A 63,846-nucleotide genomic window follows, 5' to 3' on the forward strand; every position below is an offset into this window, starting at 1 on the left:
TTTTTTACGCTCTTTTTCTCAGCTTTTTTCCGGGTGTTCTCCTTCGCATAAAATCGAATCCTGGCCCCGCTGAAACGCGTGATCAGCCTTTCTTTGATTTCATGGCTTCAGTCTGCTTCAGTTGCTTCCAGCCATCTGAGCGATTTTGCTCAATCTGCGATCCTTCAAAGTGTGCCTAGAAACATATAATTTATCGTACCTAGCAATGCCCTATAATTAACATTAGCATGCACAGTTGCTTCACGTCGGTTAAATCCAGGACAACTTATAGCTTTTACTTTATTTAGCAGTTACTCGTTTAAACAGGGTTGTCATAATGAGGGCTTGTTAGGAGCTGCAGATAGTGAACATCAGAAATGAACATGATTAGAATTAACTTTGCCATTTTGTTTTGTTTGATTTAAATTCTATGTGCTCGTATATCTTGATGCGACAAACAAGGGTCGTAGCTTTAGCGATCCCACATACTTATTTCGATTGCAATGAACTATAATTATTTCACTTTTCTTGAGTTGAACCAAAGGTTGAACTGCATGTGTGACCAGATCAATGCTATTGACTATTATTAATAAATTCGTAACGTGCGTGATCGATCCTGTAGAAAAATCTCCATTTACATCAGGAGTTTTGGAATAAATAAAAACATTCTTAAAAACCTCACAAAGTCGAGAACCTGCCGTCGGCGTGCACTAGTCGCGCTTTATTTTTATTAACCAGACTTTCCGTCGCTTTTTTTTCTTCTTTCTTGATAATAAACAAGCTAAAGCTTGTATATTATTCAGCTGCTATTAGAGGATCCAACGGCAGAGCAACAAATCATGTTTCGTCTTTTTAATCAGCAAATCAAGGAGCCGGTAAACCCCCAGAGTAGCCTTCGCACGCGTACGGGGAATAAGAACAAAAATGGCGGACAGGAGCGTGTCGTGTGCAGCGCGTTCGCCGTTGCCACGCTGTTGCTAGGGCCGACGTCAACGCCGGTGGGAGGAGCCAAGGGTCCGCCTGGGTTCACCGAGGACAATAGATGGCCACACTCTCTCCCTATCTACGGCTCTGACTCTAAGAAATGCCTGCGCGTCTACTTACTCGCCAAACGCTCAAAGAGCCAATCATTTCGATTTAGCAAAATCAGCTCAGCGAACGGTGAGGCGGAACATTCGTTTAGAGCTTAAAATTAAGCCTGCGCTGTGGTATTACGCCATGCAATCATGACGCTTGGCATTGCGTAATGCGACAACACAGACTTCATTTTTAGGTCGAAACGAATGTTCCGCTTCATGATTCGCTGAGCTAATTTCCTAGATCGCAATGATTGGCTCCTTGAGTGTTTTGCGGGTAAGTAGACGCGCAGGCATTTCTTAGAGTGTAGCATAACAGGTTGCCAGGGCTCGAGCAGCACTGTTCTTCGTCAAATATTACAACCGTCTGTCTACCTTATTTTTTCTAAATTTGGAAGCATAATTAATAGAATGCCGCAACGTCACAGAACACGTACACAATGCACATAAAAAAATATTGATATAAACTTCCATTTATTTACTTTATAAAAAAAATATAAAAAAACAACGTTAGAAGTACGCTTGAAGGCTTTATGTCCTGAAAGTGTCTTCCTCTATCCCAGAGTTCTCGTTTGCGTGACTACGAGCTCGAAGTGTTTTTAGACAAGCAAGAAACCACACCACCACATCAGCTGTAAGGACGTACTGTATATTCGTAAGCATCCGCTCTTCTATAGTACAAAAAAACAAAAAAACGAATTTTTGACGCTAGCGGAATAGTTAATAAATCCTGACACAAGGCAACGTGAGCCTGATGATGCAGCTTAAACGAAGTTCTCAAGTATTCCTCGCTCTATGTCAAGGATCGTACGACCGCGTCGTCTTGTGCGATAAGCCCAGTCTGACGCACTTGGCAATCTCCCAAATGAACCATGCAGATATGCCAGACCCGTTTACGGAGGAGGGCTATTTTTTTCTCTCAGTTTAATCTTGTCTAGTCAAGGACAGCTGAAGTATGGCGGGGGATCGCATAACGATAACGTGTTCAGGATTATTGCTTCGTAATTCCCTGTTTGGAGCTTTTATTGGCTAATGTACTAATCTCGTGGGCTGAGGAGGAATTTTAATTGAAATGCTTGGGGCTCGCACGCCCTTTGTTTCTGAGAATGCCAACGACTAAATTCAAGCTCTGTCTCGTGCTGCTAAAGTAAGGGATGCTCAGCTGTTAGTAGCAATAATTTAGATAAATGACATACATCTTGCAACCCACATTCACACACAAATAAACCCAGGTTGTTGGTGGCATTTGATGGTACACCGAGATTCATTGTAAAGCTACTTCTCAATTTTTAGTCTAATTTTAAGCGAATATCTATCAAATTTGTTTCAAGATTTATGTTGTCTGTACTTTGAAGAGCGTTGTAATAGGTCAGGCTAATGAAAATGGAATTACGAATGTTGATAGAAATATCAGAGTTTTGCTTCCGTGTTTCCAAAAGGTTGTGAAATTGTTTACCACAAATATATATCTCGTCGTTTTCTCTTTTTTTCTTTTTTTTTTTTAGCGCTATAGTCTTGCGCAACAAGACTTTTTTTTTTTGTTTTGTGGCAGGTTGTTGAAGACAAATAAATAAAGCATCAATTAAAAATAAATAATTGTTTTTCAGAAATGATGTATCAGCTCGGGTAGGTAATTACACGAACTTTGATTTGTCGAAGTCATTTAGTTTTTGAATACTTTTACTTGTTTATAAAAAAAGTTTATATAAAACTGAAAAACAAAAAACAAAAAAAACCCCAAAAAACGAAGCTGTCAGTGTGTAAGGTAGCAAACTCTTATCTAAGATTTTTCTTTTCAGATTCGGGTGTGTTTTAGCGGTTCATGATCAAGCGTATTTTATTTAATATTATTTCTGTATTTTTATAAATTATCCAGATTTTATTCACCAACATAACTCTCCGACGTGACGGTACTGTGGTGGCGCTGTCGTCCGAACTGCGCGCATGGGCGGAGTCTTCACCTCAGGCGAATCGGGTCATGGTGCGCACCCCCAGTTTGTAGACGGCGTGTTGCTGCATACTCACCACTGTGGTCATCGACAACTTAAGAAACGGTGGGCGGCGCCTGCTTGTACAAGATATTCAGAAATAGTATTTAAGAGGGAAACTCCGCTTCATTTTTGTTTTTGGAAAAAAAAAAAGCAGTCCTCTTCAGTGTCGCATAGGAAGACCACACGTCACATATTACGACGTAGTTCTGTCTAAATGTTTCTTAAACGGTCCGGCTAACTTTGCAACTCGGGCGAGTTTAGGCGTAACCAACAGCGCAGTCAAGGCTACGGCGTGAGCGTAGCCAACATTGAGTTAAACGTCATTACCATTGCCCTCTTTTGCTTGTTTTTACTTCTCCGGTCAAATGCAACGGGTGACATCAGCAACGTTTCCTCTCGGCGCTCAGCGGTGTCCACGTGATTGGCGTAAAGCGCCTGCGCAGTGCGCTTCTTGGGAGCCGTTCGGCCACCTCGCCGTGGTCTCACCGTTACCGCCGCCTCCCGCGTCAGAACCACCGCCGTCGTCTCACCGTTTGTGATTATTGTCTCTTGAAGTTTCGTCACCCACTACGGACACTACGTGCGCAGACTTTTTGCGCAGTTGCGCAGACGTCGTTGATTGTCGTAGACACCAAAACATGGTGAAGGGTGCCGTGCAGACGATACTTGCGCCAGGCACACGCCCACACCGATCCCGCCCGTCGTTGCCTAGAGGATCACGTGATATCTCGTATCATGTTCTTGGCGGCCCGAGGCCAATGTAGTCGAACGGAGCCGAAGTTTCGGTTTCGATTTCTGCGTGTGTTTAAAATTAGACTTAAGAAGATATATATATCCCATTTTTCTCGGGGCAAATGACGTTATGATTATACTGCCATTAAATGCAAAGGTGAAAGCCAGCTGGACGAGAATGACGAACATATTCCCTGGAGAAGGGGAAGAAGAGGGGCAAGGACAAACACAAATCTCCAAACACAGCTAAGTGACTGGTATGCGACCAAAAAAATCCACCTAGTCCGGTTTCGGTCGCTCACCAGTCACCTAGCTGTGTTTGGAAATTTGTGTTTGTCCTTTGTCCCTCTTGTTCTCCTTCTCCAGGGATTATTTTCGTCATTCTCGTCCAGCTGGCTTGCACCTTTGCATTTAATTGCAATATATAACCTTAAATTGCAAGCTTCACCCTTGTTGCTGTTAGACTGGTGGCGGCTGATAAAACCCGTTTGCTCTACTGACGTCTAACCCCTGGTTAACGCTCCACTAGAAATGGAGAGGTCCCGGGTTCGATACCCGGACCAGGCGAATATTTTCGGTCGCGCACCAGTCACCTAGCTGTGTTTGGAGATTTGTGGTTGTCCTCTGTCCTTTTTATTCACATTCTCCAGGGATTATTTTCATCGGCAAATGACGTAGTGGCTTTTACTAGAACTTTTTATAGCGAAATCACTCCTTTTCCCAAAATCTTCGGATTTGAGCGGAGTTGCCCTTTAAGTTGCGTTACTGAGTACAAGCTTGAAGTGTAACTGAGTAGAGTGCAAAATACTCAAATCTCAAAAGTTTCTGGAATACTAAATACAAAGTTCAAAGTGTTTTTCCAGTTCACCGTTAAACAACTTCAAAAGAAACAAAAATGAAAAAAAAACGCCATTACCAAAACGCTTTATTGGCTCGTGGGAACAGCTGTTTATTAAAATATGCGTCCAACAGCTCACAGTTTTTTTATGCTTGTTTATGTTAAACAGGCCCTCCCCGTATTCGCTCGACGGTACATCGATCGACGTTGCGCTTAAGGGAAAGCTCACGAACCGTTCGATCTCTTCGGCACCTTCCGGTGTGTCAACATCGTTGGTCATCTCCATCCCATCCTCGAAAAGTTGACAGTCCACTTGATTAAATTGTGGAGTTGACGGTTGTTTGTTTGGATGGCACTGTCACCGTCTAGGTGACAGTACCATGTCTCTTTCTAGGTTCTATAGGCCTAAAAGGATTACCGGTCTTTCATGAGTTCAACTTCCTAACAGCCTTTTGTATCTAAGCACTTCGCCACATTTCTTCCTGCTTATGAACGGCTTGCACTTGGCTGGGAAATAAGCACTTTAGCCGCAGCCAGTCAGCTACATCTCCTTGGCAGCACAAAAAATATTTCTTCGCTACTGGGAACTATTTTTTTGCCACAAGTTGATAGAGAATAGAGAAACCCCTAACTTGGCGGTACAAACGTGGCATTCCTAGAGGGGTAAAATCGGCGTAGTACGGGTTCGCTCCAAGTTAGTACTTAAAGTACTTTTATTTGGCGTTTTTCTGGTTTCTCCCTCGCTCGTCACATAATTGCACAAGTGCCAGTCTTGAGCCAAAGATGCCACGTATGAACAGAAGAGCCAGCGGTGAAGACAAAATCTGACACTTTTCTGGTAATGTGGACCCAAAGTTCCACATGACAACAGGACAGCAAGAATTTGAGGCTATAGCTTAGCCATTTGTTTGGCTACTTAGGGCCAAGCTACCCAGACTCTGGCCACAGAAGATCAAGTTTAGCTCTACCTTGTTTTTTTCGGGGTAATATACGACCCTAACTTTCCAGACCAAAAATTAGAATGCTGGCCCAAAATCTATTTTACCTGGGTAACATTATTAAAAGATAAAAGAGTATCTTTCGTCAAAAATGAGCGAGTAACAAATCGTTAAATGCTGTTAATTAAGCACAAAATCAAGTTAAAATAACGAGCAAGTTAGTAATAAGAATCACGTCTCTAAAGAAACTAGCGATCCCATATTAATGACGCTGACACAGACAATACAGTATTATAGAGTTATTATAATATACGCAAGAGGTTTAGCTAGGGCTATTAGGCTTGCAAATTGAACCATACAGCAACCAGTCGAAAATTTAATACCGATAATGCATTCCAACAAGGAAAGGCGGGTGCATTCCTTTTTCTCTGCGCTTCATTATAAGGTCCAATATTACGAATAATTATAACGTAATAAATAGCTTGGAACATTTTTCAATCATGTAAGTGAAAGTATTGGTCAGTTACAGAGCTTCGTTTTCAGATTCATGTGATTAAACACAGCGCTGAAACAGCTTCATACATGTATTTAAGTGCATTGCCGGGCACTATTAGCGCAAACACGGCGTCGGCGCTTTTTTGCATGGGAGATTTACGTACTAAGCGAACGAAGGACATGTGGAAAGCCAAGATAGATGGCAAGAACTACGCAGTAACACTACACCAGTAACTCCCTGTGCATGCAGACGATCAAAATAAAATGAAGGCCAAGTTAATGTAGTTTGATATGCAATAAATAAATATTGACTTATTCCCTCGGTTCGTGCATATGTGCGAAGATGTTTGGTTTGAGTTCGAAACATCGCCCGCACATTCGAAATCTTTAAAAAAAGAAAAGGCCAGAAAACAGGTGCCCTATAAAAGCACAGGAAATAATAAAAAAAGACGCCTTTCAAAGCCCACATACTTTATTCTTTATGTTTTGAATGTTTTAATGCGAAAGTGTTAACTATCCCGACAACGTCTCTAACTGAAAAAAAAAAAAAACCGCCAAAGAAATGCCTATTTGGCTATCGGCTGAGCAAAGCGGCTCCTACATAGCCATTGGCGGCCACTTTACGAGAGCGTGCGCTCGGGCGCTGCTGTTGTGTCAGGCGTTGCCGGAGTGTGTGTGTTTGGGGGGAAGGGGAGGGGGTTAACTATCCCGCAATGCCACTGTGAAGCGTGCGGCTCACCCAGAGAGCTCCCAATTCCGCGACCCGCGTATTCGCGTGCTAAGGAGCCTAGAATTGCACATGTGCGCCACTCGGAGGACGGTGCGCCTGCCTTTCTCTCCTGCACATGCGCATACGTTCTGATGTTACGACCATAATATTTAGAGGGGGACGACTTCAAGAATGGTACCACATTTAAAATATCGGTCAGTGAGCCAAGCACTCAACACTAATATCACGTGGCCGACCTTCCAAGCCTGTTAGACTACAAGGGGTTCTTGATTGTCAGAAATGAAACAGCAAACAATAAATCAAATTAACATAAAACGTTTTAGTACTAGTCAATTCGAGCGTGTTGTTATAATGAATATTTAGAAATGGAAAAATAAAAACATAAAAAAAACGTACACGAACGACGACACCCTTTCGAATAGTAACGACGTTTGTTGCTATTTGAAAAAGTGTGCTCGTCCGTGTACGTCTTTTATGTTTTTATTCTTTCGTTTTTATATAAAACGTTTGTTCAGGGGCCAAGCAGTCTACGCCAATATCGTGTGATCAATTTCCTAATCGTGTTAGAATAAAAGGGTTTTTGATTGTCAAACGAAAACAACAAACACAATTTTTTTAATGCATTTATTAGCTTTTTTTTACTTCGCTAAAACGTCCATGGCAGTGAACACGTCCAATAAAGCCTTTATCACGTTGTCTTGCGGCTTCCGCGGCGTTACGTTCGTTCTAGAGGTTACAGTTGCTGCTCAACTCTCGCACTGTCCCTTCGTGTCGGTACTTATCGAAGAAAATGCCTGCTCACGAAGAGCGGCCGAAATAGGGTTGAACGATGATGTCGACGGAAAATGATGCTCAGGGCGGGGTGCAGTCGGAAGAGGGAACGACGTAGCTCTTGGCGAACTCCAGGGTGTCGTTGTAGTGGTGGAGGTTGGGGCCCACGAGCTCGTGCTGCCGGTCGTAGTTGTAGTCGCCGCAAAGGCCGCACAGCTTGCCGCGGTAGAAGTTGGCGGTCTGAAGGCAAAGAAAGACGTGGGTCATCGTGAGACCATCTTGTTTGAATTCATAGGGAAGGCACCACGAAACTCTACTGTTGACAAAAAAAAATTGATGGCGAACTAGAGATTAACAGGCAAGTTTTGTGCCTCTTAAATGTATGTCGTTCGATTTGTTGAAGTTGTTATCTTGCTAGCTAATAGGGCTTGGTGTCTTCTCTCTTTGGCGGCCATGATATTGTGGTTTGTAAAACTGGCCTTCTGGCTGGTTCACAGCACTTGAGAGTGCTTACGACCGAGGGCCTTAAAGCGTCTTAAGATCCTCTATGCGGAGATAACACACTACCACCATTTATCGGGTAGCCGTTGAACATTCGGCATTTTCGTATATTTCCTAAGTTTTCGTGTATCATTATTTTTGTCGTTTAAAAAACTTTTGATAACGTTAAAAACGGCCATTCGTCTTAGATAATACGTGTGTTTGATTTTAACAATACTGCAATACCCTCGCCGTACACTTAAATGCCGCTCCAGGGTCACTTTATTGGTGGTGCCATCAGGGCCAGTGTGTCTTTTCCATCGTAAGAAATTACGAGAGCTCGTTCCTTAGCAAACGCAAGAGTGTGAACGAGCTTTTAAAACGGTGCATTGTTATCAATCAGCATTTTCTCATGATATCTTGGGACGGATATGTATACAATGAGCACTTGTGTGTTGATTAAATTCCATCTTCGATGCAAAATAGAGTTCGTAGTTTTCTCACCTGTACGAAGAGCATGTTTCCGTTGAAGCCTAGATTGAGACCGTATGGCTTCGACGTTACTTCGAAGTATTTGTTTTCCAGCGTGACGGTGAAGAGCTCGACTTCGTGCGCGGTGTGGCTGTAAGGTACTCCCGGGGTCAGTGGAACTCTGTTTCCGTCAACGCGGAGCACAAGACCGGAGTCTTCGGCAACTGGCAGGAGCTCGACCAGGGTGGACTGGATGAATGCCTTCAGCGCCTGCGATAGAATCACGAAAGAGCGCGTGTTAATAACTTTGTTAATAATTCTGTTAGCAACTGTTAATGACTGGGTTCAGAGAAAAAATGACACAATCTTTATCACGCCGACGAAGTCCGTGTAATACAGGACCTTTTTTTTTGAGCGCAAACCACCTTCTTGCAGATCTACCTCTCGGAAATTGACGTCACGGGATCAGGTAACTTGACGTGGTCATGTGACTTGACGCAGTATTACCTATAATCGGTGAAAGGTCAAGAACGAAGTGGAAGCTTCTCCCACCCCTTTCCACTTCAGCGGAGCGAACGGTGGAGAGGAGGTTGCATGTTCTCTAGCGTTCGCACGACTAAAGTGGAAAGAGGTGGGAGGAGCTTCCACTTCGTTCTTGACCTGTCCCCGATTATAGAACTAAATTTTATCACTAGCGGATCAACGCAGCTCTACCTAGCTTGTTTCGGCTTCGCCACCAGAGTGTATCGCAGCGTCCCACAACAAAGGTGACGCTAAGACGGACGCGTCTGCCTCTTGTGAAGTTTCAGTGTGTTCGCCGCTAGGGGCGTGTCGGAGCTTCGTTAGGACCCGGTCACACGGAGGCAACACGACGGTAACAGCAACACATGTTGTCCAACGGTCGGGCAACATGTTGTTCGGCAACAAAAACAGCATCAACTTGTTTTGGGCAATGTGTGTTGTCCTGATTGTTGGCTGAGCGAATTTCGGGCGGGAAACACAACACAGATTGCTGCATTAGCAAAGCCAGTTTCCTATCAATAAAGTATTACACAAATAATTTCTTTGAAAACGTTATGTAACAATAAGTAAGACTGGTGTGTAGCTAAAATAATTAGATGTACCCTTTTTACTGCGTAACTACAGAAAGCGACTGTAGAAGTTGTCACAGCTACGGTCGTGAACGTTCATAGTGGTGTTGAAATTAGAACTGCCTAGAGACCAGCTCACATTACTGCAAGCGAGATAAAATGGCATGCCTACTTACCCGCTGATAAAGTATTATAAAAATAGTCCAGGAAAGCAAAGATTAAAAAAAAAAAACCAAAGCATTAAATCGGCCGCTCTGATCCTGATTGTTGATGTTTGGAACTTGGACACAGCCACGGTCAGACATCTGAATAGTTTCAAAAATCCCCAGGACGTTTTGGGGAATGAAGCGACCTTATAGCAGGTGGTAGGCAAATAAACAGCGATGAAAAAAATTTTATTTCAGCGAGTGTTATGAAGGCCGATCGTGTCGGTGTCGCGATTTTTTAAGCACTGTAAGTTTAGCTCAACACTACGCCACAAAAAACGCTTTGGGCACTGCCGGTGCTAACTCAATTTTACAGTAGAAATAGGAACAGCATGAAAGAATCGGACAGAAACACTTCATACGGTGGCGTAAATCTCGAAAATATATCAGCGATGTCACTTTCCCCGGTTAGAAGTATCTACTTTGTCAGCGAATGAAGAACATTTCGATAAAATATAAAGAGTGGAAAATACTCCCCGTGTCAAGTTTTCTAATCGCAGTCACTGGTTGATGTCGTACCGTGGTAATTCTCGGCCCTTCGAACGCACTAGCACTTTGTAGACTCACATTTCCATCGACGCCGCGCCGCACACGAACGTAGGTAAACGACCAAGATGGCGGAGTGTTTCCCGTGTTGTCTCCGCCGTCAGAGCGGTGTGACACGGTGGTCGGAAAACAAATCGGTCAACACGGTTGCCGGGCGACAGCAACATGTTGCCCGACTGGTGTTGTTGCCACGATGTGACAGTGTCGCCGGCCACACGATTTCCTCGCGTTGCCGGATAGGGTTGTCCAACTGTTTGTTGCCTCAGTGCGACAGGGCGTTTAAGGATATGTCATGCGCAGGCCGTGTCTTTTAGATGATATTGCTTGAGGTCCCATGACGTCACTTCTAAATTGAGCGGAGAAATCGACGTGATGTTTCTTCATGGCGATTCCTCGTTACGGTTCTTCATGACGTTTTTCTCATGGAATTCGTCTTATAAAACACATCTTGTGTTAGAGCGTCCAACTGAGTGTGACTCCTGGAGTAAATGTGGATTCACATGCTTGCGCTGTGCCTCCAGTCGCATCTGACAGAGCTGCTGCCACAGCAACCCGCAAGATGATTAACGTTGCAAGCCGTTGCAGTGGGACCCAACGCAAGTGTGTGAATGGTCAGGGGCACCGAGCTGCGCGGTTTGCCCGGAGCGAATCGAAGTGATGTACCTTGGGGAGTTCGGCGTTTCCGGTAGCCCGTGCCAGGACCGTGAACCTCTTGTTGGGCGAGCAGTCCTTGGCGACCACCTTGTAGCAGTCGGTCTCCGGCAGCTGCACGACGACGTTGTCGAAAGTCCTGACGCTCTGTCCTTGCAGATCGCAGTATTCTGCGTTTAGGAAGAAGAAAAAGAAAAAGAATAGAGGATATTTTTCAGACGTCTGATGTTTACGATGAGCAAATATCGGGGATGTAATTCTGATTTCAGTAAGCCATGCATAGGAATGACTCAGCCAAACCCTATTCTGTATTAATATTTGTCCTGAGTGTTTTAATATCTAGAGGGTATTTTTCTTTCTAAGCCTTACAGATGTGTTTAACGAAAGCTGTGAAAGCTAAATTAATACGGTCTGTGCAGTTGAGGTATACTTCCAAGCGGACATCGTATAGGGGGCTAATCGTAACGATCAGTCGGCTACCTAAGCAATGTTTGAAATTAACTTTTTTGGGAAAATAGAGTAATGGTTCCAATTAGAAACTTGGTGAGTGTCATCCAAAACAACTAAATCAATCTTTTTCAGTAATACTTCGAACGCGTGGGAAGCTATAGTAGTGCGGTAAGGTACCAGTCGGGCAACAGGTACAAGGCTGGTGCTATCATAAGATACGGCAAAATCGCGGGCGCCTTATCGCGACGGTAGTCTTGCTCCTGCAGCACGAGTGGGAATTTTAGTGCAGTACTGCACTTCTTACGCTCTCAAAGTCTTCCTAAAATTTAGTGGTTTTTGATGATGCTCAACAAGTTTCTAATTCGAACCATATGTCTATTAGCCCTAATTAAAAAGTAATTAGCAAAATTTACTTAATTATCTGACTGATCGTTATGATTAGACCCCCATACTATGCTCCCCTGGCCATATAACTCGTCTGCATTAACCGCGGGAATGTAGCTTTCACTGCTTTTTTAAAAACAAATGTTGTAAATCTCGAAATAATGAAACACCATGTATATTGCCTATCTATAACGAGCTGAAATATCAGGTCTCATTGCGCAAAACTATACTGAAGCGTTTTATTTAATAATGCATTTCTAATAATTTGGAAAGACGCTTAATGATAAGCAGGTAACATAATGAAATTATAACGTTATTTGAAACATAGAGTATTATGATGATGCTTGGAACACTTTATTATGGTGTCAGTTGTAACATCATGCACTACGCTCTTCTTGAAATACACTATATCGTAGTGATTTTCATAAGAGCGGCCGAAATGCAGTTTTGAAGGTTTACCTGATTTCTTTGAACGTGGTTATGCAGGAACTACGGTATATATCAAACAAAATAGTCGGTTTCCCCCTTCCCAGCTATCGCATATTCAAATTCAAAGTTTAGCAAGTTCAATGTGATCATGTACCCGATAGTATGCGCACTCAGTCATGCGTAGAATAATACCTGCACTACATGGATGTGGCAGACTCTTTCCCAGTAGAACATCTGTACAGTATCTCCTAGCTAAGCGTGGGAATGTCTTTTTTATGGTTCGCCATCACGGGAATTTCATAGGTAATGATAGCAATGTAGGGTTTTATATAGCTTAAAAGAACGTGGCGTAATTTGACTTGAGGTAGACCACCTCGACTTGAAAACAAAATTTAGCGAAAGAATATGACCGACCGTCGCAACCAAGGTGCGTAAGAAAAGCTTACTCTGTTTGTAGTAGGAGATGTAGTGAGCCATGTTCGAGTACCCTAGCGTGGAGAACATGATCCTGGGCTCGAGCAAGTGGCTGTAGAGCGGCACGTGGGAGTGGTTGTGGGAGTGACCGTCCTCCGTGGTTACAACGATGTCCGCGTAGTCCTGAACAGGAGGCACTTGAGAGACGACGTGGAGCTTTCCGTTGGGTCCATGGAAGTGGGACACTACGGTGCTCAGGAAACCTCCCTCGGGGTGGACCTTCTTGTAGTACTTCGTTAGCATGGGGAGCAACTGAAAACAGATAGTCAGCATCATGATATTAAACCTGAAAGAATGCAGAGATTACAAATGTGCATGCAAAATAACGAGGAATGCACCTCGATATGTATTTTTTAAAAAAAGCAGACCATGCGTTGAGGATAGAAAAAAAAATTTAATTTTAGGTTGAGCGTGGCACATGTTGCGTGAAAACAACTGACCGTTTAGGTGGGTGAATCATATTACTATGAGCATCTATTAAGATGTTCCAAATGAAACGAGGAAGCAGATAACAAGGATGGGAAGCTCACGCATTTTTCACGTTAATATCTATTTAAATGCTATTGCTAATGCTGTGTCAATGTCGAGCAATCCAGCAAGATAACGGATTGTAAACAGAGCATTCTTTTGGCTTCGGCGCTTACGGATTCCCAATTGGTAGGTTCAAATGACGACTGAGGCGTCCGGTTGCAATTGTTCATTCTCTCAAATATGTCTACGTTTTCGGTGGTCTAAATAAATACCGTCTTTCGCTCAGTCACCCGACATGCTCCTCGCTGGTTTGGTGTGTAAAACTCGGACTTTGATTGTCATTTTCGTGATTACGGTACACCATTCTTCAAGTTTAAAAGAAGAGCCTCGTTATCAACGAAGCATCAAAATATAATGGGTACCAATTGGCAGAACAATTTTAAGGTCACCATTTGCATACCTTCATTAAAAGAAATAAAATTAGCCTGTTCCGAAACAAAATAACCTAGGAAAACTGAGGAAAATATATCGAATTGCTTCTGTTTAGTACACTAGCTTACAAATATGTGCATAAGCAATATACACGAATAAGGCGCTGCGTATAATGAATTATCTCACTACCTTAAGGCCTAAGGTTACTTTGTTACGTATTTCGGTATATGCCTAGTTTGACACGTATATTAAAGATTACAGCATACGCAGGCATAGTCATTTATTTTTCTACGGTGTGAACACACATACTTATGTAGAATACGTTCAATGTATTCCACCTAAGGCTATTCTATAAACATACATTAGAAATCCCAGGTTGGTCAGCTTTGCAACCACCTTGCTCACCGGCTTCAGGTTCTTGTACTCGACGTCTGTTGTGAATTTACCCAGGCGGCTGGTGTAGTACAGGTACTTCATGCAGTAAAGGTTTAGTGGAACGCCACGCTTCTGATGCTCGGTGCATTTGTTGAACGGATCTCGGAGGTTATACTTGTCCATTCGGTTGATTCCCCGCGGCTTGCCTTCAGCGTTCTCTCGAATCTGCCTTTCTTCGTCATCCGTGTGAGTATATTTTCCCTTGAATGTGATCTATGAAACAGTGAACATTTTGAATTAGAAAGATATTGTGTAATATTGAACAGTACTGTTTTACGGCGTTGCTTTTCTCAATCCAGTTCCAGCAAGATAAGTACTTGGCAATTAGGGACAGCTTTAAGGTAACAAATTAACAGTGGCCATGTGGTTGGACACGAAATTTGTAAGTTTGAATATGCCGTGGATCGCAATTTTTTTTTTTATTTCTTGCGAGTCCTTATGAAAGCGTCCTAAGTTTTGTTGTAGGGGCCTGCCTCACTTATTTGCTTCGAAACCCGGAAACGATGCTGAAGTTATTAGGGGTAAGCAACACTTACGCTAGACTGGTCTACGCAGTTGCTTCCGTAATGAAGGTTCAGCTCAGATTCCAGATCCTTGCCCTCGTGGAAAACGGCGAGGTTCTTCAACTTGGACCACTCGGGCTTTGGGAATTTAGACGTGACATCCATGCAGACCTGCGAAAGCACCTCAGTGTAAGAGACACCTCGAGTTTCTGGCAAAAGTTTCTGAGTACCTTAGTGTGGACTTGCTCCTTTGGGTGGAAGGGCGTCCGGTCATAGAAGAACTGCACTTTGTGCTTGAGGTTGTCCTTGGTAAACGAGTACCTCAGTTCTGCGGACGCCTTGCGCTCCTTGGAGCCCTTCAGAGTGTAGTCGAGGCTGAGCACATGGGTGGAAGGAACCTCGGCATCTCCGCCGACGTTGTCCTGAACGGGGAAGTGGCTCTCTCTTGCGTCATCGGGTTCGAGGAACTTGTAGCCGAGATCAACCTCTACCTGTTGGAGTCCAATAAAAGAGATGCGATCAGATAAACAAATAGTTTTTGGCATTGTAATGTACGAGTTTGTGTTTACTGGGTCGTGATAGAGAGAGAGCAGTTATTTTTTATTTTATCTAGTTACCCCACAACCCGGCGAACCGGGGTTGTCCAAGAAAACGGACCCGTTATAGTCAGATGTAGCTTATAATCATTTTATCAGTCTTTTATATTACTCATTTGGCAGCCGTTCATGCCTCATTGGCCACCGTCTTGAACGTTATTCTTAATTAAAAATGTATGTTTTGGTAGGATGGCCATCCTATTATCAAAACTTGCGTGTATTGTGGCAATACAAATTGTTGCCAGTGCAGACAGAATCAGTGATCTCTAAATACTAACCTCAGTCGTGGCGTCATGCTCAGCTGGAACGACGGTGAACTGCAGTTCACGGGGGTGCCACTCTGGATTCATGAGGGCATAGTAGTACCTCTGTCGGCAATCGCTCTCGTACCAGAAGTCGTGCAGTCCTTTCTTGAGTCCTTTGCTGAGGAGGCTACCCTTCACGTTCAAGCCATAGCCGAAGACGTCGGTGAGGTAGGTATGATCAATCTGAATGAGAACGCAGATGGAATATCAGGCTAGGGTGGATGAGCAGTATCTCCAGGCTAAGAAATTCGAAAGTCGAAATAAGAGTTATGAAGCTGTAATATGGTGTTTTTTTCTTTAATATGGCTCCATTGTCTACAGCAATGTCAATCAACACTGACAGAAATTATTTGGGTACTTGGTGAACCAGACTCGAATATGTTCTTCTGAGCTTTCCGGCGGCGTGCTCCACGTCCCTTTAGTTACCAACAATAAAGCCTTACCTCAGTTACTTCTTCCTTGTTGTAGAGGGGGTACTGAGGCTGCTCCAGTGTGGTGACAGCGTGGGACACATCTGTGGCGATGTCATAGGGCATGGTAAAGGTGAACGGACGGAAGTGGTGGTTCAGGACGTTCCAGGGCAGGCTCAGCGGGCGCTTCAGGCTCAGCGTCTTGTGAATGGGATCCACAGTGAGGTGTAGGTCGATCGGCAGGTTGAAGATGGTCTGGACGTCGGACCCCGTTCCCAAGGACGTCTTGTTAAAGGTCAGGCCCACGCCGACCATGGTGTAGCCACGGCTCTCGTGCCTAGGGGCATAGAGACAGTCATGATATTGTGCTGGACGGGTCCATATCACAAGAGCGAATGACATTTTAGCGAACGGCGACATTTGAGCGAATGGTCGTTTTAGCGAATAACGGGGGCGCGCGTTAACCCATCCGTCGCGCTGCGCTTTACGCCGCTTCGCGGCGACAGTCTGCGGCAACTCATTACAAAAATATGAACTCACTTGGCCCACCCAAAAACGCCGCTTCGCGGCGTCCGACTATTCGCTAAAGTGTCATTCGATGAAACGTGGGCGTTCGCTAAAACGTCATTCGATCAAGTGAGTGCCTCCCGTGCTGGACTAGTACGAGTTCAGTTCATAAAATGTAAAATATTTTTAAGTGTGAAGAAAATTCAGTTCGTTCGGACTAAAAAAAGGCCTACAACGCCCAGTTGCTTTAAATTTGTCGGATTAGCTCACTTAGACCATGACAATTCTCCTGCACGTTTTGTATCCTACTTTCGGTATTTTCAGTTCATATCGACTAAGGGAACATGGAGGGGTCACATTATAAAGTGTGTGTTAGCGCTTTTAATAATACCTTAAAATGGCACTTGGAGCGTGCCTTTCAAGCAAGCTGCAGTCGCTTTGCGGCACTATGGTCCCTGCAACACTTTTTCAAATGGTGTGTTTACAGCGTGTTAAAAAGTGATCCTTAAATTACCCTCTTAATGTCGTCATAGGAGTGTCATGCTGTTGTCGGTCGCGATTCTGGCGGTTTCACAGCCTCGGTGGTGAATGCGGCACCTCCTGCTGCACATCGCTCTTTAGCTTGAAAGTCCATGGAAGCTTCGGCATCAATAATTTGAGATTTCGCGATGACAGCAACACACGTACGCTCGTACTTTTTACCGTAACATCTAACATCAACACCCAAAAATCGCAACATCTAACGGCATGATATGCCGGCTCTTTTTTCGTCATTTGTTACCACTTCTGGAACATGCTTGATGATGGGATAGGACGTTAAACACATCAATCGAAGACACGTACTAGGTACCGAAATTGAGGTAAAGAGGGACACTTACACGTAGTGCCTCTGAACATCAAAAGTGAACTTGGCGTCTTCAGTCTGGTCCACGCTGAACTTCTTGCGGTTGATGTACGTAAATTCGGCTTGCTTGAAGTCGAAGAAGATTGGAACACCAACCTCGGTGGGCGCAACAAAGATTATGTCAGTGCTCAGGTAGAAGTTTTTCTTGCGCTGCACTTGTCCCAAGAGGTTCTTCAGCTTGGTTCCTGGTTTGTCTGCGAAGGCAATGCCAGATGGTTTTGACCAGTCAGATGTAGTTTGCACGTTTTGTAGTCAGGCACATCCTTGAGATTCAAATTTGTGGGTGATGTGTTTAAGTGCTGCAGTCGCTGCACGGCTCAAGGTTGTGGCAATTTCCAAGCATATCAATATTGTTCAACAGTTAATAAAATCACGATATTATTCGATATGGAGGCCGAAGTCCGAATTACGAAGTAAGAAACGTGAACGTGCCTTCAAGGTTTATCAGAGCCACCCAATGGGTGTGACAGTGCACAGGGCATGTGCTGTGCTTCAGATATTACTAGTGTTCTATCGTTTCCTTCACTGCAGCTATTAGACACAAGCTCCAATTTGAAGGGGAAAAAACAAAAACGCCGAGGTACTGTTTATAACCAAATGCAAGTCTAGTTCTCGTCCGGTGCTCCTCTAGCATGGAAGAGGCGCAATGAACTCTTTTTACCTTGGGGTGATCGACAGATCATGTAAAAATCTTTATTCTTATTACAAGCTCAGATTATATCCCCGTCATTACACCGTGAAAAAAAAAAAAAACATGTCTCGGGGGTGTTGTTTGCGACTATACCTGTTCACACCTGGTACAAAATAGTGGTGCGACGTTCCTGATAGCCATACTAAGCCTATATTTGTGGCCACTTTAGGTAGTAAGTGCTCCGTGAGCGACCAGGATGTCGATACTCATTTGCGGCACCGTGACGAGCCTACGCAGCGTAGAGAATAATCACAGGGTTGATTCTGCCGATAGCTCACAGAGTGATTAACTTTTTCTTTCTTTGCCACTGAATAACGATTGAGCCTGCTAGTTAAGGATCTCAAAACATACCGTCATATTCTGTATACTCACGACTAGTTCTGAGCGTCTCATTATCGTTCCGCAACCAATGAGATTTGGGCTTTATCTATAGGGTTCTTCGTTTTCGGGTAAAACCCGATATTACCCGATTTTTGCACCCCGAACAGTTTTCATGAAAATGGGGTAGAACCCGATTTCTCCGCAAATACCGGTCTTGAAATCAGCTGAATTTAAGAATAATAAGAACAATTTTAGATCTGCCTCAGAACTGTTTTCTCGGTCACTCGTTTGATGGTAACAAACCTCTTCGATTTGCGTTACCTTTGCATATATTCTCTTCGGAATGAGACAGAAGGCGGAAATACACTTTAAGATCGGGCACCACTGCTATATCATATACCTTGTTGACTTTTATTTGTGTAAATAACAAATTGCAAGTACTTGCCCTATATAAATAAAACCCGAGATAACCCAATTTCCTAATGGCTTCAGAAAGACCCAATTCCTCCCCGATTATCAGCCAGAAAAATAGCGCCTGATTTTTACCCCTAGATTTCTGAAAAATATAAAACCCGGAAACAAGGAACCCTAATTATCCAAACAGAAGGTCTAAAAATTAATCCCGAATCAAGGAGTGTGAATATAAAAATCACGCCCTACGTTTCCTTAGCCTGTCAGTTAATATAAAAGCTTCAAAGATTTTAAGCACTTGCCTTCTCCGTCTTCCTTGCCGACTTCTTTGAGAAGATCCTCGTCGAACTCCCAGCTGTCGATGGCGTGACCGAAAAGGTCGAGGTTCAGTCTGCCGTAGACGTGGTCGTACTCCCGATCGGTGACGGGAAGCTATGAAATTAGAGGAAGGAAAGGGATCGGTCGTCTTTCCTGCTTCTGCTCAAAGACTGGTTTAATACATAGTGGAAACCTTAATCTTACGTATAATGTTAATATTACGCACACGGCCTATTTTCACAGGTCGTCTATATGTACGTGTCTGTAAGCAAGCAAACTAAACAAAAACTAGCAAAACACTAAGGACAGATCCTGCTAATCTTAGTGCGAGGGTTTTCACATGAAATCAAGCTGCGGTTTAATATTCTTTTACTCAACATTCCGCTGGAGAAAGACAAACGTAAACAACACCTGTAGCACATTTTGCTCTGAAAATTCTTGCGTACTTTAGTTTCCTTGCAGATAAACTTTGTTAGTGCCACTGACAGCTTCAGCCAGTCTTAAGATTGGAGTGTTGGGCAGCTATGTTGTGTTCTTCAGTCACAGACAGTTATTGAGGTTCGATAATTCGGAAAAAGTCCACAAAAACTATATATGCCTCTAAAATGAGGCATTGGCATTGTGGCATAGCGAATAATTTTATACTCCCAATTTCGTTTTGTACGCATTATTACCTGTTTTGTTTTGCACATGAAACCGAAGCCAATGAGTTGCTACGCTGCCACCATTACGGTACACATTTTGATGGACAGCATTAATCTACTATTTTCGTCTGAAATCACACGTTGTGATCACAATCATCATAGCAAGGCTTTTACTCTCTCGCGCATAATGGACTTTCTACCACCTATAAAGGCCCCAACCAAGTGCGTTGTTTCGCTTGTACGAAATTGCGGGATTTTTAACTTTGTGAGTAGGAAACACTACACCTGACATGTACCGCCTCTCAAAGAGTATGTTTTAGAAAAAAAAAAAAAAAACATGTGTTTTATTTAATAAGATATCATTAAGAACTTGAAAAATTATGCACACATAAACAATTCCTGTGTATGTATGCATCCTTGGCTCATAAAAGCGCAGTCACTTTGCTCACAAACATCATACAAAAGGCATGGCGTTCGCTGTAGACACGAAGATAGAATTAAAGGGACCATGAAATGATTTTAAAATCGAGTTTCATCCACCGCACGTCGTAAAAGGTGTGAAAAGAAACACAAACACAAAAATAGGGAGCCAAAAAAATTATTTGCTATAGAACTTTTAAAAGAAAACTGGACTCTTTTGCGCCTTCCTTCCTTCGCCTGTTCACTACGATGCATCCGCGGAAATGGAGCACGTCAGCCAAATCCAGGTCGCCTATTGGGTAAGAGCCTACCTCACCAGCACCGCGATCGTAAACAATAAATAGCCGGCGAATGTTTCCTAAAAGTTTTGTTAAATAATATTCAGATCCACATTTTGTAGCATAATTAGAGATGTGTGGCGAAAATTGCCAAATTTGATAATGCTGAGAGCCAGGCGCCATCTATCGTGTGGTAAACGAAGCAACTACTGCGCGTGCGCAGTAGGGCAGGGCTGACAGTTACTTGGGTGGCGGCCAGCGACGAACGTTTATTTTCTTTGTTTTCCTTCCTCTCAAAACTCTGACTGACTGAACGTTTATTTTTCTACGTGTTCTTCCCGCGCGTGCCGACTTCAAGCAGCAAGAAAACAGTACTTAAAACAGACCACGACGAACAAGAACGCTGGATCCACCGACTCCGACGAAGCGTATAGGCCTAGCAGGCATTCCGACTCGGCGCTGCGTTGCTTCGTCGCAAGACCGTCTGCCTACGATCGGCTGGCGTGCAAAATGGAATATGCCCGCGCGACCCTTGTGGACCCTTCCCGTATTATAGTTTGATCACTGACCTCAATTCTAGATTAAGAGGTGAGGTCAATCTCTTCCCCTTGTTTTCCGAGGCAGTGTTGACGAACACTCGTCGAAAAGGGACTCTCGTCGATTCTATCTTCTTGTTTTGTGTGATATAGAGCTGAAATAAACGCCGTATGGATTACCTTCGTAACACGGTATGTACACTTTGTTATTGATATGCCATTTTTATTCTGACAGACTGCACGTCACTGTCGAGCTATAACAGTTCGTGGGAGGTATACGTACAACCCCGGTCCAACCTTTCTTTGCCGAGTGTCGCGTCAGTATCGAGTTGCAATCGTAAAAGAACGGTCCCGAAGCGCTTACAAACAGCGCGAATACAAGACTTCCATCAAGCGCGCGCGTCCGCTCCGAGTGTAAACAGGTATTTACGTGCTCTTGCTGACACTCGTAGCTCAAACGTATCTTTTTTAACGTCGGCTCGCTCCTGCATCTCCGAGGCCGCGAAAAACACCATCTACGTCGCTTTGCAAACGACTGACACGGGCCGGCCCTTCTGCCAACAATGACGGGGTGGTTGACTTCTGGAGTCTTCACCGGAAGACTCGCTGCACTTCCCAACAGGCATACCGGCGTATGAGACTAGTCCCATGCTGTCGCTGTAGCGCAACATATCTCACTGCACTTCCCAACAGGCATACCGGCGTATGAGACTAGTCCCATGCTGTCGCTGTAGCGCAACATATCTCATTGAATTTCGCTCAGCTGCGATGCGGCAATGAGAGGCGCCGATTCAGGAAATACGTCGGTACATCAGCGCAGTAAAACCTACCGGCGCACCCCAACTGGTTGCCGCTAACACTCCCATTCTCCTACTGCCGAGTCAACTTCCGGTTCCGGAAACGGCCTACGTCACGGCTTCTTTTGCGGTCAGTTGGAGAGAATGAAAAAGTCGATATTTCAATAATTTTTTGTGTAGAAGTTAATAAACCGAGACGAAAACGGATGCCTGTTCGGCATTCAGTGAACATTGACGGTTTAATGTAAAAGTTATCTGGAAAAAGTAAAATGGTCATTTCATGGTCCCTTTAACTGCGGCTTTCACTCAAGCGTTTTCAAAAAATAGACACTTAGGCTTTCAACATTTCTACAGACCATCTTTTTACCAACGCGACAGGACCGTCCTATTCAAGGAAGAAACCTTTCTTAGACATTGTCTGCTGACCGTCTTTTGCAGTACGTATTAGCCGCGGGTAACTGCGGCTAAAGAGGTACTCACCGCATCCTCGACTTCCTTGAGCTCCTTCGCCGACGCATCCCTGGTAAACCGACGTCGCCCAAAGACGTTCCACAGGTTCTTTGAGGATCCGGGCTGAGGTCCCACGACGTGGTTCAACAGCTTGTCCATACCCCAATTCTCAAACCACAAGGTAGCCGTGCTGAGGGAGTGACCGCTCATGTAGTCCTTGACGCTAACGTAGACGTCTCGTGGGAGGTAGCTGTCGTCAGCCCGGACCATACCGAAGGACGTGGCGCCACCGTAGTCGTACTTGGCTGTGGCGAGACACCAGAATAGACATTTGGCTGACCAGTTCCAGGCAGCACGCTAGAGAAGCACCTAACTTGCCACGAACTTGGCAATTCTAGGGGCCTTACATGGGCTTAATGCGGAGGGCAAGTTCGTCTGCTTCTTGGACAGTGGTTGCAGTGACGTCAGAGCGCCGAACTCTGATTGGCTCTGAAGGGAGGATAGTGGAAAGATCTCAATGCTAGCTTCCTTGAGCTCTACCCATTATCCATTACAATCGGAGCCAATTAGAGCTCGGCGTTCTGACGTCACTGTAACTTTTGAACAAGAAGCAGACGATCCTTGCGCTGCGCACACTACGGCGCCTAAAATTCGTTTCCAACGGGTGCGACTGGTGTGTTTAGCGTCCTATTCCGTGTACGCCTCGAAAAGGATCCCGAAGCGGCAACAAATGACGTACAAAAAACGAAGTGTCATGGTGTTAAAGGTCGCGATCCTGCCCGATTGAGTGTAGAAGTTCCGGCAAAATCACGAGTGAACGTGAGTGTCTCTGTCGTCGCGGCGTTCCAACTCCTGACTGTCCAAGCTTCCCTGGACTGTCACAGTGGAGAGCGACCTGCAGCATACCAGGCGTCTGCCACATCGACCACCTATGCTGTGACACCACCGGGGTCACGGTCAGCGTCAGCGTGACACGTCTAGGACGTCATCTCGCGAAAAACGAGGAACCACCCTTTCGGACATGGTGAACGCACAAGTCGGAGACGCTTTTCGAGGCGTCGCACTGATATGGTTTTGCTCCGAGGTATTAGGTATTGCTAGAGTTCTTTCCTGGGGCGCCTCTACGGCTTTTCTCTAGCTCGCCAGAAAATGAGTAAAGTGCCAGACTTGAGCCAACGATATCACATGACCCAATAGTTTGAGCTGAAGCCTAAATATATATGCACTTGTTTGGCAATTTAGGCCAAAAAAGATTCCAGATGACAGCAAAGCTATAATCATTGAAGCCTGGTAGTTGTTTGGCAAATCAGGGCCACAATACTCAGGCTCTGGCCAAATAACGTCAGGTGCCGCTCTATTTGGGCTTCTTGGGGTTTTTTAAGGCCCTAAACGCCCAGACAAAAACATTGGCCTAAGGAACTGTTCTACCTAAAGTGTCGTGTTTTTCAGCCAAGGCGAAAGAGAACTTCACTTACGGTCGTAACCAGAGGAAAGATGCACATGCGATTTGGTGTAGTCCGGGGGCTTGGAGAACCGGTACACGTCGTTCCACATTGGCACGACGTAGCGAAGGTGCTGAGCTCTGTTGGGAGGAATGTTTCCAAGTAAAGTATGATTACGAACCAGGCGGATTTTAGAGCACAAAGCATACTTAGGTTCTACGCGAAAAAATACAAGTACAAAAAGTGAGAGGCAGCACTAAGTGTTGTTGGTACACTCCGTCTCTCATTAAAGGGACATTCAAGAGGTGGATTCTGGCATCCTCAAATACACGAAATTATTCTCGTATGCGAAATATTTGCCTATTAAAATATACTCGAAGATCGTGACGCGCCCCCCTTTCTGCGCCTTGGAGCAGGCATCAGGACGCGCCATCAGACGGCGTCTTCAAACAATAATTGCTGTATTAAACCTACACCCGAAAATTGCACGTTTCTGTCTAAATATAATGCGCAACGTGCCTAAAAGAAGCAATGCTAGTAACATTGGCAATCTTCACGCACTTGATTATTTTCATTGTTTAAATTTTATAGATGTAATGGGAGCCGAAAATGCCCCCCCCCCCCTCTCCCCTCAAAGGAAAATAGTGCTCGTCTATTTTTATCGCTGTGAGATGCCATCTAGAACTGGTAATACTTATTGACTAAAGCCCAACAGACAGTATGCCACCAAAAACAAGCCCGACTGCAGCTGATGCTATGGTCCGATGGAGCCAATCAGTTTTGTATCACTGACTAAACCAATCACGCGGAGCAGTGAACGTGCCGTGATTTTGCGCTTTTTTGTGTGTGATTGGTATAGGCGTTTATAGCAAACACGCATACGACGCGCGCACCGTGACGTTGCACTTTTGTCGCTCCTTGATTGGCTCCATCGTATCGCGGCGTCGGCAGCAAACGGACCTAAAGTAAGACGGAGCACATGCGAACACACAGTTTACGAACCAAGCTCGCGTTTGCACACACCGGGGGTTCTAATCTCGACACTTAGCGAAAATGTCGGCGAGGAATTCAACCGCCGAGATTGGCCGGCGTAGGTGTGGGCACCGGGCGTGCGCAAAAACCAGATTCACGTGAGGCAAGACATCTGCGCATGCGCAGTGCCAACGGAAGTTCGTCTGCTTTCTGCGCAAGGGTTGCGATGATGTCAAAACGCTGAGCTCTTATAGGCTCCTTGCACAGGACGTCATTTCCGATACCCTCCAGAGAAGAGGGGAAGAAGGAGCTCCCCTCTTATCAGGATCCTCCTTTGTGCCTCCCGGATTAGCACAGGCGTCGCTATTCTCCTCCCAGAAGATTATAGAAGATTAACCTGTCACTCAACATTCTTACAAAAGCAGCTTCCCTCTCCTCCTTTTACTTGGTGTGCAAAAGTATGCGATGTGACGTCAGTGCAAGGAGCCTATTGGCTGATTAAAAAAAAAAATTGTGGGTAAACGTCGAGGCATCTATAGACCTTTCCAAAAAGAGCGCTCTGGCCGCCGCCATTTTGTGTATCGAGCGACCCCTATCAGCCAGAAATTTCTGGCACCCGCCTGAGCTGTGGAAACCCGGTCAGCGTGACTCCCTACCTGCATTTTGCGTTCGGAGTTCGCCGGCTTTTCTTGGAAGTTTTTATTTATTCGCCTGTTTAGGATGCTTACCCTTTGTATGTTATCTTCCACTGTGAGAACCAGGGAATACCAGGGCTCGTAGCCTGCTCGGCCTTCGCAGGAAACGAACGAAGAGAGCGAACGTCAAGCCGCCCGCTACGAAGGCCGTTCGACGTGCTTGGAGGATCATTTCCGTCGAGATAATCTCCAAAAAGCCTTCCAGGCTGTGTTCCGGGTCTTCGCAAAAACTAGCTGATAGGGTCGAATCCGGGGTGTGGCGACACAATAAGCACGTTCGTTCATTTGCTATGAAGCTGTGCAAAAAAAGGAGCTCTCTTCTACATGTTCCCCAAAACACGCCATATTCCGTCCGATCGTCGTGAAGTGACTATCGTCGACACTGTATATTGGACATGCGGTGTTATTTGAGACCTTTCTCAAATCCTGTTCGGATAACGCGGCACCGAGGGGTACGTACAATATATTTTTTGTTCGATTGATGAGATTCATTGAATTTTATGTTGTGGGCGGGGAATATCCCTGCAGTACGGATATCCTGTGTGGTCAAATATTTTGACCTTTATAGATTGACACGGCTGAATTAACGGTGCCGTAAAACAATGAACATAAAATGAAACAAACATTCCAGTTGCATTTGTTCTGTCGCGCACGGACTCACCAAAACAGCTTTCATTTCTTTGTTTTTGTTCCCAAAAATAGACAACTGCTTTCTTAAAGACCTCTATAAATTATGCTCGCCACAGAACACAAGATAAAAAAGAAAACGCGGCAATTCAGCCGCCACCAGCGTCCGGAATTGCGCCCAACGCAGGCTGCCACAGCCTACTGACGAGGAACTCCACAGCTCAGCGCAGTCGGGCAACACTGACGTAAACTCTCAAAACCAGGGACACGCGCTGTAAATCGCTTCGTTCGAGACTGCCGCTGGAAAGGTCTATAGTCGGTTACAAGTCAAGAAGGTAGGAGAAGCTCCTCCCACAAGTGTGATGCGCCCGTTTCAAATCTCACCGCAGTCGAAAGAAGAGTTCACTGGAAACGCTCCTTGTTCCGCTTCAATGGATTTCCACTTGTCTCCGATCCCACTTTTTAAGAAAGCGACCTTTGTATTCATCGGAGAGGGAACCGAGCCCCTGAAAGCAGCCTTTGTATCCATCGGGGGGGAAGCTAATCCCCGAAGGTCGTATTTGTTTCCGTCGGTGGGTGGAATTCTAATCTCCCTCTCGTGGCTTCCACAGTGCTAAGTCAAAGTCGAAAGATAAAGCAAATATGTACAGAAAGGCAAGACCCTCCTCGCGCGTTGGCCGCGACGTCACGGAAACGATGGGACGCTATTGGATGCGGAGGTGGCGGAGGGATATCCGATTCCCTTTGAGGGGCATTTGCCGCTACCTTCTTAACCTGTAACTGACTATAGCATTGAGAATGAGGACTACCCACTGTTCTTTCAAATCAAAGCCAATCAGAGCTTGACGTCTTCGTGACGTCATCACATGTTTTGAGCAAGTAGCAGACGACTTGCTCTCCGCATGGTACTGGCCCAGGCATCTCGTTTTATAACGAGATAGAAATCACGTAAAAGAAATTGCGTGTTGGTTTGGGTGCACATTCTGGAGCGGGCAGTTTTGCTGACTTACAGTGATTGGTGGCAGGGATACTTGGATTTCTCGAAACTACGGAACAGGCTGGTCACGTAAGATGCCACTTGGTCACTAGGGTCGTCGATGATGTTGTGGCCGATGTACTTGAGCAGGTAGAGGTCTGGATGTGTCTTCATGACGGCTGTGAACGCCGCGATACGCAGATACGATGACTCGCTCTTGTTCTTGTACACGGGAAGTGCGATATCGCGCACCTGCATGGTAAATAGTGCATCCAGTTGTAGCGTCGTAGAAGGTAAGGTCAATCCTTCATACGAATGTGTTTGATCAAGGAAGTAGGACGGCACGCGCATTGTGTGTATTTTAGCCGAAGCTGGGGTCAATCCCCACCCCTGCCGGCTTCGATCTGGATGAGCATCGTACCGGCGTGGGGTCATGTATCACTACTGCGTGATGAACGTTAAAGAATTCGGGCTAGCGGTTGTAAAGCACTGGAAGACTCGTCGGCCGTCGAGCAGACCAAGTTCTAGGCCGTATAAACATCCACAAAACCCAATTTTTTTAGCCGAAGCTTTTTTAAGAGTGCATGATTTAAAAAAATAGTATAACGTAATATCAAGTGCGTTTAGGACACAAATTGCGATCTATGCACTTTTAGACTCTTCATAAGAACAAGTAGAGCCACTTTGTTTTCTTGGTGACCCAGGGGTTCCCTTCGTCTGCTTATTTTTTTTGTCGGACTTCCTGTTTACCTCAATTACAGAGTATTTACTTGTATCGGCAATGCGGTAATTTCAGTCTAGAAAACAAAATAATTATACTGATAATAGTAGTTCAAATATGTTGGTTTTTCGATTGTGTCAGCGCATTATCAAATTTGAACATTCAAATAATTATTCGCAGAGTGTCACAAGAATACAAGCTTCGTATATCAAATTTCCAGGGGCCAACTGGCCGTACATTTTTCACATGTTCCATGTGGGGTGGCAGTACATAGGCAGTTTTGGGAGTAAATGTCCTAAAACAGGAAATGCGTAGCCATATTAATCGGTGTCGATCAATAAAGTACATCATTTTAGACTTCTGACGCAAATAAATATGGAGAGTTCCTCTTTTTCTCTCTAGCTTTAAATCCTTAAAGTGCTTGGAGCTAACCATTCTTTCTAAATAATGTGAAGATATCATTAGGGTGCTACATTTGGCGCTGGAGTAGTCTTTCGTCAAGTACACATGCGATTCCACTGGAGCTGGCGAACTGACAAACTGATATAAAGATAGCGAAATTTTAGTGTGTTTTATTTACATTTTTATTAAGGACGGCAATTATCCATCGATCTTGTACGCTTGTCTTGTTCTTGTTCCGAATCTATGTCTTTTTCCAAATTACAATATCTTGTAGCGAGCTTGATTTATGTCACTCGCTACAATCTACTGCTCTCACGGTAGTACAAATCACGCGAATTATTTTCTCTTGCGTTCTATTTTTTTTTCTTCTTTTTCTGGACCAATGGAGATTACGATTGTTCTCATTATACCTAGTTCTGAGAACGTTTGCATTGCATTTCGACTAAGACACAAAATGTTATTGGTTAAAAAGGCGTTATACTGAAATTTCGCTTCGAAACCAGCGCACTATATTTTTCCTCGCTTTTCGCCGTAACCAGAGCGATGTGTCCGCCCGACTTCGTCAGATGGATGGATGCATCGATGGATATCATTCGTATTCTTTAGAACGGGTGGTAGCTCGCGCGACCTGGCCGCGGCGAACAGTCGCGGTTCGTCTTCATCGATCTCCCCCAATGGTCTACTCGTCAGCGTCGCGCGTCGTAACGTCGACGAGCGCTCGCGCCCGATCGCGTTAGCCGACGCTGGCTGAGGCAGTCTTTACTCCAGCCTCATGAGCAACGCCACGTAGCGCAGCGTAGACCAGGGCGCGTCGGCGTAGCGGCGTAGCTCACGACGGAAGAACAAACCGCACAATCCGCACGCCGACGACAGTGGCTTTGCCGGAAGCCCTCGCGCGAGCATCCCATTCGAGAGTGTCAATGTCGTAGCCGTCGGGGCCAGTCGGAGTGTGTGAGACGCTCATTTCTGCGATCTGAACCTGCCATTCTTGCCGTGGGTCGTGTGCTCATTTTGTGTTCCTGTGTTGGTGTGCACATTTAACATTCGCGCAGGGACGTGGACTGCTTCGAAAATGCTCTACTCACTAGACGCTTCGTAGCCCTAACCTGTCGGACTCATGCACGTTGTGCCGGCAAAAGATGAAAGTTCGAAGACGCGCCGAAGGCCGTTCCAGTTCGAAACGACAAGCGCCGTCGAATCTACGGCAACGGCGGGGCCAGCGAGACAGCTGCTATTTAGCCGGCCAGAAAATGTCAACTGGTGTGTCTCAGTGCGCGAAGGATAGTAGCAGTAGGGCGATGAATATGGGACTAAATTTTGTATTGTTTGTATGAGCTCCGTAAAGTGGACTAGAATTTTTGAAGTAATTTAGGCAGCGTACGCTGTCTTTCGTGATAGTTACTTGAGTCAACGTGAAAGGCTAGCTATGATGGCCATCCGCCAGAATGAGGTCGCTGTGGAATATCAAGTGCACCGCTTCCATCAACGTATCTAGCGGCGGGATTTAACACGACTCCGGCGAGCCTGCCAAGCGATTAGTTTTGACGGACGAATGTTGTGATTTTTTTTCGTCGGCATTTGTGTAACATTTTGGGGAAAGTAAAGTCTGGTGTGCACTCGTTATCCCCATCTTTTTTTTTTTTTTTTTCAAACTGCTAATCATTGCCTAAAATAGCTGCTTCGGAGCATGACCACACGACACGGACGAACCGCATACACGGATCGCATGATTTGTATCGACCAGACAACGCGGTCGCCACGTCGAATGGCGCTGGCTCGCGTTCCGTTCTCCAACACTGGAGTATAAACAGCCTTGTCCGCCGAAGGATTTCCAGTTCTAACGGCGTCAGATTGTTAATGCGCATCACGTGCACGCGCAAACTGCTGAAACGTAGTTCGTCCGAGGCAGTGGCAGCTCTGGACTACTTGGGACTCTGAATCACTCCGCTGATCCGTCCGCTCGCTCGCATCTTCGCCGACCGCTTCACTCGGGGAATTCGTCATGGGAAAGAGCGATTCCACGAACTTCGAACATTTTTCTTTTAACGGAGAAATATGCCAATATGACTAACTTTTATATTTCTAGGTTGATTTCAGCGTGTAGATCGCGTTACCGCCATAAAACGACTATCTCAAAAACCACTTCAGTGCAGCTTTAAAGGCCGGCGAGAAACCAGAAAGAAGAAAACTCCCTCAATCCCTCCTTTCCATCCGCGAAAGAGGAACACCCTCCTCCCTTCTGTGATTAGTAGTTCAGAGGCTCTCTCGTGTTTAGGAGACGAGAAGAGGAGTGTGCGAGAGGGAAAGGAGAAGAGGAAACTGGGAACCGGTTTTCACCCCGGCAGAAGACGATTCTGTAGGTCGGCCTTTAAAGGTGCACTAAGGTGAATTTCGGGAGCGTCTTTTTATGGTCCGAACTCATTCCATTTACCCAAACCGTTTTATAAAACCCGTATCTACATTTACGCGTACCGTTTCCGTTCTTAAACATGCGACCAGACACCACGACATGCCCTTTTTTTTAGATAAAAAAAAAGGAGGCTTGTTGCGGTGTTTGGTCGCGTATTTAAGAATTTATGGGTAAAAAAAAAGTTATGCGTGATTGTAATATTAGATTTTATAGCATGCTTTGAGGGCGTAGATTGACTTGGCGTCATAAAAACACGATATCAGCATCCACTCCAGGGCCCCTTAGGTTCGAGTGCAGCCGACGGTACGTGCCCAGAGGGCAATTTAACAGCGCCAAAAGCGCAACGTCATTGCGCTTGCCGTCTTTCCGCGCATGCTCACCAGCCGGCTCATCCAATCAAAACGCATAGAATGAGCCGCGATTGGGCGCTTTTCGTCTGCCGTTTGTCTTCTGTGCTTTAACAGCGCTCGGTCTTAAAAAGGGATACTTCAACGAAATTTGACATTTACCACAATATCCGTAAATGACAATCGCACGTTTCTATTTCGAGCCTCATGGCTATATTTTTCGTTATAAGCGGCCCACTCGGGCAAGCGCTCGGAGAGCAGCCAGCGGAGAGCACGTCACATCCGGCGCCATCGTGACGTACTTTGTCTCGGGACGAGCAAAGCTGCGGCGAGGCTGACTTCATCAGAATGCCCTAGCCGTTCCAGGCCCCGAAGCGGTCGAAGCACGCCGGCAACCGGGCCACCGCAACTAACCCCAAAGCTGCTTTTGTACGAATTTCGAGTGACGGCGCGTTAATCTATAATCTTGAAGAGGGATAATAGCGACGTCTGGGACATACAAAAGAAAGTCCCAGTAAGAGGGGAGCTCCTCCTTCCCCTCTTGTTTTGTGATGGCTGGCGAGCGGGCGGGATGACGTCAGGTTCAAAGAGTTGCAATTCTAGGCGAGAAGGCATCTTCACTACCTGCCAGAGTTTCTGGACGGGCATTACAAACAATGCTTTAGCGACATCCACCAGGTGCTTTTTACTAATTGTTTAATTCGTTTTAAAATTTGTTTCGTGTTTTTTTCAAGAATATATTGGTGTGTCTGATGTGATACTGCTTCTTTGAATACGTATAGACCAAGAAATAAGTGTCGTACTGTCGTTGTACCATCCCTTCAAGGTAACACCAAGTACAGCGCTAAACGGACGGAATCAAACGGAACCGTACCAGTTCGGGGTGCTTCGAGCCAGCTCGCCTCAGGGCCCAGAAGGCGGCAGCCCTCCTGTACTCTGGCTGGTTGGTATCGGAGATGAAGCGTTCCAGGTAATGCACGGCGCCCCTGGTGGCTAGGTTGCCAGCAGCCTTGATGTACGCGGTCCTCTTATATTCCGGCTGGTCCTTCTTGTCTTCAGGCTTGACCGAATACTGCGCAAGAAGAAAGAGCGTCAGTTTGCAAAAGGAAGCATTTTGCACGCACCTATAAGCGCAGAAAAATATGGTACAGTATTGTTTGTGATCTTATCGAACGATATGGTATAGTATTGTGCAGTGTAATATAGTGTAGTATCGTCCGGTATGGCATTGTGTGGTATGATATGCTACTATTAAATATGGTGTGATAAGCTGAATTATGGTTTGTAGAATACTGTATCTTATGGTTTTAGTCAGTTTCTGGATATTCTTTCCTCTGTCCCGCAACGCCCTTCGCAACCCACTGGGAGATCCTGAACTCCACAGACAAGGCCAGAGGTGAACTTTCGCAGTGGCAACGTTTTTGTTGCGGAGAGAGTAGCGGAGGAGGCAAAAGGGTATGCGAAAACTTCAAATTTTATGTAATGGTATGGTATGGCAGGGTATTGAATGGTGAGGTAACTTGCAGTATCGTGTGGTGTGCTATTTTATGTTATTGCATTTTATGATGGGTATCGTATCACACAGTATGGTAGCCTATAAGCCTATAGTGTAGTATGGTGTGTACTATATGATCAGTATATGACACTGCATTTACGTGGTATAGTCTGCCTTTATCTGATATTATAAGGCACAGTTTATAGTAACATGGTGCCGTTCGGTATTGTTTTGTGAGAAGTGGTTTGATTTCAGCTCGTTTGTCATAAAATGGTAACTGAAGCGTTTCATTAAACGGGCTTCGTCTTGCTATCGATGTTCGTTTTGTTGGACCAAGGTGGAACACCTTGGTGCAACAAAATGTGACAAAATGTTTATTTTACAATGGGCTACTGACTCTATGCGAGCAGAGATCATTACAACAGAAGCGGGCAGATTATTACATGCATCTGTTATCACCTGCCACAATGGTGACCAAAGCGATTGTTTAGAAACCAACATACCTTACGACGCATTTCTCAAGAATAATGAAGTTCTTCAATTTATAGTGCTGGAGCTATGAACTATGACGCCATTTTACTTACACTGACTTTTATTTCGAAAAATCTTGGTTTGTCGCAATATTTCTTAAAATTAAAGTGAAACAATCACTTTTCTGTTTTATGCTGCACGGCTGAAATGCATCTGGTGAATGTAGAATTGACAAGTTTATGCATTGTACGTGTTTGCTGAACGAATAAGTTTAGTTTCACAACAGTGTTCTATTTACGTTCCAAATGCGACCACTTTAAATGTTGGCTCCGAATCATAATGTGTGCCAGTTAAATAACGAAATAAAATGGTGGAAGATGAACTTGTATAACAAATTTTAAACAATTGGAATGATTCCCGAAAATCAAACAAAGATCAAGGGCAATTAAGTCAACCAGTCCATGACCTTTTTCGAAACACTCACATTAAAGAAGTGCGACACCAGAGAGGGCTTGCAGAATCCCTCGTCGTGTTCCTTGTCGGTCTTAGCGCGAACGCAACCCTCTTGGCCTGCGAGGATACTTAGGGCGAGTTGACAGTTGACCCACACTTGTCGTTTCGGTTTCACGTGCTCACACACCTCCTGCAAGAATGTCAAAAATACAAACAGAAACAACAATAATGAAAATCCTAGGCAAGAAACAGAAACGTTTAAGAAATTATCAGTAAAAACTGGCAACTTTTTTCAATTGTATATCTTATATTGGAATCGAGCTACACCGGTTCTGCATATAATTATTTTTTTGAAAAAGGCTTGCCAAATGTTTCCAGCAGTTTCAGTTCGCATTCAAAGCATAAATGGCGTTAACGTTTAACTCAGATTTTTCTAATGCATCGTGAGATTAAACTTTTCTCAAATTGTTGTTTACTCGATGTCAGCAGCAATGCTTTGAATAAGTTAGAGGGTCTCGTTTCTCGGATATTCGGTTATTTTCTCGGTCGGACATGGAAACAAGTCAAAAATATGGCGACACAACCGTACAAAAACAAGGTTTTTGTGATCGCAAAAAAAAAAAAAAATCTGGCAAAAAGAAAAGGTTGCAATAATATTTTGTAGAGCGTCGAGACAGTCGCTCGTGCCTACTTTCCAATATATTCCCCCAAGAAAATCCGATAGTGGGAAATCATAAAACATACGGCAAGTTCAGTCAGAAGAGCAGGGCTGTTCTCCTTAAGGTTGAGCGCCAACTTGGTGAAGAAGTGCTCAGCCTCATCGTCCGAGAGCTTATCTTCCTTGACCAGTTGCAGGCCGAACGCAACTTGAGGGTTCGTTCCAGCAGCTGACAGCAGGTCCAGGAACAGTCTCCTGAAGACGCGAGGATACATCGAGGGCACATTCCATATGATTGGGCAAATTTGGAGTCGATGCTTTGGAATGTCAATCTACAAAATCCCAGACACGACCGTTAGCTTGTCTAGAGATTAGTGAAGCGTTCAGAAGAAAGAATTGTTTCTCGACGCGCAAAAATAAGCTATACACCGAGAGAGATGAAACTTTGTGAGAATGCGACGTCACAGATTCGAACAAAACTCAAACTTTTTGAGAACGTGACGTTACTCGGATCAAAATAAAATTGATAAACATGAAATTTTTTAATCAGTCGATGTCAAAACAATATCTAAGGTTGTGGACGCATGTGGAATTTGTATAATACAAATTCCACATTTGTATAATTTATATATTTATATAAATATAATATATATAATTTTTGCTGACAAGACTTTTTTTTTTACTGAGATAAGTGGCGTCTGCAACGCTATTTCTATTTTCTTCAACGATCTTAGGCTTAGAAGGATGGCGGTTCATAGAAACATTTTTTCTTTAATTCATGTAACGTAATGTTTTTAAACATTCAGGTTTTATATCCCAACCGCTGGTGTCATAATCTCACTGATATAGAAATTTCTGTGATGCGGAGTTTATTCTGCGGGCCGAAAAAACACGGTTCTTTTTTCCAGGGAACGCCCGGTACAAGGACCCCGAAAGAAATGTTCGATGGTATCAGAAAGAGACTGAGCTTAAAAATCTACCCACTGTCTCCCTTCAATCAGAGCGAACCGAAGCGTCGTCTTTTCCTCGCGCAGAAGCTGGAGTTCGAACGCCTAGCTCCAGCGTCTCTCAGCGGGTATAGAGTGGCTCGCCGGTGCTCCCGCTTCCGCAGTTCCTCAAAGTCAGGCTTAAACTCGTCACGTTTGCATCTTTAGGCATTCTGGTTGTTTCAAACATCCTACACCGATAATTGGGGATGCACTCACTTAACGTGAGATTGGCTTGCTTCCGGTGCGCTGGCGACGGCTTGCTCGTACACCTGGACGACATCTTCGAAATGCAGAGTGGAAAGAGCGTTGAACAAGACCAGGAACTGGAGGCCTCCGCTTTCCTTGCCGTGAACATCCTTGACGTCGTCATCTTCGTACTCAAGGGCAGCGAGGTGGTTCAGACCCGCGACGAACTGGAAATGAAGCGTGCATTAATTAGAGAGCCTAGATTCAAGAGAGGGAGCAGATCGAGCAAGGGAGAGCGTTTGCGAGTAAATCGCTGGTCGCAAGTACGCATGCGGTTGTCGACGGTCGAGGGGGAAAGCCGGTACACAGTCTGTGACGCATGCAGACGATGGCGGCTTTTGACTCCTCCACGCAGCTTGTATTGCAAAGGCCACCATAAACCACGTGACCCCGATGTGGCAGTTGTAAGCACTCTGCAATCTAGGAACACTAGACTTGTTAAGAAGCGTGCCTGCTACCATCTCAGTGTGGTAGAATTCCGAACTACAGTGTAAGTATATATTCCAAGTGCTCCGGTAAAAATGTGCATAAATGCGTGGGACTTTCCAGTGTCTATAACATTCAAGCTGAATTGTCCATGATGGTTCCTTTGTGTTCTTTATCCCAAATATTGATTTGAGGTGATAAAAAAATCGGAATTCAGCTCCTCCGTGCATGTTTTATAAAAAAGTAAAACAGATACTATTTATGGCAATTGTAAAAAAAATAGAATGGTTTTAGTGTTTCTCGTCGAGAAAGTAACCTTCCAAACTGACGGACTTGATACCTAAGATGCACGCCCATAATCAGAGTTAACCGGCGTTAAAGCCAAAATTCCATGCCATTCTTTTGTATTTCCACGTCGCTTCTAACCGTGTGAATTACGTGCATCTAACATTGCAGAGTTCTGCAGGACTTTTTTTGTTTGTTTTTTTAGATTCTAAAGCAAAAAAGGCGCATGTTCATTTCCGGACTATGCGGACCGCAAGTTCGTCTGCTCCTTGAGGGGGGGTTGTATTGATGTCAAAAAGACGCTGAGTTCTGATTGGCTGTGCTAGGTAGGATAGTGGGTAGACCTCAATGTTAGCTGCCTCGAGGTCTAACCGCTATCCTTTCAATCGGGGTCAATCAGAGCTCGGCGTCGTTATGACGTCACCGCGACTGCTGCGCATCAAGCAGACGAACTTGCGGTCCGCATAGTCGCTGACTGTTCAAGAAACGTACGACCGAAATGATTTAAGCCTAAAATTATATTCTTTGCAAAACGAAACCGCATGTTTCATCTGCCGCGGGTAACGCTTCACTAACAAGTGTCTCAGACCTGAAGAGAAACCTAGAACTAGCCTATTTAGAAAATTGACGTAAGAGTTCTCGTCGATGCTTTTTCCACCAAATGTACTACAGGTAGTCGCTTTTCGGGACATCTTTCCCTATACCTGAACGCTTCATATCTCCCAAGCTTCATCACGCGTGCCAAGTTGAACCAACTAAATTACACACTAACTCGTTCATGTTCTCTTCCATATCATTGTGTACAAAAGATTGGAACAGTCTCACCCCGCACATGAATAGTTGCCCAATCCGATCCTATGTCATTTAAGCGAAGCTGCTTAGATTTGTTTATTTATTTAATCTTTTATTCGAATGTAAATTACAGCTTGGCCATTCAGTTTCTACTTTACCATCATGAGCATCGTTGCACCGCTTAATCAATGAAATCTCTGTATATTCATATTGAAGATTTAGGTTTTACTTTGTATGGTCGTTGATAAATTTTTATACCAACTGCTCGCTTTCTTTTTCTTTTTTGTTTATGCTATTATCATGAATAATACTCTCTTTTTGCCGTCTACCCTCATGTAATGCATCATCCTTTGAGGTAAATAAATCAAATGAAATAAAATAAAATATTATTAACTTTTTGTTTCCGTGAGTTTTCTTTCGCATTGTTTTCGGGTAATATCGACGCCTTATTGACTGTGAAGTGATAATAAGATGAACGAAATTCATCACGTCCTTCATATGTTAATTAAGCAGTCGTTTACTGTACTGAACAGCCATAGGGACGCCTGTTCACACATGAAGCACAGCGCCGGCTCGTAGCCATTGGTCAGCGATGGCAATAGTGTTGATGTTGCAGCGCTTACTTTGCGGTGTTTTAGTGACAGAGCGCGGCACCAGCGTTGTTCGTGAAGGCCCTTTCACACACCTTCGTTTGCTTTGGATCGAGTTCTTGGGATGTCATACAACAAAAGAACACGCTGGCACGCCGGCGCCATCTATATGGTGACCCCAGAACTGCATTTCATAAGAGCGCTGGTGGTTCGGCGGTATTTTCGAGATGGCATGTACGTATACTGCCTATGAGAACTGGTCGTTTATAACTAGGGTTCCGTGTTTTCGGTGCTTATTTTTTCTTTCCGAATTCGATGTTGTCTTTTTTTTTCGAAGACACCCCCACATAGAATAGTTTTTTTTTGTGTGTGTGTCAATTGGTTAAGGTTTATCCAATTTACACGAAAAACACACCATCTGTGGGAAAAAATAAACCCCCAAACAAATGAACCCTCGAATACGGATAAACAAAAATATACACACGCACACACAAAAAAAAAACAACGACAGCGAAAGCTTATACCGTATTTACTCGAGTTATAGCCGCACTAATTAAGAACATTACCCTTGCGTCTGCTTTTCTGCTTTACCTCAGAATACATATACAGTCAATCATCGCGCTGCGCATAAATAACATAGCGAATAACCAAATAGAGAACACGATTCTCCATAGAAATGCAATCTTCACGGATGGTATCTTCGCGCGAAGATGTTATCTCTGTCCCGTAAACCGCTGGAATCATGATGCCTATCGCGGTGGTTGGCAGGCCGCGTGCTCGGCGGAAAAGCGAGCACTCGGGGTTTCTTCATAAACAGTGTGGCTATTACGGTATTACCCGAGTAAATATGGTATATAACATTGTCAAAATTTTTTTCGAGTAAAAAAAACAAAAGGTTAATATGCGATAAAGCAGGAAATATACCGAAACTGCAAGCGTTCCAAGGCCATCCGATAGGTGGCGTCCGTGTGTTCTCTCATCGTAAGAGATTTTAAGAGGTTTTAATGCACACGGTCGCAAGCAATCGCAAGTGTGTGAATTAGCCTTTTGTGTTGACTAGCGCTGCGCTGTATACGTGTGAACTGGCCTTTACTCTACATTTCTGTCGCCTCCCTCTACATTTTCTTCTAGAATTCTCTACAAACTAGCGTGTATAGTCATCCGATGACCTAAGATATATTATCTATCCTTAGCCTTACCTTTTCTTTGTTGTTTGTGAGTTGAAAGTAGTCGACGAAGTGGTTGACCTTCTTCAGATCTTGGAGTGTCTCGACATGATCACCTACTGGAAGCGTCTGACTCAGGTGGTCCACCGTTTCCGTGTCTTCTGGGAGCTGGGTGTCGGTGTTGGCGTCGTGCACCTCCTCCAAATCCAAGGTGCGGCTGCGTAAATTATATAAATTCATAAAACATTTAATATAACGAAGTGGATTGCCTCTTTTGAGCCAAACTTTTTTTTGTCTAAAGATGTAGGGCCTTAAAGAAGCCCAAAAAAGCCAAGTTAGAGCCAAACACAAATGTGTTTGGCCTGAGTGTCGGTATCTCAGTCCTAATTTGCCAATAACGTGCCGAAGTCAGGCGTCACTGATGGATGTTTGGTTGTCACCTGCCAGCTTCTGGCCTAAATTGAAAAAAAAAAAAACTGACTCTACTTTTGTTTCTTGGTGTTCGGCTTTCATGTGAAAACTTTGAGGCTAAATTGCCAGACAAGTGCCAGATTCAGGTTCCATTGCTGGTTCTTCGCTTCATGCTTGGTGTCTAAGTCGGACACTTTGACAATTATGCCGTGAGCCAAAGAAAGGCCATAGAAACGTCCAAAGAAGTATTCTTGTACTAATAATGCCTCGAAGTAAAACCACATTAGACCCAAGTTAGGCCCTTATGGAAATGCCAATCTTGTGCCAACCTAGGTTTTTCTCTGACATGCTCCATGAGTGATCACTTGCTTCTCGTTTTATTTTGCAAGAATCTACTATTCAACGACGCCGTTTAAAAAACAACTCAGCTGAACAATAACGCGCTATAGATTTCAATTACGAGAGACAGTGTTGGAATCGAACTCACTACAGTTCAGTTTTTTAACACTGAAATGGAAATGTTTTGCTTTCCTCGTGTGCAATGAAATATACCGGAGGCTTCGGCCACATTAGTGCTTTTTTTATCGATTAATCTAAGAAAAGGAAAATTAGGTACCCAAAAATTCAGGAACTTAAAAAAGCTCTCTTTTTTTAATGTACAAAATATACTCCAGTTACAGGATGAAAAGTATTAGGGCATGTATGAAGAGACTGAGCATTTCGGTGCCTTTTTGGCTAAGAAGCGAAATGATCTTTAACACTTCCGTCTCTTACTTGAGCTGGACAACGAATGTTTTTCCTTGGCCGTAAGGCCTCAAGACAGTCTCCGAGGTTGCGCAGGCGTGGTCAATGACGTAGTGCTCTGGAGTTCCATCCAGCCAGTACTTGACTTGGGCGGTGGCCACCAGGGGGTGCTGCAATGGCAAAGCGGGAGGGCAATGTTACTGTACGTGTACAAATGTACCACGAGACACGTGCTACCGAGTTACCTTGTTTGTGTAATCTGTAGCAGATTCTTCTGCAAAGACCAAAAGCTGTCTAAAACTAAAATGATTGAGAAAAAAATTAAAAAAAAATTATTTCCGGGAGCAAATTGCTTGCCTCGGCGGAAGTCAGGGATTCCAAGAGCCACACTAACTAAAAGAAGACAATACGTAAAATAAACTAATCAATATATAATTCGTGAAAATAAGCCTATGGTTTCGATGAAACGCTTTCTGATCTTCATTAAAAGAAAAATGGGTTAGTTATAACTTTAAGGTGACTTGAAGCACGGGGGGAGCGCGGAGGTGGGCGTTAAAATTGATTACTCGAGAAACAGGCGCAAGGCCAGCGAAGCGAAAACGCAGATGATATTCTTATCGTCCTCGTTTCTCATCATGCCATCGTGACAACTGCATCTGGTTTAACCACTGTCTACGCCGACCAATAGTTTACAGCCCCAATTTGAATTACATATAATGTTTAACAAAGAACTAATATTGATGGTTTAATTTGCTTATCACTTTATAACAAAAACCGTAAACAAAGCAATTATATCATTAAATTGCTATAGTCACTGACAAAATGAGGATGGCGGGGAAAGGCTCCAGGTGTCCCCCCTCCAGAGCGACCTTGTACCTTTGGCAACGCTTCGACATCTCGAGCACCTCGAGCTCACGCGCTCAGTCAAAGCACGGTGTAAGTCATGGAGCGCGTGATGGAGGCGTTAGAAAGACACGCCTTGCCGGTCTCAGTCAGCCAGTGACATCGTTTTGTTTGCGTGTACAGTCCAGCAATGCTTACCGACTCCTGGGCTTCACATTCGACGCACTCGTGCGCCTTAATCCTCCCGTAGATGGCGAAGTGGTCCTTGTCGCATTTCTCGAGATTCTTGATCTTGGTGACCTCGAGGTGACCCTCATCCTCGGCGACAACGTACAGGGTGTCGCAGTTTCCGTGAAGACCGTCCTGCAAAAGGCACGATTGATTGGTTGAGCCAACGGAGAAGGCGCTTGGCAGGTCGTCCAGCTTCTGGTGACCGCTGGTGTCTCGTAGCCACTGGAATCTAGCACCTACTGGTGTCCTGCACACGCTGCCTTCCAACGGCCGCTGGCTTCCAGCAGCTACTGCCGTTTAACATCCGCTGGCTTCTAGCAGCCGGCGAATGCTAAACTTCTAGCATTTGCTGTGGCCTACTTTGTGTGAAACGTAGCTCCAGCATCCAGCGGAATTTACAGGTAGTGCTGCCATTTTTACCTGATTGCGAATACTCGCTCGTGACTCAAGTTCGTGGCTTTGAAACTCATTCTCGCTGAATTAGCAGAATATTTTGAATATTATGAACGCGTTCCGAAGCTTTGTCCTCAGGAACGCATTAACAACTGTGATTTGAAGCAGTGGTGGAACAAATTGTTCTTTTAATTTGTTTCCGCTGTGTTTCCAATGTTGATGCTGCTGGTATTGTATCTAATCAAGTGACGTCGCTAAAAAGTAGCTGCGTTCTGTGTATGGTTGGACAGCGGGAAATTATTCTGCCCCAATGGACGTTTGGTGTCTCCCCTGTAGATGAGAAATTTAACCCGTGCAGTACCTATGCCAGCCAGTTGTTTTTAACGTCCATAATGCAGTAGTAATATAACACCGCTTGTATGTAGAAAGCCCATTCAGAATGAAACTGGCAGAGGTGAGGATTAAGCCCAGGGTGTCTGGGTTCTGCAGTTCACGTTATCGCTCCTCGTGCTCCAAGCTGTGGTCTCCACAGCCTGTCTCCGATGCCCCCGGTAAACTCAGTAGAACATTTTTAGTAGATCGTTTTGATACCTCCCATAACAATATCCGATAACCATTCGATGCATGCGCAAAGGAGTCGGAGGACTTTCGATTATATTTATTGTAGTCATCGGAACGACCTACTAAAACTCCTTATTGAGATGCAGAGAACAGTGGAGAAGTTCTTGAAAGAACCCGGAGGATTCCTTAGCAAGGCCGGCTTTGAGGTTCTCTAAACGTTCTCTGATGCAAGAGTTTTATACGTACCTCCTTCACGTAGAACTGCTTGGCGTGGGGATCGTCATGACGTCCCTTGACGAGGTCCAGTTGGAACACGCTGAGGACACCCTTCTTGATGTTCTGAGACCACATGGGCTCGCTCTTTCCCAGCTCCGCGGCCTCGAGCTATAAACGAGAATAATGACGTACTTAGTATCTTACATAATAGTTTATATTTGCCCCTCACGTAATATATATAAAGCCAGTTAAAATATAGAGAAATCTTTTAACGCGCAATGTGTTCGCTTCAAAGAAAAGCTGGCGCTTGAAGTTAGCTTATACAACATTTCGGATATTGTAAATAATACAAGGACTCGACAAGTCGCAGGAGAAATACAAAACTGAGTCAATAAATGAAACATGCTTTGACTGCCAGATCTTTTAAAGGTATTTGAACGCCCCGGAAAGTGCTCTTCTACTGCGTAACCAAAGCACGCAACTTTGCCCCTGTCTTAGGGGCTTTCTATTTTCAAAGCATTTGGTTAAAATCACATTTGCAAGGTTAAATCAAGATTAGACGCACTTTACTTCAATTCAATTTCATGATTGTTGGTAACCTTTGCCATCTTTTAGGCAAATATATTACACATTATACAATTACATTTTTATTTCCGTTTCAACAAAATCCTCGAGAATTCAGCCAACAATAAATTCGAGTAGTGTGGGGACGATGTCTTAATTAAAATTGTTTAAGGTATCAGTCTGTCGAGGCTAGAAAGCTTTCAGACAGTGTTCATTGTGAAATGCATGGCAATGAACACAGCTGCATGTAGGCAATGGTAAAGTTCGAGTCTCGCTTACCTTTCCTTCGGAGAACTTGCCGGCAAATGGTCTCTCAATAAATTGCTTCAGTGCGTCGGTGGAGTGGTAGTGGAACTGGTGGTCACTGAGATGGACATGTTCGCCGTTGAAGGTGTCCACCTCGAAATCGATTATCTGCAACCGTAAGGCAATGCAATCAGACACACATTACTATGCACGATGTGCGGTCACAAAATGTAATTGTATTAACAAAAAAAAGGCCATTTCATTTAGGAGTTGCGGGCAGTAGCCTGAATTACGCGAACAGTACTGAGCAGCTTACTTAATAAGTGCCAGAAGACTCACAGATTATTAGCAGTTCCACCTAAGAGATGTATTGGCTTTTTAGGAGATCATTTGTATTGAATTTATATCCTCCTTCGCCGTTTCGACGCAACCAGTGATTCGACTTGTGCGGATTCCTGCTCGGAAGCATATATCACAGGAAAGTTAAACAGTATGTTGTACTAACCCTTTTTCTTTTGTCTCGTTTATTTTGGGTGTTTTTGTAGTACCTAGCTGTATCGATACATACGCATCGGCAAGCTACTTTTTTGCCCCCGTGCATTTTTCCGGGGAATTTAAACATCGCCGCTTTGAGAAACAAGTGCCGCGGAAAGTAAGAGCGTCGAAAGATGTTTGTTATTTCTTCGTGATGGATTTTCGACGAAAGGGTACCTGCTTTACTGCTAAAATGTTTACGAGCCGTTATTCATCGAGTGTTCGCTTTGTGAAATAGTTACATGCCCGTATATATCTATATTAGGGAGCGCTGTCTATTCTTTAGACTTACATCGTCGGGTAGCTGAGTGCTTTATTTACTAAGCTATAACCTGCCGTGCGTACTTCGTTTCGCGCTAAGTTCCACTGCAGCCAAAGCTGCCATGCGATGGATAAAATCAAGCATAGCACCAAAGGTATGTTTCCACGGTTCCTCGTCGTCCTTATGCGTTTTTCTATTACCGGCTAAATCAACTCCCTCACAGTGAATGCGACGTAATCCCGTGCTTTTGCTTTTCGTGTGTGATTGGTTAAGCTGGTCATAGCAAACGCATAAAGACGGCGAGTACTTTGCGATACACTTTTTCGCGCTGCTTTATTCAGTCCATCGGGTTGTGGTGATGTCTGTGATCAAGCGTAACGTCCGTGAAAAGAAGAACAACTTTACCTTGAAGTGCGTGTGGTCGGGTCTGGGTTGGGCGACGACCTTGCTCTGGAACGCGAATCCCGAGGACTGTAGGGGCTGCTCCGGGTTATAGACTTGTAGCTTTCCGTTGTAGTGGTACACGTAGTCCTTGCCCACTTCGAAGGCTGCATGTACCAAAAAAGAAAAAAAAAAGTTATTAAAATACGATCCACCAAAAAAAAACTTTTAGAAGGAACTTCTAGGAGGCTATACGGACGGAAGTTTGTAGAGTGGTTGCAATGTTAGCACAGGCCATCGCATACGCGCGATATCCCATCGCGAAACTTTTAGATGAAGTGGTCGTAGGCCCTACTCGACTCGGGCCTCATAAGATGCCTATCTTACCCGCTTACGCGCAAACTTGAATGCTACGATCCTTTGAAAAGAAACATCCAGTAAACTGATATCAAATATTTTTTTCTTCTCCCTTTCCAGCTGACGTTATGTCATAATCTCTATAAGACGATTCAAGGCCTCCTAAAGTTACTTTGGAGAGTAATATCATATTGCTGTTTTTGTAACATTTCTATCGAAATGTACTGGTGCACGCGGATGGTCTAAAGTACCGAGATAGTCTCCGGGGCCACACTGACTGCTCTCAAATAAATCCTCTGAGATGAACAGACATATTAAGACGGTTCTGTGACTGTCGGACGGGTTAGATATGGCTTCTCTTAGAAAAGAGCGACACGTAGAAAATAATCTGTGTAGTTGGAGCGGGTCTTACCGTCTTCGATCAGTAGATTTTGTATTTTAATGTGTGGATTTCACGAAATGGTAATTCTTGCTTATTGGGACTGCAAGAAGCTTCTAGTATTTCTCTTGAAAGTTTACGTAAATAATCCGACTGTACGATTGTATCACTTTAGATAGGATTAGTGAGAAGTATGTGGCTCATCCCGCTGCAATGAAGTGTTCGCACGAAGAGGTTACTTGTTCTGAGTTCTAAATAGTTGAGCGTGATGATTTCTGATTTACGATAACTCAAAAGGGACATGAAAGACAACTGCTTTGTTGTCTGCTTGTTTTCCATGTCCCTCTTTTGTTACCGTAAATTGGATGATCCGTTTATTACTAAAAAAAAAAAGCGAGGTTTCACAGAGTTCCACTCACCCGAAGCTGCAGCAAGGAACAGGACAGGCAGAACGTAGGGGACTCTCATGACGATGCAGTTCTTTACACTCCCATAGCCAAGGAGTGAGCACTGAATGGATCGCCTTCCCGGGGCAGGCTTAAGTAGGTTCGGGACCCCCCACAGCCGTTGGACAAGCAAGATTTTTTGTTTTCTTTTGTTGTTTGCTTCTGATACAGACGATAAACCGACGTCACGTGACAGGCTGAATCAATTCCTGCCTTCCTTCTTCGCCTCCTTCAAAGAGCGTAAGATTCTAGGAAAGCCTGAGTTCTTGCTGTATCCCAAAAGTCAGGCCTCTTTTAGGCGGTAGTGTATCCGTTTTCTTGATTGTGGAGCCGAGCTTTGGGTGTCACTTTGTGGCGATAATACCGGAGCGGGCAGTGAGGGGCATGTTACGGGGTGCACTGAGACTGCAACGACAGCTCCATAGAGAAAAGCGAGAGAAAAATATGATCTGTGTTTTTTACTCGAGTGGCTTCGTTGATAAGGCGGCGTGCTGCTGGGTTCTGGATTGGTATCTCCATGCGGGATGAATAGAAGCAGCCAGTGTGGAAGGCGGAAGATCTCGTCTCCAGAGGCTTGGTTTCGTTTGTCAACGGGAAGCGACGCTCGCATGTTCTTCACATGCTTGTGTCATCCTAAGGCAGTATGCGTATTCAGCCGAGGTAGCAAAATGCTCTATAGCGAAAAAACAAATCTGCGAGTATTTGGACATGAATAAGGTCTCGCTGACATTTGGGTCAGCTTACACGATACATAAAACGAGATTCTCGATAAACGGGAATCGCTTGGCTCCTGAAGTTTTCTCGCGTAAATGCGCCGGTCACAAATCTTACCGAGAGCCGACGTGTAGACGCGACGTAAAAGTGTGATGAAGTTGTTTTTTTATTTTTATACGTGGTGATTTCCATTTATTGTTTAGCAATTTAGATGCTCCACATTCCTATATAAATTGACAATACTATTCTATTTCCGAAAGAAGGCTGCAACGAAAGGATAACCCATTTGGTGCACGCGTTGTACGCTATCACTAATGCAAAGAAGAACCTGCTTCGTGCACTTTCTATCTCAAGATGTTTGGTGCGCAATTAATAACATCATGTTGGTGCACATGCTAGCTTTACCAGTACGAACAGTTCACTTAAAGAAGAAACAATAAAAATTCCAAAGGTATAGGAAACCAGGAAATCAAACTATAGTTCAATAGAACATACCCGGTATAACTACAGAGGCACCGTTTTATGCGAAAAAAGAAACACTTTATATTCTACATTACCCTTAACTGTTATAGATGATTCAAAACCGCATACTTCAGCCCCGTCTTTCTGGATGCAGATAAGGCAATCCGTGAGAACTCTTCTTCCTTGCGAGGTCTCATTTTGCGTGCACTACTCATTTATTTCATTTATTTATCCTTAAGAACCCGGGTGGGGCATTACATAAGGGGGAGAGTAGACGAGAACTAAAATACACTTTTACACTTGAAAACGACAAAAAAAGCAAAGGAGAGAGTCAAAATCGCAATAGTAAAAAACACAAAGTACTGATATGGTTTAGTCGGGAATGGTTAGTGGTTGTGTAATGAGACTTCCTGGCGAAACCTTATTGGGTCAGTAATGACTACAATGTCGTCGGGAAGGGAGTTCCAGACGGCTATTGCATGAGGGAAAAAGGAAGTATTGAAGGCAAGCGTTTTGCCCGCAATACGCTTGATGCATTGCCTGTGATTAAGGCGTGATGATACTTGGTCTGGACGAGCAAGAGGGGTGGTGTGGGATTATGGATAGTTATAGTACAACTTATGCAATAAATATAACCGAGACTTCAATCTTCGACTGGACACTAAGGGTAGTTCTAGAGTTTCTTTAGGTTGGGTTACACTGATGTCATGAGTATAAGCTGATGCGATGAATCGGGCTGCGCGGGTTTGTATGCGTTCCAGGTTATCAGAGAGGTAAGCTTAAAGAAGGGTGCCAGATGGATGACGCATATTTAAGCTTTGGTCGAACGAATGTTATGTATGCAAGCTTCTTAAGGTGACTGGGCGCGGACTTTAAATTATGTTTCAGGTATTCAAGTGTGCGTGATGCCTCAGCTACATTATCAACATGTAGCACCCAAGAACGCGTTGAGGTTAAATTTATTCCTAAGTACTTATAAGAAGACGAAGTATTAATTGGAGTGCCGCCGAGTGAATATAAATACGTATGTGTAGATTTTCTCCGGGTAAACGAAACTACTTTACACTTGTCCAGGTTGAGAGGCATAAGCCATTGTTCAAACCAGGTATTAATTTGTGCTTGGTCGTCCTGCAATATGAAATTGATGATCTGAATCATTTGTGAGTGGGCGATATATCACGCAATCATCGGCGAATAGCCTAATTTTCGAAAGGATGTCACGAGGAAGGTCGTTTATGTATATTAAGAATGGTAGTGTGGAGAGTCCTGCACCCTGGGGAACTCCTGATGCTACTTTACCAAGGGGTGATTTGTGATTATTAGCCAATGTGAACTGAACTCTGGAGGTGAGAAAATCCTGAATCCAAGCGATGATAGTCGAATCAATACTAAGAACTGAAAGCTTGGTGAGTAGATGACGATGCGGAACACGGTCGAAGGCCTTCACGAAGTCGAGAAATATTACATCCGTTTGGTAATTATTATTCATGTTAACAAGTAGGTCATAAGTAAACTCTGCAAGTTGGGTCTCGCACGAGGGACCTTTACGGAAACCGTGCTGGTGGGGGTAGAAAAAACTAATCGAGTTAAGGTGACTTATTATGTTCGAGCTGATTATATGCTCTAATAGTTTAGAAGGAACGCTTGTTAAAAAAATGGGGCGATAATTAGATACAATTGATCGATCACCACTTTTATGGACGGGGATGATTTTCCAAATTTCTCAGTCTTTTGGGCTTTGGCGATGTGAAAGTGATTGGGAGAAAATTAGTGATAGATAGTCACTTGCAACAATATTGGTGCTTTTAAGGATTTTGGTGCTGATGTTATCCATGCCAGCAGATGATGATAGCCTTAGTTTGTCAATTAAGGCACTTATTCCAGCAGATGACATAACAGTAGGTGGCATGATGGCACTAGACAATGAGCGGGGAGATGCTACTTCGCCAAGGCTCAAAATCATTTCTGTCCGTGAAGACAGAAATGAAAAAGTCGTTTAAGGCTGTCGCGCTTTCGTTCTCAACGATGGGATCTCTATTGCTGTCTGCCAGCGACAGAGATTGGGAGTAATATTTGGGTGACAGGAGCTGCCAAAATCGGGTTGGGTTAAAACGAAGAATGGAAGGCATGTCGGAAGATAAAAACTTTTCCTTAGCCCGTTTAATATTTTTGCATATTCCTTTGAAAGGAATATGCGAAAATCATTCGTATTGCTTTGAGCATTCGGATCACAATGTAGGAGCTCAAACAAAGTAGTCGAAAACGTCGCTTGTAAATTGTTTTGAAATACCACAAGACGTTTGTAGTGCGTGACAAGCATTGCGGATAAGAAACAGGGCAGCCATTTACCAAGATGTCCGTAAGAAGACTTACTGCACACTCGAACGTCGCCTTCTTTCACTATTTCAGGGCACAGATATGAAATCTGAGTTTGCAGCTTTCAAAAAAGATACAACGAGAGGCTTGCACGCGTCATTGCTGTGTAGTTTGGTAGCGATATTTCCAGCTTCGTAAATGTAGCAGTTCAGGGTACATTTGAAGCCACGTCCGTTTGTATCGGGATTTTTTTTTTTTTTTTTAAGAATTTTAGCCAGGAGGCAGGGAAGTTCAATCTTTCATGACAACACCCGAATTATTATTTTGGACATTTCACGAGCCTTTCTCATTTCTAATTACAAACCATAATTAGCGTTCTGGAATCTATTTTGAGTGGATTTATTAGAACCCCACTTGCTATGATCTACTTTAAGCCACATTCTTGTGTTCACAAATAAATATTTGATTGACAGGAAAGTTTTTCATGCATGTGGTCGCGTGTCTATCCTGCTAAATTGATTATATGCCTTGCATTTTGATTGCCCTATCGTAGAATATTTTTTCTTACATAGCGAACAATGGCAATGAAGCGACCAGAAACGTCGATTAAAGCAATTATGGCAAATAAACATATATGACTTTTGCGAAAGTTCCGTCATAAATCTGAACATGCCATCTGATGCATATTAACGTTTTTTTCAAAAGAGCTTTTTTTCTACATAGAAAGGAATTTGCAGTCATTACTTGCAGTATTAGCGCGATCAAACAATGTGTTTCAAGTATACTAACAATTAAACAAAGTGAACTTATACATCACAATATTTGTACTAACATATTGCCCGTATCTTTTATTTTATATTATTTTATTAGGGGGACTCCAACCCCAATTGTGGGTTGATGCTACTTTTTACGGCATGCAATCTCCAAGAAATAGGATACTAATGCTTTTTTAACCTCAATTGCTACGGTAAACTAGCTCGATACATCGTAAATAATAACAATAATTGTGATCTAAGAACAAAACAAAAACTTGCAATAATGCAAGACCGGGTGGCTCAGATGCTGAAGATTTCTTACGGTCTGTACCAAAGCCAAAGGAAAACGCGAACGCAGGGGCACATTGCAGGGGGCTAGCACTGACATAGATGGATAAGAAGGGATGTTTCCGCTATCGACTTCAAAACAAAATAAGTGTTCTGCCAGACAGTATGCTTTCTTTTCCTTTTTTTTTTCTGTAGGACTCTTTTTTTTGTACGTTTTTGCTTTGAAAGTTAGACGCGCCTTAGATTAGCAACTCAAGGTCAGCGTCTGCCTGACCGACACCGAGGCCACGCAAGCGGAAAACTAGCCTCCAAAGAAGACGGCTGGACTTGTATCATGCGAGGACCGCCTGCAATACTCAATGGAGATAATAGGAAAGTGGAATAAAGGACCCATGCAAAGCAAAACATATTTCCATGTTGTTGTTTATTTTTTGTCTTCGTCCTTTTTTTTTTTGTACCTTTAACTTATGAGCACGCTCTAATGTCTCGCTTATTAAATAGCTGCGCTCGTCTTGATAATACCAACAGTTGTTTGGTTGCGCCCTATCAGCCTAAACTGGATTAGTGCAGTGAGTTTTAACCTCCGTAAGATAGCCTTGTTTCTCTCATAAGAAGTTATACAACCCAGATTGGGTTATCTAAAACTCAAACTCATTTTTCCACTGGTGTCATTAACGCACAGGACTTTATGGGGTCCTTCATATACCATAATGGATGGGTCTGTCCAACACGAACCTTTGTTTACAAATTCTAGAACATTTTATAAGGAACCATAAAGTGGAGATGCCCCTTAAATCGGCTGCAAACGAAAATGGAACGTGCCAAAAAGCAGTGTCTTAACTTGTGCAGCATAGGTTAGGTGTGGTCTGTCTTGATAAGTCCTTATTGTTAAAAAATAAAAAAAGAACTCGTTCGCATCTTGAAAGGCAACAATGGGGCAAAGAGTTCGGTGTTCTCCGTGGATATAAAGGGTTTATATCGTTCCTTATAAAAGGAAAGGCTGATGAGCTCAGGGAAAGAGGTGTTAAAGTTAAATTCGCTAACGTTTCAATCAGAATTGGGCGTGTCAGTGGAAGGGTTCCTTTCCGTGTTGGGTTTCCATTTGCAGTCAGCAGTTTCTTGAAAGTGGTAATTGAATAAAAATCCTAAGGTATCTGCATAGGGTCGTCGGTCGCGTTGTTGCTAGCTGAAATATACCTAGACAGTTTAGATAGAGTGCTGTTTCACAAAATGATCGAATTGACACCGGACGTGGGCTTCATCAGAGGAGATGTCGATGATATATTTGTGTGCAAGTTTGAAGATTGGAGGTCGGATAGACCCTTTCCGAAATTCAGTGTCATTTGTTGGCTCGATTATCAGTTTAGGTTTTGCTATATCACTGGTGGTAATGAGCTTGCATTTCATCGGGAACTGCTAATTTCGTTAGTCAACGGCAGGCGAGGAATTGTTCAATGTGCAGTTCTTTCTCGACCACTTTCAGTTCTATGGTGACGAAGAACCTGCAGTGAGAACAAAGTTCGAACCTACACAGACGCCTGGATAACATTCTATGCACCAAAGAGCTTTAAAGCCGATGTTGTGCCGCCCACAGGTTTACTGAATCTGAGATAGAAATGAACGCTTACATAGCTCTTGTGTTCCATTCCTGCGTCGTATCCTACTAACCCCCGAATGTACTGGCCTCGCAGCATCCGCTTAGAAACATATTGAACGTCTTGCTTTATCGACCACCATAAGGTCACCATTGGTACGGCACAAATGCCTTTCCACAGATGATGGTAATGATCAAAGTGGCCAGACTGAATTTCGGAAAGGTTCTATTACCTTGAGGAGTTGATAAGGTCAGCGGCCCTCGAGTTGCAGTTCACATTAGAAGAAAACCAGAGGAGAACATGTTGCAGTTTTTAGGCTTACGCGTTCAGGTTAAAGATGGTTTAAATTGTGTATATGGTAAGACAATTTCTAAACCTGTGCTTCCTAAACAGAGTTGTCACTCCAAGATTGTTAAAGCGGGAGTTGCGAAATCGTTGATTAGGAACGCGCTGAAAAAGTATTGTGCTCATTTCATGAGCTAAACGTTAAAAAGACAGTGGGGAAGATTGGAGGACGCGGGGTATGAGGAAACGTTTCTGAAACAACTTTCCATTCAACTCGGAGCTAAGCGGGACGAACCAAGTGTGAGAAGCCGACGAGCTACTATCCTATATTTTCATGTCATTTCACCCCATAACATAAAATTATCTGCGATGAACTTCGGTCTGAAGACTGTGTTCACGTCCGATTTCAAGTCTTGCAAACTTACGCCTCTTGAATCGGGACAGAAAGAATGTCAGAATGGGCATCGCGAAAGCGAGGTTCCGTGCGAGAAATCTGTGGTTTAATCCCCCTTTGAATGCGGGTTTAAATATGAAGGTGAAACGTCGAGGAGTATAAAGGATAAACTGACTGGACGTAAACAGAATGTGAGAAGCTACTCCGAGTTTACGAGGCACCTTCAGGAATGTCATGCCTACCAAGCGAACTGGTTCGAAACGGAAATATTTCACAAGGAACGTTACGACATGAAACGTGAAGTTCTAGGAACGGTTGATATAAAGACGTCCGGTAACTGCATTAGTCAGGAGTCGTTGCAGTTTGGAAACGTGTGTAAACGAACTCCGCGCAAGTAATTTTTTTTTTAAAGGAAGGTTAAAGGGTGTTGACACAAGGTCACGGATCCTAGTAGACAGTTCCGAAGCATTATCAGTTTCTATGTGTATTTGTTTGGACTTTGTGGACTGTAAAGGAAAGCGTAGTTATTGTATGTTTGGTTCGTTCTCGGAGGGAAAGCTCGTTTTATAGCGACTACTGTTAGCGCCCGTTCCCCGCGTTTTCGACGGTGTGAGCCTAAACACCGTCAGTTTCCCCCTCTAAATTTAGTGGAAAAATCGATGTCGCGTGACTTGTTGACCAATTTAGTTTACTCGCTAAATATTGCGGGAAAATTTATGTCACGTGACGATACGTCACGGGACCGACAGACACATTCAGGTTCCTCACTAAACTCAGCAGAAACCTTTACGTCATGTTACCTATCCACCAATTGACTGTCCCCGCTAAATTTAGCGGAAAAATTGCCGTCACCTGACCTATTCCCCAATTCAGTTTCCCCGCTAAATTGGGTGGGAAAATTTATGTCATGTGACCTAACGACCTACAGACAAATTTATGTCCCCCGCTGAATTTACCATAAAATTGTCAATCGACCGTCATCGCAATATCGCCGAATAAGCATCACAACTGTCGCTGTGCCGTGTCTAAACGCATCACGTCGTGTGATCGTCGCGCAATTTTGTTTTTCGGCGATGTTTGTCGGTTTTTCGCCGCATATTGGCTTCATAAAGTTCAGCCTTGACATTTGTTTTAGAGAAGTTGAGATACAGTTTTCCAGCGCATTCTTTTGGAACATATTCCAGGCTTGCCTTTTTGAAGCTGTGAAGAGACTGTCCGAATCACCGACGTACGTACATTTGGCGATAGGTTAAGAGTTCAGAGGAAGCTACTTCCACCCCTTTCTACTTTAGCGAAGTAAACTCTGCAGAAAACTTTACATCGTTTCCAGCGAACGTTTTGTTAAAGTAGAAAGGGAGGGGAGAGACTACCCTGAATTCTTAACCTGTCACCAACTATAGTAATATTACTCCAATGCACTAAATAAACTTGGACGCCAACCAAACCGCCTTGCCCTTTTATTGACTTACTGCTGCTTTCTAAATTACCGCCAGAAATTTTGGATACTTTTATTGTAAACAGCATTTGTTTTCATTATATAAAAAAACATCGTTCTCTGAAATTTAGCTGTTCTGTGTGATTTACTGACCGGTCACATGAAAGGGGGTTGAATTTAAAAAAAATAAAAGCGTATTGTATTTTTTGTTTTTGTTTTCGTAGCAGACAATCATTTGTCAAACAAAAAATGTTGTATGTGTTTACATTGAGCATTGCTACCCTACTTACGTTGACTTCGAGAAATAGAATTTGCAGAATTTGAACCCTCTGTCCAAATAGTACCGTTAAAGAGTCCAAACTAGCTAACACCGAAAGATTTAAACTGCACCCTTCTTATACACTACAAATGCTGGTTTCAAAATACCGATAGTCTTCGTCTCAAAAGTAATTTTTTTTAAGAGTAATTATGGGGCATATCAGTGGTTAATATTGCTTTCAGAGCCGTGTTACCATTATCTAAAGAGTTAATAGCCCTACGCACTGATCTCTACACTAGGGGGCTGGATGGCGCATCGAGCACGCTGGCATGAAGCCACCGGAAGCGAGCAGCCTTGTCCCGGAAGTGAGTCGCGGTCTGCTCTTCGCGCGTGGTTTCTAGGCTGCTGGCGCTTGTAGTTTCCATCCTTTCCAACCTTTTAAAGACGCCAGCATGCCAGCATGCTCTGCGGTAAACTGCACGAGTAGGCCGGAGAAGACCTCAGGCAAGACGTTTCACCTGTAAGTATGTATTTCGTTGATCTCAGTGTTACGCGGCCAAGTGGCACGCTGTTTCAGTTCTAGCTCGGGTTGATCAAAGCAAGAACCGGCGCTGCCACATGGCTCCTTCATGCAGGTTTCCGCGCTGTCAGCCGAAACTGTACCAGCAATGGGTCGTAAACTTAAAAAGGGACAAGTGGAAACCATCTCCCGGCAGCAGACTTTGCAGCGACCACTTCGATGATTCGTGCTTCGACCGAACAGGAGCCAGAACCCGGCTGCGAAGCGGCGCAGTCCCGACGCTCTTCAACTTCCCAGAACACCTGCAAAAGGTAGGACTGCCTTTTTCAGGCGGTAAACGAGCAGTAGCGTGGATACCGTTCTAGTTGTGCCGTGCATGATATACGCGCGATTGGGTGCAAGTTCAGGTCGTCGCATCTTGCTTGGGCGAGGCAGTTCGTATTGACGTTTGTCTTGCAAAACCACGTGCGTTTTAACTTTTCCCAACGCACAGGTGAAATTCTGTTCCTCAGCAAACAACTTCAAGGCTATAATTGATGACACACTGCTGATGTGCCTGCAGATGCCTTGTGGCTAAGTGCGCATAACAGCAGGAGCAGCAGGCAGCGCATGTAGGAACTGAAAAGCGAACAGGCATTTTTGGGAAAAGGAACAACAGAAATTTTGATCAAGCAATAAGTTAAATTCACTGACCCAGTGGAAGTGACATAGCAGCAATAGTTCCGCCTTGATTGATGTAATGTATAATCACAAACTTTTCCGGTAATGTCTCGGCAAGTTCTCGAAGATGATAAGATCCAATATTGCTGGCTTATTAAAAGGCATATAAATATCTGGGACTATAGATGCCATTTGTAGCATGTGCTAATAGCTAATGATTAAATATTATCTATATGCTAATATTTTTGCAATGTCTTGCATTTACGGTGAGGATTAATTTGTCTAACAGAACATGTTTATTACATGCTTATTTCAGAAAACTGCGACAAGGAAGCCACCAAAGCTGAGAACTCCGAACCTGGATGCGACACTACTTGACGGGGAAGCCAGCGGCTCGCCGAGTACACCACAAAAGGCCTCAAATGATGTAAGCTTACTTTTGAGCAAACTGCCTCAATGCAGAGACACCGTAAGTAGTAGACAAGAAAGGCTTTCATGCTCTATAGTTTTCTTTTGCTGCAAAGAGAGATTAAGCATCAAGGAGGAGTGGGGGAAGCAGCATTTAGATACCAAATCCTTTTGCTAACATTTTAAGTGGTTGCAATGCACAGTCCAGTTATGTATTACACTTGCATAATATTAATCTATCAAATGCATTGTTTTCAGGTTGCCGAGCACAACTATGCTGTCAAGGACACTCCAAAAACCCTGAAAAGGAAGCTTGATGCCTGTGCAACTGCTGCAACCAATGCCAAGAAAAAGCTCAAGCTCAGTCAGCAACGAGAACGTCGACTGAAGAGGAGAGTAGAAACATTTAGTGAAATTATCGAAGACCTAAGAAAGAAACAGCTAATTTCAGAAGATGCTAGTGCAATGCTTGAGAGATGTTTCTCAGGAGTCTCCCTAGCAGTGATGCAGCGTTTGCTCAAACAAACTCCGGTCGGAAGTGACAAGCTGGCTAAGCTAAACCGAGAGAAATACTCGCCTGCACTACGTATGTTTGCGCTCACGCTGCAGTTTTATTCAACTAAAGCGTACAACTATGTAAGAGAGACTTTTGAATGTGCCTTGCCACATCCATCAACGTTGACCAAGTGGTACAGTTCTCTAAATGGAGAACCTGGTTTTACAGGTGAAGCTATGGATGCCATCCGAGCAAAAGCCAACGAAGTGAAGCAGAAAAACAAGGAGCTTCTTTGCAACCTTGTCGTTGACGAGATGGCGATCAGAAAACACATAGAATGGGATGGAAAAAAGTGCAGGGGCTATGTTGACATTGGTAACGAGCTTGATGATGACAGCAATGATGTCGCTACTGAAGCCCTCGTTTTTATGCTTGTATCACTGGATGCGCACTGGAAGATCCCCTGCGGATATTTTCTGATCAATGGACTTTCAGGAAAGGAACGCACAAACATAGTCAAACTGTGTCTGACAAAATTGCATGATGCAGGAGCATGTGTAACATCGCTGACATGTGACGGACTCCGTTGTAACATTACAATGCTCAAGAATTTGGGGGCTTCACTTGAAGACAGATCGATTATGGTGACATCATTCCCTCACCCTGTCACAGACGGGAGGGTATACTGTTTCCTGGATGCATGTCACATGATAAAGCTGGTGCGGAATGCTCTCTCTTCACTGAAGTGGCTCAGAGATTCAACCGGCTCATTGGTAGAATGGAACTACATCCGACAACTGTATGAGCTCCAGGAGAAAGAAGGCCTGCATGCTGCAACGAAGCTCCGTGCTGCACACATTGACTGGCAGAAGCAAAAAATGAAGGTTAATCTTGCTGCCCAGACCTTGAGCTCTAGTGTTGCAGATGCCATAGAGTTCTGCCGGGAAGATCTGAAACTCCCACAATTCAAGGGATCGGAAGCAACTGTGAAATTCATCCGGCTCTTTGATCGACTCTTTGATTGCTTAAACTCGCGTAACCCCCTCGCTAAGGGATTCAAGGCTCCTCTCCGACCTGGCAGCAGAGGCACTGTGATTTCTTTTCTTGAGAAAGCCAAGGATTACATAAGAGCACTCACTGATGCTGCAGAAAGACCTATCTTCGACACACCAAGGCAAACTGCTTTTCTTGGTTTCCTGATCACCATTGAAAGCACAATCGGCCTTGCATCCTCCCTCCTTTTTGGTGAAACCCCACCACTGCGCTACCTCCTGACCTACAAGCTTTCGCAGGACCACATTGAGCTTTTCTTTGGTGCCGTTCGTTCCAAGGGAGGCTGGAACAATAACCCTACGGTGCGTCAGTTCATAGCAGCGTACAAGCGACTGGTTGTCCACAATGAGGTAAAAGGTGGCGTGGGAAACTGTGCTTTACTAGATAAAACACGGATTTTGTATGTGAGCAGTCAGTTCTGCGCTCCTGATGAACTGGACATGACTACAGCAAAGCAAAATGATACAGAAGACCTTGTGCAAAGCGTAGACCTCCCTGACGAGAGTGAAATGGAAGGTGAACTTGGAAATCTTCCTCTGCTGTCACCCTACTTGGGAGATGTTGTAGGCTACATCGCAGGGTTTGTATGCCGAATGGTTGAAAAAAAGATACCTTGCTCAACGTGTCGCTCAGCATCTAAGGCTGAGGCGTGCTCGTCAGCACTTCTGAACAGAAAAAATTCTGGTGGCCTGACCAAGCCATCGCCTTCCACAACATACATCTGTCAGCTGGCGGAACGGGTAGTTCGACAGCAGGAGAAGGTGGATGGTGGCAGTTTTCCCAAGAAAGGGATGACTGCCGACACTCTGACAGCCAGAGTTATGAGGGAGCTTTCGGGGCAATTAAACATGCTCTATCCAGAGCTACATGAGCACATGTTCCAATCCGCAGTCGATTCAAATCATTTTGTTCGCCTCGTGAAATGTGTCATTGGATGCTACATAAAGATAAGGATGCACCATGCTGCAAAAAGAGCAACTATGAAGATCGCTGGTCCGAACATGCGTAAGCGCTTGACCAAACTGATTCTTTTCAACCACCAGTAAAAACCAAGCTGTCTGAAACTTGCTGACAAGCGTGTCAGTTTTGCACAAAATAAAGTTCTTTTGTTTTTTTTTAAACCAGAATTTTATTTCCTTTTACATTTAGTATGCCCCCAGGGCCAGCAACCAGGTAATGGCCTTTGATGGGGCTCTTATATGGTGTCATTTCTAGTAATAGTATTATGGCCAGAGAATGCTAAACCTAAATCAACATTTATTTTTACAGTACCAAGGAAATCAGTTAAAATGATTGAGAAAGCTATTATACTTTATAATAATTGCAGGCTGCAGCATATGCTGCTCCCCACGCGAAGTTGCAGACTGGTTCCCTGTCTCTAAAGCAGTTAAAGCTACTGGATACCGCGCAGACCACTTTACTGACAAAGTTGTTTTCTACGTTACGGGTGCGTGCAGCGACTTACGCCCGCGACTTGCCCGGACATTCCTACGAGTAGCTGACACGCGGCGTACGAAGCCCAGGTATCTCGGTTGCATATCTACGCAACTGTCAGGTCCGAGCCAGCCCTTAGAGCCTTTAGGTATAGGCCCTGCTCATGAATGTAATCGTGCATGGCATTTCCTTCTAGCACATCTAAGAACATCACTTCATGGTGACTATACTTCGCGCGCGCACATTCAGTTACTGACATTACAGTTACTGACGTTACGGGTTAGCCGTAAACCCGATATAGAAGGGCGGAACCCGTATAGTCTGATGTTACTAGCTGAGGAGCGGTCAATTCTTCTCTACTCTCCGGAGGCCAAAAAAGGCTGCGCAACACTGCCCCATTACGCTACCGTATACCGTACCCTCTGTCGACAGCCAAAAAAACAGCGGTGACAATTGTTTAAAATCATGGTAGCGCTTTTAGACCAGGACGAAGAAGAGACAAGACACACACGAGCGCTCGTGTGTGTCTTGTCTCTTATTCGTCTTCGTCTAAAAGCGCTACCATGATTTTGACATCCCAATACCAACTAGCCCAGCGTTCAGCTTTGACAATTGTTTCTTTGCAATTATTCAAACTTTCCTTCATTAGATTTAGATATTTTACATTCAAGTGTCCTATTCTAACAGTACGATGCTAAAAATCACAATTAGACCTCAAGAAATCGCGGGCAAAAACCGCGACTTCATATGTTCAGAAGCTCAGAGAAGTGTAGCAGACGCTCGACTTCCGGGACAAGCACCAGAACTTCCGGTGGCTTCATGCGCGCCCGGCTCGAAGAGCGGCTAAGCGCCATCCAGCCCCCTATAATAGAGATCAGTGGCCCTACGTCATCGGTAGTTTCGGTATGGTGCCTGGATCGCGTTTTTGACTGGTGTGATTAGCGTCCTATCCCGCCCATACATCAAAAGTGGTCCCAATGTGCCAACAAATGACGTCACAGAAGCTGGAGTGTCATGCTGTTGCCTGTTGCGATCATGGCGGCTGGCCGTAGAAATGCTGGCGAAAAGCACGAGCGAACGCGAGTGTCGCTGTCGTCACGGCGTCCCAGGCGTTCCAACTTCTGGCTGCTCTAGCTTCCGTGAACTCTCACAGTGGAGAGCGACCTTCACCAGAACAGGCGTCTGCCATATACACCACAACTGTTGAGACACCGCCAGGGGCGCGACCGGCGACAGCATGACACTTCTATGACGTCATCAGGCGGAAATCGAGGGACCACTTTTTTGGGCGCGGTAAACACACCAGTCGGAGACGCGTTCCAGGCACCATAGTTTGGGGTAGGGGTTTGAAAATTGTTGGCAATCCTGTTTCTCGTCGTGAATACTCATCGATGGTTACAAAAAGATATTAATACATCGAAAATTGGACAAATCCTTAAAGGGACCATGAAATGACCTTTTTACTTTTTCCAGATAACTTTTACATTAAACCGTCAATGTTCACTGAATGCCGAACAGGCATCCGTTTTCGTCTCGGTTTATTAACTTTTACACAAAAAATTATTGAAATATCGACTTTTTCATTCTCTCCAACTGACCGCAAAAGAAGCCGTGACGTAGACCGTTTCCGGAACCGGAAGTTCTCTCGGCAGCGGCAACGAGTTGGGGTGCGCCGGTAGGTTTTACTGCGCTGATGTCACCAACGTATTTCCTGAATCGGCGCCTCTCATCGCCGCATCGCAGCTGAGCGAAATTCAATGAGATATGTTGCGCTACAGCGACAGCATGGGACTAGTCCCATACGCCGGTATGCCTGTTGGGAAGTGCAGCGAGTCTTGTCACCACCCCGTCATTGTTGGCAGAAGGGCCGGCCCGTGTCAGTCGTTTGCAAAGCGACGTAGATGGCGTTTTTCGCGGCCTCGGAGATGCAGGAGCGAGCCGACGTTAAAAAAGATACGTTTGAACTACGAGTGTCAGCAAGAGCCACGTAAATACCTGCTTACACTCGGAGCGGACGCGCGCGCTTGATGGAAGTCTTGTATTCGCGCTGTTGGTAAGCGCTTCGGGACCGTTCTTTTACGATTGCAACTCGATACTGACGCGACACTCGGCAAAGAAAGGTTGGACCGGGGTCGACAGTGACGTGCAGTCTGTCAGAATAAAAATGGCATACCAATAACAAAGTGTACATACCGTGTTACGAAGGCAATCCATACGGCGTTTATTTCAGCTCTATATCACACAAAACAAGAAGATAGAATCGACGAGAGTCCCTTTTCGACGAGTGTTCGTCAACACTGCCTCGGAAAACAAGGGGAAGAGATTGACCTCCTCACCTCTTAATCTAGAATTGAGGTCAGTGATCAAACTATAATACGGGAAGGGTCCACAAGGGTCGCGCGGGCATATTCCATTTAGCACGCCAGCCGGTCGTAGGCAGACGGTCTTGCGACGAAGCAACGCAGCGCCGAGTCGGAATGCCTGCTAGGCCTATACGCTTCGTCGGAGTCGGTGAATCCAGCGTTCTTGTTCGTCGTGGTCTGTTTTAAGTACTGTTTTCTTGCTTATTGAAGTCGGCACGCGCGGGAAGAACACGTAGAAAAATAAACGTTCAGTCAGTCAGAGTTTTGAGAGGAAGGAAAACAAAGAAAATAAATGTTCGTTGGTCGCCGTCACCCAAGTAACTGGCGGCCCTGCCCTACTGCGCACGCGCAGTAGTTGCTTCGTTTACCACACGATAGATGGCGCTTGGCTCTCAGCATTATCAAATTTGGCAATTTTCGCCACACATCTCTAATTATGCTTCAAAATGTGGATCTGAATATTATTTAACAAAACTTTTAGGAAACATTCGCCGGCTATTTATTGTTTACGATCGCGGTGCTGGTGAGGTAGGCTCTTACCCAATAGGCGATGTGGATTCGGCTGACGTGCACCGATTCTGCGTATGCATCGTAGTGAACAGGCGAAGGAAGGAAGGCGCAAAAGAGTCCAGTTTTCTTTTAAAAGTTCTATAGCAAATAATTTTTTTGGGCTCCCTATTTTTGTGTTTTTGTGTTTCTTTTCACACCTTTTACGACGTGCGGTGGATGAAACTCGATTTTAAAATCATTTCATGGTCCCTTTAACAAAAGTAATAGGGTCTTTTTATTTTGCTTTTCACGTTTTGTGTGGTTGTTCAATTTCAGTGGGATGCTTTCTGAGCTTTCACGTCACGTATTATTTGAAACAAAATATTCCCAATAATATATTATTCTCAAATATAGCATACCGCCTTTACAAAATAGAAAACATCCACGGTACAAATATGAGCGGTTTGTGACAAGAAGCATGACGTCAATCGTTTGACTGTGAAATAGCGTCATCTATTAACTGAAGATTATTTTATTGTAACTAGCTTTCACGCACAAGGTGATAGAGGATGAATCAATTTAAAAAAAAAAAATGAAACGCAGCCGACAGGATTCGAACCTGTGCGGAGAGACCCCAATGGATTTCGAGAGCCACGGCTGCCCGTTTGGGTAAACTGCTTGCATGCGAATAATAAACTCGAGAACTTTTAAAAGGCAACGCACGTCCACGCAGGTACGATCAATAAAGTGAGTTTACGGGGCATAAATCAGGAGCCAAGAGGAAAAAACGCTGGCAACATATGGCACATTTCAGCGGTATCCGCCAGTCGAGGTGTCATTGCTGCTAAATTTGTAAACGTCTTCAAAAATCAAAATATTGATTTATTTTACTTTGCTGATGAAAACGCAATTGACTGACGTCGACGTTTGGGCTAGTTTGTATTCAATACATGATTAGAAATTAAAAACGGCGTGAAGACACGGACAAAAACGACAAGGTAGACAAAAGGACAGGGCTGACTTACAACTGAAGTTTACTTCTGATAACACCGAGTATAAATACTGCAAAGCGAAACAAACCAGCCAAAAGATAAGGAAAACATGAAAAGAACGCCACGAGCTCCTTAAATGAGCGACAGTCACGCATTTCTCCAGTGCATCTAAATAGCAACATGTTTTATCTGACACAGATAGTGATGGTGTTCTCACACAGTTTGGCCCTAATCTCCCAATCTCTCGTGCTTCTATCAATTCCCGAGTGAGTGCATTAATGTTATTTCTAATCGCTTCACTCTTGTTAAAGTTGGGAGTTCACTGACAGTCACGAAGACTCAAACCCAGATGTCCTGACACAACCTTTAAACACGTTGTACTTATGGGGCATCGTCCGGTTCGCCCGACGCGCCTCCGACCGTACGCCAGCGGATTGAAGTATACAACCACTTGTACACGAGTCAGAAATCGGTCACTGTGTTTCTTTGTGAATCCCTGTTTTTTTAACATTAGAGCTAACGTTTCTACATATCCCAGACAGTCTCTCCGGAGCTGAAAATACTCGATCAACACCAGGCCTACGGCCAACTTTCTTCCGATTATATGAAATCTTATGGAGGTAAGGTAAAACTGTGACATTTTATAGTGGAGAGTTGAGCTAGTTGGCAAGATGATATCATACTAAAAACAGCGCAAAAACAGCAATATACCTATTAGCTTGCACATTAGTTTTCTGGCGTCCTTTCTTATGCAAGCTCTTAGCGACCGTCGTCAACAAGTAAGAAGAACTTGCCCGAGCCTTGAAGCGTGTCTGTCAAAGCGTTCTTTAACTTTGAGAGACCAAAACTTGAACAAGGCATTCCTAAAACAGAGTTTAATAAAACCTCTTTTTACGAGCTTTGAATACGCTGAGGACCACGGAAGAATGGGTTTCTTAGTCCTCAGATTATACAAGCGACACTCATGTGCATGACCAAAGTGAAGGCTCGAAGGTTCAAAACTTTCGGCAGAGACACTTAAGACCGCTTACGTGTAGGAACGCAGAAGCATTCCTGCACGCAGCGCATTTCTACAAGCAGCGTGCCACGTGTTTCTTTTTCACATGTTGCTCCGGTAGTCACATCACGCTCCACCACTGCGCAGGCTCAGAAACCTCACCGGCTTCACGACGGCTTCCGTGTCCAAACCTCTGCGTTGCTGTGTCTTCCTTCGTGTTTTTTTTTTTTTTTCTGAAGCGCGTTTGCCTTAATTATTGGGGATTTATGTGCCGTTTCGCTCAGCCAGTGGGAATTTAGGTGCCGTTTTTCGCCGGCTTCGCTCCGCCAATGGGAATTTAGGTGCCGCTTTTTTGCCGGCTTCGCTCCGCCAATGGGAATTTAGGTGCCGTTTTTCGCCGGCTTCGCTCCGCCAATGGGAATTTAGGTGCCGATTTTCGCCGGCTTCGCTCCGCCAATGGGAATTTAGGTGCCGTTTTTTTGCCGGCTTCGCTCCGCCAATGGGAATTTAGGTGCCGTTTTTTTGCCAACTTCGCTCCGCCAATGGGAATTTAGGTGCCATTTTTCGCCAGCTTCTCTCCGTGGGACATTTAAATGCGTTCGCATTAAAAACTTAATGGCCCCATTCACGGATCTACACCAGCGGTTCCAGACACTCTAGAAACGCAGAAAGTGCACAAGACACCTTGGTCTTAAAACATTCTTTGTTAATATCTAGGAGCACTAAAAATCATCTACGAATCTACAAATGTTTGCACCCCAGGACCCTTCTAACTTGTTCGAAAGGACTCTATTGTAAAAGGCAAGATAGATGTCACTAAGTGCAGGAGAAATGCATGACCACATCCAGATGCCATTTCTTTGAATAAAAATGCCGTTATCCCAAGTTGCGAACTTCGCCTTTAGATAATTGAATTGACGTTCAAAAGTGTGCATCCGCCGGAGAGTTATGCCTCCTGACGACCAGGCCTTGTTGGGAGGCTGGGACCATTATCAAGCCATGGAACTTGGGTTTGCAGGATCCTACGTATGGCAGACTG

General features: G+C 44.4%; 1 protein-coding gene across 1 annotated transcript; it reads right to left on the reverse strand.

Moving 5' to 3' along the window:
* Positions 1–7,396: 7,396 nt before the first annotated feature.
* On the reverse strand, positions 7,397–44,930 carry LOC8035572 (vitellogenin-6-like). The gene is made up of 25 exons (XM_029970586.3): positions 44,866–44,930; positions 43,735–43,877; positions 42,567–42,701; positions 41,754–41,891; positions 40,521–40,685; positions 39,510–39,649; positions 38,358–38,541; positions 35,036–35,232; positions 33,917–34,085; positions 33,204–33,362; positions 31,628–31,825; positions 26,908–27,125; positions 23,637–23,743; positions 22,192–22,466; positions 19,021–19,150; positions 17,270–17,489; positions 15,918–16,221; positions 15,448–15,657; positions 14,804–15,064; positions 14,607–14,744; positions 14,041–14,283; positions 12,705–12,984; positions 11,008–11,165; positions 8,535–8,771; positions 7,397–7,790 (listed from the first exon to the last, which is right to left on the reverse strand). Exons 1-25 carry the CDS (start codon positions 44,912–44,914, stop codon positions 7,632–7,634), a joined length of 4,617 nt encoding a protein of 1,538 aa, XP_029826446.3. The 5' UTR covers positions 44,915–44,930; the 3' UTR covers positions 7,397–7,631.
* Positions 44,931–63,846: the final 18,916 nt, after the last annotated feature.

This window comes from Ixodes scapularis, unplaced genomic scaffold (assembly GCF_016920785.2).
Source record: "Ixodes scapularis isolate PalLabHiFi unplaced genomic scaffold, ASM1692078v2 PGA_scaffold12__126_contigs__length_90152505, whole genome shotgun sequence".
Lineage (NCBI taxonomy): Eukaryota > Metazoa > Arthropoda > Arachnida > Ixodida > Ixodidae > Ixodes > Ixodes scapularis.

What these genes read in the sequence shown, in the direction of transcription:
- LOC8035572 (XM_029970586.3), bottom strand. Translation starts at nt 44,914, where the DNA reads ATGAGAGTCCCCTACGTTCTGCCTGTCCTGTTCCTTGCTGCAGCTTCG. An exon ending in ACAAGGAAGAAGTAACTGAG is followed by an intron (nt 15,658 to 15,917) that starts GTAAGGCTTTAT and finishes GTTCTCATTCAG; the next exon opens with ATTGATCATACCTACCTCAC. An exon ending in AGGAGCAAGTCCACACTAAG is followed by an intron (nt 14,745 to 14,803) that starts GTACTCAGAAAC and finishes GTGCTTTCGCAG; the next exon opens with GTCTGCATGGATGTCACGTC.